The sequence below is a fragment of the Gavia stellata genome, chromosome 5 (assembly GCF_030936135.1).
Source record: "Gavia stellata isolate bGavSte3 chromosome 5, bGavSte3.hap2, whole genome shotgun sequence".
NCBI lineage: Eukaryota > Metazoa > Chordata > Aves > Gaviiformes > Gaviidae > Gavia > Gavia stellata.
The window spans coordinates 49822552-49894640 of record NC_082598.1 but is presented as its reverse complement, the minus strand read 5'-3'; the positions used below and the strand labels follow the sequence as shown (position 1 = coordinate 49894640).

The following is a 72089-nucleotide window of genomic DNA, read 5'->3' as shown; positions in this document are numbered from 1 at the left end:
CTTAGTTTCATATTAAATTGGATGTTGTAAAATTTACATTGGACGTTATCATTGTTGTAAGTCTTTTAAAACAAAGAATTGGATGCTGCAAGTATAACATTATTGAGAAGGAATTTTTGAGAAACTTTTTTACTACCCAGATTAGATTAATGAGATTTACTGGCAGTGCTTGAGGTTCAAAGTGAAGAACTGACTGGGTAGTAAATTAATTGATTCCATTGCCACATGCGTGCCCAAGTTTACAAAATGCAAGCTAAGCAGAATATTCCTTTCATCCTACTTTTGTGGCTCTATTAATTGGCATGAACTGTGTCTTATCTTAACCAAGAGAAGGTGGAAGTGATCAGATAAATATGATACACTCCTGAAGGGCACCGGTTGCTGGAACTAGCATGTAGTTTGTAAAATGATTTATTGTAATACTCTTTTTATGTCCATTCAATTCTAAAGCTTCCTCTTCCTATGAGTAAAGTGCAACAGGGCATCTTATACCCAGGTTGGTTTGTTGTAGGCCATTTCCATGTATTCCGTTCCATGCAGCTTACTACTTCAGTCCCAGGTTTTGAAGCTTTTAAACTGGTTTGCATGGAAACTGTTTTATGTAACACATGATTTTTTTTGCTTCTCTTCTAGTAGGAATGTTATATTCAAGAAGAAGGGAAAGTCTTTCACTGCATTCTAGCTGTGGCACAGAGGCTGTTTGTGACAGTATGTGAATGTCTTTTTTGGTTGAATCTTTTGCTAATGGAGAAATCTTTGACTACCCTATTGCAGAAGGAGGCTAACCTGAAACAATATTGAACTTTGACCCAAAGTCTGTGTTCTCATAGGTAGAATTACTGTAACTCATTGACTTGATTGGTACTGCTCTGGGATTTACTTTACCAACATCTGAACTTAAGGTGCAAGAACTGTATAAATATTTTGTTTCAATGCAGAACAGTCTGTCAATTTAATCACTGTACCATTAGAATCTGATTGCTTTCTGAAGCTGCTTGGGATCCTTCAGATATAAAAAGGGATACTAGAAAATAACTTGGTAAGTACCACTTAATATTGATTTTCTTCAATAGCATTTCTCTCACTTCATAGCTGTTCTTCAAACTTAATGGCTACCCAGTTATACTGAGAAGACATATAACGACATTAGTAAAAAAAAAAAAAAACAACACAACCCCACAACTGTATCTCAGGATGTTGATATTTAATCAGTCCTAGTTTTGCTGGTTGTTTTTAAGTCCTAATGAGCTTTTCTTGAGTTGAGAGTTTGTTCTCCCTGTGTGCTGAAATTACATTGCTGATCTGTAAAATGCTGTAGATTCTCAAGTGGCCTATGCAAAATACACTTTCTACACACCAGCAGCAGAGTATTATTGTTGTAGGATGTGCTGGAGAGGAGCCTTCATTTTAGCCTCATGAAATAATTGTTTAGGTATACCCTTGAACAACCAGCTGCAACTGGAAAAATTAATCTTTTGAAGAGGCTGTGGTAATGAAGCTTTTACATGTGAATTCAGTAACTTTTAAAATTTATCTTACAGTACAGTCTTTAAAGATCTAATTACTTATCTTCTCATTTAAAAAACAGACTCATAAAACACTCTGACAGTTACCTGATTCTATGGGTGATTCTAGTGAGTAAGTAGGCTACAATATGATACTGGGGGAAAAAAAGTATGGACTGATATTTCACTGCTTTGGAAATGCCATAGTATCTTCAGTGAATATAAGAGAACATTAAAAAGCTGCAGCTTGATCAATTTATGAAGGATTATAAATTGAGATAGCAGATGCAGGGACTTGATAACCAAGGAAATCTTTCAGTTCTAAGCCCTACAAAGGTCATGACATGGGGGGAAAAAACTTTCATAAGCCAAAGTAATTGAAATACTTCTGTTCTGAAAACAGCTTAGAAACTTCAGCATAACTTTTTGCTATTCATGAATGGCAAGACAAAAACTATATTTTGGTGTGATTAAGGAAGTAATGGTAGGTGTCATCCCAGGAGCAGTTCAAAAAAGTATTATGCCTGAAAGGTACAACTTACTTTCCTGCTTCTCCCCTTATTTTAAGGCTGTAACATTATCAGTCTGTTTTCTCTTTCAAAACTCTGTCAACTGCACAGCAAAATGTGTTTTAAGGTGGGAACCAAAGTCTTTTTACTAGAGTCATGGGACATGCATTCTGGAATCAGTTGCTTCCGTACTCAAGGATCTCTGAGGGTGGGATAGAATAGATGAGGAAGTTGCTGTATCCTCTATTACTTTACTTTGTGGCCAGGTAGGGAGAGGCATAGCCCTACTCTTAGTTGCTGGGGTGGGTGAAGAATCTGCTGGCCTCCAAGGGTCGTGTTCAGCTTGGAATGGCCATTTGCCAAATGCAGAGTTGGAGGTTTAGTCTTGGAGAAATAAACCAGGAAAGCGATCTTTGCGAAACCAGAATTCTTCCAGTTGCAGAGGAGGAAAGGCTGTGAAAAGTTTATTTTAAGAAAACAAGAAATTCTTATTAATTTACTTGCAAAAAGAGATAAATTTCTGGGAATGTTTTGACTAGTGATCATGTTCAGTATGACTATTGAGTTTTTGTCCAGTTCTGCTAGCGTTTTATGTTATGTTTCCATATATCTCCTTTATCAGTTTGTGTCTGTTACCAGGGCACAGTGACTGTCAGGCCAGGGAATATTTCTCTTGCATTTCTTTTGCATCTGAAAGGAGGTTGTAGTGAGGTGGGTGTCAGTCTCTTCTCCCGAGTGACAAGTGATAGGACAAGAAGAAATAGCCTCAAGTTGCGCCAGGGGAGATTTAGATTGGATATTAGGAAAAACTTCTTCACTGAAAGGGTTGTCAAGCATTGGAATGCTGCCCAGGGAAGTGGTTGAGTCACCACCCCTGGAGGTATTTAAAAGACGTGTAGATGTGGTGTTTAGGGACGTGGTTTAGTGATGGACTTGGCAGTGTTAGGTTAACAGTTGGACTCAATGATCTTACAGGTCTTTTCCAACCTAAACGATTCAATGATTCTATGATTTGGTCAGTTTGGAATAAGGTGAGACCAGGGATCCAGTGTCTTCTGACATTTTGAACATTTTGAAATGTTTACTGCTAATAAGTTTGAGTTCTTGTAACATTATTTCAGAAGAACTAACATATCATTAATTGCTGGCTCAGCAACAAGGGATCGGCTGTGAATCTTCAGAATTTCACTTGCTGGCTCTGGCCAGCTATGGTAAAAATCAGGGATTAATTCTCCAGGAGCAGCAGAGCTGGTCTAGTCTCTTACAAAGGTGGAAACTGCACAGCCTGCTTCTCTCTCTTCTAACCCCCCTGCCTTGGCATGTCCTTCCGTTCCCAGCTTGCAGTGATGTGGACCTACTCCCTTCAGTTTTGACTCTTGTTAGAGCTGTTGTTAAGCTGACTTGCTTTGTGAACTGAACAGGAAACAGTCCCTTTTCGTTTCTCCTGGGTTTGTGCCTGATAGTTTCGTGAACTGAATCAGCTCAGGAGTGACCAAGTGCACTTCCATGGACAAAATAAATGTGCTAGGAATCTGGGGCAAGGGACAGGACCTCATTCCCTTGGGAACTATGAACTGTTCTACTGGCTCATCCCATCTTTTGGAGCTATGCTTTTAGTAAAAACCCTATCAGGAACTCTCTAAATAACAGTTTTGTCCTAGAAGGATAAAACTGAGATTAAGATGAATAGCTAATCTTTGAGCATTAAAATTCATAGCCTAGAAAGCTTTGTCTCTTAAATCTTAAGACTGCATGACTGGATTCTGTTTTCCTTTCATTGGTGTAAATCTACCTTAATTTCACTGAATGTCAACTTAGCATGCAGCTGGAAAGAAAAATTCAGACTGTTTAATGAGACACAGTTGAAGAAATCCAGTGCGACAAACTAAGATGAATGAACATGTGGGAAGCAACTACAGCCAAAGAGAATAATATGCTGCATTTTGAGAAAGATAAACAACTAGGAGGGTAGTAATAAAGTGCTTGCACAGAGTAAGCCAATTGCCTTGAGCTGAGTGCCCAACAATAGTTAATTTGGGGGATGAAGCTATTGTCCCATTGCATTGCTTCTTAAAAGAAACGAGAAAAACTGGTCTGGCACTTTTGAAAGGCAAGGTAGCAGTTGAATCAGTATCGTGAATGACCCTGTTAAGAACTCACTTTTCCTGAAACTGGAAGGGGGAAAAGAGGGGGAAAAAAAAAAAAAAAGAAAAAAAAAAAACCAAAAAAAACCACCAAACAAAACCCCCGACAAACTCTGAGCAGAGCTACTGATGCTCTTTTATGAATGCTTTGATTTTTCTCTTATAATGGAAATTTTTTGATTGTTTGCATGATTATCTTACAAACGTGTACATCAGAAAATTACCTGAACTGGTATAGGGTAGTGTGTCTTAATATCTGTGTTTTCTAAAATGCAAACTAGGGAGGTCATGTAAGTGCATCTGTTCTACATTTTTAAAAGTATGTGTTCTTTTTTCAGAATGTATTGACTGGCATGTTAGTAATAATAAGACAACTGAGCTTGGACGTGCTCTGTCAGCATGTTTCATTTACCATGTCACCACCATTAGCTTCCAAAAAAGTTCTTAAATGTTCTGAAACAATATGGGCTTTGAATCTAATTGAGACAAGCCCAGTACTGAATACTTCTGGAGGAGGACATAGCCCCCCAAACCCCTTCTATCAAACTACAGAATTTATGTATTGTGTGATTATTTTTTTTTTCTTATACATCTTTTTTTTTTTTAAACCTGTATGGTATACCCTCTTTCTTGAGCCTCTTGATAAAGAGTGTTACAGTAGCATGCAAAAGCAGTAAGCATCTCATGATGAAGAATAATTTTCTTTAAATTATCTATGAGGGAGTAGCTGGAACAACTGATCCCTGTGAGTGGGATTGCCACTTACCTAAGTCAGGAGTGAGATGATGCCACAATCTTCCCTCTCCTCAGCATGCTCACAGCCTGAGCAGAGAGTGCAAAGATAGGTTGTTATTTGTGCAAGTGACCAGATGACAACTGATGTCAATGTCTGTGCCTCCTTGCTGCCCAGGTGGATGTTTAGCATTTTATACAAAGGGTAGTCCAGTCTATGATCTTCCAATCACCCCCTTTTTACAGGAGATCAGTATGCACTTTCCCATCTCCTAGAATGTTTAAGGAGGCATCAATTACAAGCCTACATGTTAAGAAGTTTTGAAAGACCTCTTTTGTGTGAGTCAGTGGTTAGGTAAATGCACATCTGTTGTGCTTAAATTTTTTATGTACCACAAATTTGACTCGGCATCCTTCTCCGACCCCCACCTCTTGCACAGTTAATAGCAGGAGGGTGTTCACAGAAAAAGAATCCGTCCCTGGGGAAGTTTTGTGTTTGTCTGTTGGCATACAGATAATTATTTTCTTGCTCATACACTTATGTTTATACTCCAAGTACTCCTGAGTCCCACTATTTTTAATCTATCACCATTCTATTGCCATTCATCTATCACCATCTATCTTCATGATGCATAACATGGAGACATGATAAAAAGATTGAAAATATATCTTAGGTTTATAGAAAGAAGAGATTTTTTCCAGTGTGATAAAAATAACTTCTGACTTACCCTGCTTATACTAGCATCTCTGTATTTTTTTTTTTGCTTATTTATTAGTTATGGTAAGAAAAATCGCTCACAGCATTATCATCTCTATCTGGGATTCAAGGACTTGTGCACTTTACTTTTCATTAAACTGCATATGCGATTCTGACTTGTGGATGATAGAAAATGAAAGGTGAAATGAAACAGCTACAGAGTTTTTAGAACTGAATAATTCCCCAACCAAGTTATGCAGTTACTTCAAGTGAAAAATTAACAACTTACTGTGCTTGGCATTTTAATAATGCATAGTAAGGTGAGCCCATGTCTGTTTGGGGTTTTTTGTTTGTTTTTTTATTCTGTTTTTTTTCTGTGTTTTGGCATGTTAAGTATCAAGTAAATAAAGGGCATAAGGTTTAATTAATGCATGTGTAATTGTTCAGGGTTTTTTTGATAGCAAGATACCTGCATCTGAAACTGTCATTTTTATGTTCAAGGTGTAGATATTGAGGGCTTCATATGCTTTAGGTATGCCACTTGTGGGGTTTGAACATGAATTTAGAAATGCCTGTTCAGTAAATCTGCATCTGCATTAAGTATGCAGCAGCTAGACTCCTAACAGCAATGTGTATTGGCTTGTGTATGTACTGGTATGCATGTGCATGGCTAGTGGTGGTGGTAGGGTTTCTTAACACCGCTGTATAGTACAGAAGGGGCTGATTAGTGTTTTAATCAATGCAAATAATATAAATCTATCTTTTGTTTTTCACCTATTGTTTTCCTTAATTTCTTCCCATCCCTTTTTGTCTGGGAAAAAAATATATTTCATTTTGTTTCCTTCAGTTCTGCTATTTCTATCTCCCTCCTTTTATTCTGTTCTGATAAACCAAACACTGTTGTGTAGTAACGATACTGGAACTGGAGGGAGAGATGACAGACTCCAGGCAGTTAAGTAGCCCTTGCTTATCTGTATCTATCCTTTTTCTCTGCACTTCTCTCTAATTTTTCTGCCCTCTTGCTTTGTTGTCTCATTTATTTCTGTAGTTCATCTTCCTCTGTCAGCCATGGAAGATTGTGCTTTGTATTTTTAATTCTTTTGAATTGGGCAGTGACAACAACTAAAAGCAAAAGGATGGTAACAATTACTTCACTATCTTAATTCTGCACTGCCTGGAGCACCTGTGGGAAAAGTGTCAACAAGAGCACAGCAGGCATCCAAATTGAGCACCTTGATACAAAACAAGTAATTACAACTTTTACTTTTCTGATGTTGGGAGGGAGAGAGACATTGAAATTCTATGTAAGTGTGATGAGAAAATGGGAGGCTGAAAGCTTAAAACTTTTTAAAATAATTGTAAGTGGTGAAGTCAAATACTTTGAAATATGAAATGGCAGCAAAAAGCTAGTCCTGTTTCAGAACTGCCCTGTATCATGCATCTTTTCTGGATATTTAAGTTCATTAGAAAATTATTTTACTGAAACAAAGAAAGCTTTAAGGACTAGGGTTAGTAAAGGAGAAAGCTGACAGGAGTTCTGCTCTATGTAAGTACTTACTATGAGAAAATGATGTGGTAAACTTGGTAAAACTGTGTTTAGAATGGTCTTCTAATTTTGGAATGAAGAGGAACCTTGTGTGCATCTGCCTCCCTGCTTGGAGTGCTTGTTCTACTCTTACCTCAGGTTAAGTAGACAAGGTGGAAGGGAATTTGAGGTGAACGGCACAGATTTTTTGATAAGCAGAATTAGTAGGTGAGGTCTAGGTAAAGGTTATGTTAGTTGGCAGTCTGTTCAGGTCCTTAGGGATTTGTCCACCCAATTTCTGCTTGCCTTTGTTAAATCAGAGACATTCTGCTGTTTCTTCTGCTGTTGGTTGGCTTCTGTTTTACCAAAACTTGTACAAATTCTGCATTTATTGAATTCATGTAAGACTTCCCATTCGTGATGTGTGGGTATCCGTGGTGAGAGGGCCTCTCTTGCTCTAACTGAAAAATTTTAGATAGCTGCTGCCCCTTACTTTACTGAGCTCTCTGGTATTGTCCCATCCCAGTACCACTGGTGCCAACTGTGACTTTAGTCATGGAACTTGAAATGTTTGTGGTTTATTGGGTTGGGGTTTTTTTGGGGGGTGGGGTGAGTGCAGGGAGCAGGGGGCTGAAAAAAACTTTTGCCTGGTCTGTTCCTTTATACACCTGTTTTGATTTTGCCCATTTTATTTTTATCACTCACACAACACCTTCAGCAATATGGCAGGTTGTCTGTTGTCAGCTGACACCAAATGATTGAACAATTAAAAACATTATTCTAGATATACAAGAATTATAAGAAAATTGTCCTGAACGTTGTTATAGGTAGTTTCAAAAGAGTGGCAGAAATGCACAGACACAAGTAAATCATGACTTAAAAGAGAGGATCTCAGCTATGTGCAGAATATATCTGCATTAATCCTGTTTGGTGAGTCCAGGCTGGAAGTTTCTGCCAGTTAGAGAACATGGCATAGATACTTTTTCATTATGGGGGTGGGATGGAAGGGGAAAAAGGCATAGTTCATTGTGCTGGGGAGTTGTTTGAGTTGTTGTGGTATGTAAAGTGGGAAAATACTTTATTCCTTTTAAAGTCCTGGGCTTGAGCCAATAATGCTAAGCTTTGCTCTACCTCTTCACTGTCTCTGCTTTGTATAAAAGCAGCTGACAGAGGCTGCTGGCTAAGCTAACCGTGACAAAGGGCTCTGTTCCCATCCTGGCTGAGAAGGAGAACATAACGTGGAAGGAGTTTTTCTGGGTTAGTAAAAATAAAAGGAGCTCCCACTCCCCAGCTATAACTACAGATTCTTTGCTCTGGTTGTTTCATGTGGATTTTGATGAGTCATTTGAACACTTAGGATGTGCAACACCTCAAAAACAAACAAAAACCTCAGTATCAGCTCTTAACTCTGTTTTGTCTTAAGTGATTTGGTTCTTTGGCAAAATGGTCTGTAGAACTAGGATTTTGGTACTTTCATTAAAATTAAGTGGTTGGAGGACTAAGATGTGCAAATGAGGAGAAGAGATATTTGAGTTTTGGTGTCTTCTCAGCCTGCTGACTTGGTCTTCGCCTTTTGGATACCGAACCACTAAGCAAAAAGTTTCTGGAGCTCCTCATGTTCAAGGACCTTTTTGAGCCTGCTTTGGCATGCTAATACATCAGTGGATAAAACCAAACAAATTACAATTTGACCAAATATAGGCCAACCCTGTGTCAGTTAATGCTTTTTTATACCATATGAAAGGCCTGGATTTGATTCTTCTTTCCAGACTTCTTGCTCTTTTGGGACTTAGTCCTGCAAAGGGCCGAGTTGGCCTTGCATCCATCAAGGCATTTAAACATGTTCACTTCTGCAAGCATGGAGGTTCTACATCAGTTTGATGACTGTGTTAAACATGTGGTTGCTTTTTCTTTGTTGGCTTCCCAGGTTGCTGGGCTTTGAAGCAGTTAGTGTTAGAATGTGTCCCTTGAAAAACTGGGTTTGAAGGGGGAGCCTGGAAGGAAGGGCAATAGTAACAAAAAATAATAAAAATGAACCCTTTATAGTTTTTTCTATTCTGCTTTAAGAAAGGGGAACCAAGTTGCCATTAAACTGAACAGGACACATCACACTGGGTGAGACCAAGCCTTGTATCAGAATAATGCATGAGAAAGTAACAAAATGCACCACAGGATTCTTGAATATGTTTAAAGTAAAAACATTGATGCAAGATACTCTAATTGTACAATCATTCATACTTCAGTGTTAACAAAACACCCTTGAGATAGTGATTGTAGCACTGGAAATTAGATGTGCTGCTGTTGCCTTTAATGCCAATTATGTCCTTGTCAGCTAGCCTACTTGCTGCTTGTTAACCTTAATATGTGAAACTGCAATAGAGCTGCCATTCAGTTCCTATACCTGCTTTAGTCTGACTTTTAAATTTAACTGAGCCAGAGAAATGGTATATTTTGACTTTTTTGTTATTTTGAGGATACTTTCTTAACTGTCCTAATGTGCTGCAGTTAGTACGTGCATACATATGAAACTGTAGTAGAGGACTACGCAGTAATGGTCTGCAGGCCTAAATTTGCCTTGCTGACACAGAACAGGTTTGGTCATCCAGAAATTAAAATTGGGTACATGTACGAGTTGTTAGCTATCCAGCTTAACTTACCTGTGGATGTGCATGATAGGTCTATTTACAATCTGGATGCAAAAACCCTTATAGTGGGTCAGATTTTGTTGTACATAGAGTAAAAAAAGATTCTGATTTGAGTCATCTTTTATACAATAAAAGCATTTTGCTGTAAAAATCATCTTTCAAAGGTAAGCAATACTGAAATTTCATACTTTGCTTTTCTTCTGAACCTGCTACTTTGTGTACTGGTTAAAGAAATTCAAGCAGCAGTTGTATTTGATCACTGGTAAAGCCTAAAAGAAATCTTGCTTATTGTGCAGCATGCATTATGTCTGGTTATATAATTTCATAATTTATACTGTGCAAAATTTTTGTAATCCATATTGACCATACATGTGTAATGTCAACTCACAATTATGTGGCCAGATCATCTGGACTGTGGACTATCCGTGCTGTAGATCCAAAAATAGTTTAGGTATGTTGGAGATGGCATGGCACTGCACTATGGAAAATCCATCTTCAATGTTTCCAAAGTTAGTTTGTCTTTGGTAATGGTGCAACCAGTTTTGCCTGACACAGAACCTAAATTAATAAATGGTTGCTGTACAGAACCAGCTTGGACATGTGTTCCTGGAATGGGAAGCACTGGGAGGCTCAGCACAGAGGCATCCATTCTACCTAAGGTCAGCTCAGCTTCATCTGTGGTCATTATTAGTTCTCGTTCTGCTGTATGTAAACTGATATCATGTAGAGCTTAATATTAGGTTTTGGGAAGATTTGTTATGGCATAATACAGCACCATGCAAAAATGTGGACTTTGGGAATGGTACCATATCTGATCTGGAAAGCACTCCTATTGGAGCAAAGTGTTCAGCGTTGCTGTTACTTCAGTTGTTCTGCAGGAGGCAGTTTGGATCCAGTAGTAGTGGTGCTGAGACAAATCTCATCAAATTAAGCCAGTATTCCTGTGGACTGTTGTTACTTTTTGGGTTCATCTTCTCACTGTTGGCTTGAAAACGCAATACAGGTTTTGTGTTTAGAATTAATTGTGGTTTATGTAGAAGGACTGACTTTTCTAGTGCTTTCCGTTATAAGCTTGAAAGATGGGAGCCGCAAGAGAAAATTCAAGCTAAGTGCAATTTAAGGTTAGTGTTTGGATACCTCTCTTAATTGCTTGGTGTTTCTTATCTAGAATTGTCAAAGGCTTATGTCAGCCACTTTAGCTGGGTGCTCAATTGTCATAGAAACATTTCAAGTATCAGTGCACATTTTAAATTACTCCAGGGAACTGAGCAGATATCCCCACTGACTCCATTGCAAATGTGTGTTAAGATGCTGAATACTTGAAGGTGACTTCTTATTTCCACCTTGCACTTTATCAGCAAGGTGATTTGTAACATGTAAATGTAATTGATACCTCTGCCTGGAATTTGGAGGCTTTGCATAATTCTATTTCTTGCTGCTGATTAGTCTGCTAGTCAGGTGCTTCTCATCTGATCAATTTATATTTCGACAGTCCTATTGGCAGTATTCATCTTTCACAAACTAAGGTATTTCTCTAAAACCAGCAGACATTCTGTTAAACTCACCATCTCAAGTGGTATACTGAGTGGAGACTCCGTGGAAGAGGTTCACTGCCTAAATACTTTTGGAAGATGAACTGACTTCTGTAAGCAGTCAACTTTTTGGCATTCTTCACCACACCTGTGCTCTCCAGTAGCAGTATTTGAGGCACCCCTCTCCAGTCTGAATATTGTGAAGCTGTCTGTATAGTTATGGCTGAGTGTATGGCTTTTTATGGATGCTTTTGTCTTTCTGTAGTTGTACTGTGCATAGCTTTCAGAACTCTGCTTCAATCCTACATTACATTTCTATAGTATTGCTTCAGAGGAATGGACAGAACATAGAGGTAAAGATGCCCAATTCCTGCATTGTTTCCATAGTAGAGAACTGTCAGCTCACGGTTTTTTGATTGGGTGGTGGGGTTTTTTGGGGGTTGTTTTTTTGTTTGTTTGTTTTTGTGGGTTTTTTTAAATTTATCTTACTTCAAATCGTTCAACCCCATTGATACCTCTTGTCTGATTATGGCAATCTTGCTAGGCTAGGTTTATTGCAGGAGCTTAATTTGTAAGAAGCTTGGCTAAAATTACTAGTAACAGTAATGCTGATGTTAGAGTTGGCATTGGAAGATGCTTTATAGTTAATTCAAAGTGCCATATCTTATGTTCTCAGCTGTAAGAATTGTCAGGAAGTCAGGAAAATTGAAAGCACAGGTTGGTCCAGTATGATATGCCACTAACTATAGTTCTGTCTACTTCTTGGATACAAGAAGTCACTAAATAACTGCATTAATTGTTTATATTGTCTATTGAAAAAATGTGTATTTTTAGAAGTGATTCATGTAGCAGATTCCAGTAGGAGAGAGCATCTTTGAGATGACAAGCAAAATGAAGCTGATTGTCAACAGTATGTTTCAAAATTATGATTTCTTCTAAAGATAATGGAATGAAAAACTTGTGGGGTTTTGTTGAGGTGGGTTTTTTGTTTGTTTTGGTTATGAATCTTCTATCTGGCAAAGAGGAAATCTCAGTATTACTTTGGTGTGAGTATCTTTGTTTTATCTCAGAAATAAGATTCAGCTGGTGAATGGAGGGAAAGATTGAGGCTATACGGATAGAGCATTTAGGGAGGATTTCTTTCATGTGACAGTGAGATATGCAATGTCACTCATGGTTTGAATGAGTTAAAACCAATAAATTATGCGTGATGCATTGTCTTACAGTATGGAATACATTCCAAAGATCTAAAATACTTAGTGGAGAGTGGAAAGTAATCTGGATTTTATTGATAGGTCCCACGAGGCTGCTTTCTAAAACTGCTTTCAGACAATGGTGTTGTTCACCATACTTTCCTGATGTTCTCCTGTGGAGGATCAAGTCAGTTCTTGAATAATTCTTAATTAAAATAACTTGGTTAAGAAAAGCAGACCCTTGTTATTCAAGCAGCAGTCTCTCTGGAGAGCAGCATGGCCCAAACACTGTGATATTTTGCAAAGCTGGTCTCTCAAGATCAAATTCTACATGAGTCTCTGTTATGGTAATCTATTGTTTTGAGGTTAGATTTGATTATTGCTAGTACTATAAAAATGTCTTTAAGACTTTGTGGCATTTCCATGCAGGTGAATAATAATACAAGCATGAGGGTGGAGAAGAGTGTATGCCAGACTTATTTTCAATAAAAATTTAGTAGAAGAAATTATTTAAAGCTTTCTCTTGCATTGAAATTCTGTAAATCAAGCCTATGAAGACATAAAAAGATCAGAGAGAACAGGAGTTGGTTAGAGCTGGGCTGGGTTAGTTTTGTGCCTGGATCTTTGTGCTACAAGTCTTAGGTTTCCTCTTGGCTGTTTTGAGTTCAAAGAGAGATATGAAAAAGCATGATTTGTGCCCAACAAAAGAAGGGGCTACAGCTGCCAAAAATTAGGAAGAAATCCATCTAGTCGCAGGAGCTGCCCTGAGCTGTCCCTTTGTTTTCCTGACCTGTCATTGATTCTGCCGTTGCACATGATGAAGGGAAAATATCCATTGTGCAGGAAGTGCTTGATGTTTCCAAACTGCTTTAACTCAGGTAGAGGATAGCGACTTAAAAAATTACTCAGATCCCTGTCATCATCTACCACTTGAAGGATGTGGCAGACCATCACCCAGAATATTGCACCTCTCTCCTAACTGTAAATGTGTTGACTGTTGAAGAACTACAGATTTCTGAGCGTGTGTCATAGTTACTTCTGAGTATTTCATGTGCTATAGCTCTTATAATCCCACAATGTAGAATACTATTTTGGGAATGTAAGATGCATGTTAAACGAATTTAATGATTATTCAGAAAATGTAATGTGGGAAGTAACGAATATCTCAGTCTGTTCTCGCCACAGTGGGTCAGCCTTATGTCCCATAAGTGGGATTATATTTTGTGCTGCTTTGCACAGGGATGGGGATATGGACATATTTTTTAAATGAAACTTTTCAAGGTGCATTGTTTGGCTACACGCTGTAGCCTTCCTCTATGCTTCTTTGCTTTTTTTCGATACTGGTGCCATTGGTTTTTTTCATGGCAATAAATATAGCTGTCTAACATTCAGTTTTTCAGCACATACTCTGCTCTTAATGAAGGTGATCATTTACACAGTGTCACTGTAGTATTGGCATGCTAAATAATTTAGTGAGCTGTGGCAGGTAGATAGCTGTGTGGTGTCTGTGTTACTATGGCAATACATTTGCTTAATGTAAATATTAGTCATTCTGACCGTATGAATCTCAGGGCTTCTGACATTATTAGCTGTGTTTGGGAGGTGGGAATCCGCGTATCTGAAAGAAAAGTTGTTCTGGAAATATTAATAGTTTAAAGATTACTTTCTCTTTTCATAATTCCTTCTGCTTTCTGACTGAGCTACATAATCTATTGATTGTAATGAACAGAGCAGAACATTTCTCCCATATCTTTATCATGGTTGTAATGCAGCTCTATTATAAAGAAATATATAACTGTGTTCTGATCCTTTAAAAATTCAGCCGACTGAAATGAAAGGAAATAGGATCTTGACATCTATCAACTTTGCTCTTGGTCACAGAGTCAAGGCAGTTCTAGAAGCACAAGAAATAAAATCAGGCTTGGATGAAAAATTCCTCGGGTATTGGATCTAGTTCCATGGCTTGAAAATGAAGCGAAGTGTGACAGGCTCTTCTGTCCCCTTTATGGGTACCACCAGGTATAGAATTAGTTAGAAACCCCTCATTTGTCAGAAAACTAATGTGTAAGCACATGTTTCTTAAATGTTTATGTAGATGGTTTTCTAGTCCATTTTTGTGGACCATTTCCAGGGAAAAGGAACTACCTTCTACAAAGTCTTGTCTCAAAGGCCAGTTTATTCCTGATTCTATGAACTATTCTTTGTCTGTAATGATCTGCCAGCATTTTTGAGGCTACAAATAGAAGTGGTAAAAGATTTAGATTATTCACCTTTTCTAAGTGTGATATGGCATCACAATTCATCAGCTGATAGTCTATATAAAACTTCAGTCACTTCAAACCACAAATATTGAAGGTATACCAGTACTATTTGTAACATTTTATGTACTGTTTTAAACCTTTACTTGTTAAACTGCTGAATTTAAGATTTGGCTGGAATGTGCTCCCCCACCCAATGTTTAGGATTGTCCTTAACCTTCCTGCCAAACATCTGTAATGCAGGAGAAAAAAGCATGGTAAGCAGTGAACAACATCTTTAATTATTTGTAGGGTAAATGATACTGCAGCGTGCTGCAGTCTGACATCAGTGCTCAGCACCTACCTGTGTTTGGTCCATTAACTGTCAAAAAAGGAAATAATAAAAAATACAGTAGCAGCCAAGCACAGACTTCCACATTCTTTGTATTTCATATAAGAGTCTTTGCTGAACTTGCATAAGTGCTCTTTATTTTTCCTATCTCTGAGATAAGACTTCTGCTGTCAGTGCTTGCATGTAAGGTAAAGTTCCTTACTGGACAGGAATACAAACTGGAGTTGTTGGTTACCTTTCCATGGCACTGTTGCTCACAAATGCTAGTCTGGAATTCAAGTTAACCTAGGAAAATTAATTATTTACCACTTACATCTTTTCCTGACAAGGCTGCCTGTGGGAATACTGTGCTGCTGGCTGTCTCTCTCTTAAAAATATAATATGGTTTAGATGCATCTGTTGTTTATAGATGCAGGGAAGTATTGAAGCATTTAGATTCAGTAGCTACCAAGTATTAGCATAGTTGAAAGAGTAATTGGAGCAGCTTCTCTGATTATTCTTTTAGCAAACAAATCATACTCATAAAATGGCTTGGGAAAAGCCACATCTACTGCAGTGTATTGAAGGAAAAAGACTGCAGAGCCACTTTCTCCTCTGTGGGAAGAATCTGTGTAGAGAGAGGAGCTCCTGTGGGATTAGGCTGGCAGGACTTTCTCTTAGGGAAAGAGGCTTTGATGGTTCTGCTTTTCCAAAGTCACAAGTACCTATTTTCAAGATAGATGGTTGGGAGGGATCCTCTGAGCACTCAACACTCCCTTCCAGGTTTGGTTTCAGGATCTGATGCGTGGCATAGGAACCATGTGAAGAGCACGGGGGATTCTTTTGATATAACTCACGCTACCAGTAGCTGAAAGGGTCTGGTGGAGCTTATCTGGCTTGGTGGTTTTGCGGTGCTAGAACCTGCTACTGAAGTGGACCGCTCTAATTTTTTTGTGTGCCTGGCTGCATCACAGACTTGTGGATACCAGTGTATACCCATGGATTCCTATAACCAGAGATGCAGTGGAATGCTTCACATCGAGCCATATACCTAATTTTCTGTTTCTGAGCTCCACTGCATTTCTTTGCTTGTACTCCTGAAATATGGCAAGCCTGTATTTTAAAGCTGGGCTGAAGAAAGTGGAGTGGATTGTATTACCAGCTGAATATTTTTAAATCGGGTGATAAATTGAAAGGAACAAAAGCGCGTTCCAAAAAGCAGTTGCATTTAATGCTTCACACATGATTTGCTCAGCTAGTTTCTTTTATTGTCACACTGTAAGTGCCTTTTCACTTTTCCCTGTAGAAGAAAAAATTCTGGTAGTTCTGCAATGTCCTTTTTTTGTGTGTAATGAATATTTGCTTTTGAGTATTACCTTACAAATAAGAAAGGGAGTTGTTTTATTTGTAGTGGTTTTATGCTTTTTGTTGTCATTCTTTTTGGGTATTTTACTTTGAAAAGCTAATGATGGCTGCTGTGCAGTCCTGTACCTTCTATGGTTCTCCTCATGGAAGGAGAGCTGGAACTGTGCATTTTAAGTTTGTGCTTACCAGAAATTCTTTTTGGGCTAGCACATGTGAGTCCTGACACTGGTTACTGTTGATCCACGGGTAGCTGGCACTTAATTATCCCCTGTCTTGCCACCTTTCTATTGCTGTCACAGGACAGATATATTGTGGAGATTAAAATGGGAAGAATGTTATGGCCCTTGTCCTCTTATGTTATCCTTAAAGATGATCATTGTCCATTTAAGTGCTCACATTAGATAGATGTGGCATAAAAATATATAGGATAGTGTAAGGCCTAAATTGTATTTTCAGTATCCTTTTCAGTAAATGGCGGGTGGTTTATAGCAATATGTGTAGTTTTGACAGAAGATGGTGAAAAAGGTGAGTAAAACCAAACAAATATGGTCTCCAGGCTTTTTGTTGTTAATTTTGTCAGTACCTCAGTGCTTTTTCTGTTAAGGATTAGAGAGTATATGCCAAGTGTAATGTAATATATTGTAGATACAAAAATACTTGTCACTTAATCCTTACTGTTACTGCAATAAGACAGACAGACACCACTGAAATCATAATAACGAGCAATGTTTACCTGCCTGTTGTGCTGTTAGAACATGGCTTTGGGCTTTCAGAAGGGTCAGGAAAAAGGCACAGAAGGCTAGTGCTTTCTCACAGCATGAGCTTGACAGGTGTTTATTTCCAGGTGCAGAACACTTAACTTCAGAGCTACAGTAACACTAAAGGATGTGATTCTAACATGCTGCTTGGTTATTATAGTTTAATGCCACTCAGCATTATAATTAGCTTTACTAGACGTTAATAAGTGAGTTTAATATTCAAACCATGGTGTTGGAGTTAAGTGTGCCAATGAACCTTATCAGTGGAGCAAAATGTAAATTTTAACTCGTTTATCTCATTAGTCTTTAATAAGGCTGTGCTTCGCAAATCATGGCTGCATCATCTGCTGATTATATCCTCTGATCTGCTAAGCAAAATAGCGCTTTAATAATAGCCATACATTGCATGAAATCCTCCCACTGGTGTTCTGAAACAATGCATTTTTTTCTTCATTTGGAGGACCTTGATTGCATCTTATCTTTTCTGTGCAATGCTAAAATATAGAAATGAAGGTAAGGTGAGAATTCGTTATGTTACTTGTAGGCCCTGGGTTTAGAAATGTTTTGCCAAGTAGAAGTTTCTGATGGGGGCCATAAGTCTAAGTGTGTTGTCTGAGTTTGGTGCGTAGGGACCCTGAGAGTTTTCTGGGCAGTTAAAACAGCCATACTGTCAACTGAATAATGATGACTTGCTGCTTTAATAATAATCAGAGCTCTCCAAAAGTCTGTTGCTCTCATCTTATGGGAGAAACTAAGCTGAGTGATTTGCCTTAGGCTCACATAAAAGCGAAGAGAATTGGAGGAGAACGTTAAGTCTCCTGGCTTGAACTCTTGCATGTAGGCAGTTACCACTGTAGCTTATGTTGATGATTGTGTCCCCAGCATGCTGTTCAGAGCAAGTAAGAGGGAATTTGACAGATTTGAGGGAATTCTTCTGGTAAGTCCAGTTAATACTTTTTCCCAGCAAATTGCTCATACAATCTTGTCTAAGTCCAAAGAAACTTGTTCAATCCATCTAGAAACTTTCAAGCTTTGAAGGTTTCCCAATAAATGTTTGTACGATTTGATGATTGTGAGTGAACGTGGTTATTTCTGGTGTCTGAGGTAACAAAACTCAATCACTCCACTTGTAAGCTGATTTGGTTCAGGTTTTCTTCCATGTGGTCTTTATTTTGAAAAATTTACACTAATATTCTCAGGTTGAGTTCTTTAATGATGGCACCTCTTTTTAGAGCAATGTTAAAATAGTACTTCAGATCTCTCCGAAACAGTCTATCATGAGAGAATCTGTTGTTTAAATGGTTGCTAGAGGTGCAAGGTGTTAAAGTGATACTTAAAACCCTTTGTAGTACTCTGAGGGATGCGAGATGGAACAGCTGCTGTAGCACTGTATCTTAATAGCAGTAGCTACAGCCATTGTGGGTCCATGGAGCCCATTGACTGCTTCTGGTGGTAGGTTTACTGTGCTAGTAGTCATCCATCACAGTACTGTGTTTTATTTTTTGCATTGATCAAGTGTTGGCAACTTTGGGGACTGGTTCCTTCCAATTAGGTTGATTGCTGTGGTATGCGTAATTGCAGGCGAATGTACTTTTGGTACCAGCATTCCTGAGGAGAGGTTTTCTACCATCCTTCATTAATTTGTCATTAGCCATATATGTTTGGTTTAGTGCTGACTTACTAATAACACCATTTATTTTCAGTTAGTTTTTCAGTGCAGATACTTGATTGTATGCAAATTCTCCCATAAAGTCAGTGAACGGCATCCTGAGACATTCTGTGAGTCTCAGCACTGGAGGTTAATGCCCTTCAGAGTACAAGTATACTTGAGAACAGCAGGGATATCTGAACACTGACTAGTGGAGAGACAACGTATTCTGAAACAGTGTTGAAGTGCTTTTTTTATTGGAGTGCCCATGGCATGAATTACGATGCAAGTAAAATGGTGTCTGTGGGGAGAGGTGGACTTGAAGATAAAACAGAGTAAAATGTGGAAAAACATAAAACAGAGTACAGAGATGGCAATATATGTGGTGACAGTAGAAATACCGTAAGTTTTGTTTCAGCAGAGGGATAACTAGTAAATGATGTAATAATTTTGCATGTACTAAAGTACTTTCATAACTGATATATCAAAATAAAAAATTGATTTGACATATGCTTTCTAATTCTCATCGCCTATTTCCCCTTTTAATTGAGAGGTTCGAAAAAAATAATAAATTTGTAATTCAGTGTGAAGAACCATGTCCTCAGAAATAAAGTTGGAGGTCTTACTTACAAACATGCTGTGGTTACAGCTGACTAAGGTGCAAGGCTTGTGCATACAGACAGACTTTCTCATGCCTATTCAAACTGTTCCTGCCTTCAGCTTGTGCTTCTCTTTTGGAGCTCTGTGAGGACTGGTATGTTGTATGTGACTTTGCATGAGGCTCAGTTTGCAATTTTGGATAGCACCTCTATTGCCAATTTTCAAGGAGATCGTAAAGGTGAATTGAAAAATTTGGGATGAGGAGAAATGGGAGAGAAGAGGTGCTCGATTTCAGGCATGGGAGATAAAAGAACACCCCAACTACTTTAAAAAAAAAAAAAAACAAAACAACAACAACAACAAAAAAAAAAAAACCAAAAAAAAAAAAAAAAAACCCAAAAATCCCCTGGTGTACTGTCGCTTCTGCAGCTCCAACAGCCTCAGATGGAAAGACGGTGTAGACGTGAGAAGCAGCAGGGTTCCCAAAGCCAAACACAAACACTCCCCACTTTTGGAGGTGTGCAGGCAGGAAAAAGAACAACCTATTGATGGGTGGAACCTGTGCTTTCCCACGCCTGTAAAAGTCTCTTTAGGTGTTACAAAATAAGATGGGAGAGGTTGTGGTTTGATTTTCGGTTATCTGTACCGAGAAGCATTTCTGCTAGGGCTGACACCCAGCTGTCTTCTTTACTAGGCTTTCAGTATTGATCATTACAAGTGTTAAAAAGTTTAAATAGTAATTAAATTTTATTTTTACTAGCTTCTGATATTTACCCAACCTTTTAGTAGATATTGTTCTCCTGCAACATTTGTGAGGTGTTTTTCAGAGCACTCCCTTTATAAAATGTATAGTCTTTATTTGCAATTTGTAAAAAGCTATTATTAACCTTCTTTTACCCTCCAGGGCATGAAAGTTGCTAGTTTATCTTCATTCCTCCCTGGACTAGAAAGACACTTGTATTTCTATCAGTGTTCAAAGGCAAGACTGAACAAAAATACAGAATTGTTATGAAAGTGTCAGATTACTTGGATCTTTTTTCTTTAAATTGTTCCCTTGATTATGTAGCAGTTCCTTTTTTTGCATGCTGGCAACATGTCTGAGACAAGTGTTGTATAGAATATATATTTTTCTTTGTTGCCAGTGCATTCATATGTCTTACTACCCAGGCAAAGTTAGTCACAAGAATGGAAGATGCTATGATGTCATTCAGCTTCCAGTTGCAGAAAACTAGGTGGTGTAAGAGTGTAACATATTGTCATAGTAGAGTAGACTTCTTATGAGATCAGAAATGAAGAATTAATTTCTGCTCTGTATACTGGACAGCTTACACTGTTTACATGACACAAATAATTTTATTCCTAGGAAAGCTGGAGAAGCTTAGAAGGAAAAACATCTACCACATGTATAAAATACAATGAAACTAAATAGAAATGGAAATATAAATAACGTGGATTTTTCTTTGATTTGGCTTTTTACACACTAAAAATGCCAACAATCCACTTTGGATTTTGCTGTTTACTGCCATATGTATTAAAAGCAAAAAATTCAGCATACATACAGAAAGCCGTAATCTGTCAATGTCCACTCAACTTGCAAATCTGTACTAATATTTTTAAATAAGGGTGTTGCTGCAGGAGGAGAGGTTGGTTTTTCATGGATCTATGCTTACAGATGGAGGAAGTGTTACTTTATTGAGGTTCTTGACTTTGCAGTAGGAATTACTGGAAAATAAATCTTCAACTTGTGCTTGTCTGCTCTGAGTTGGAATAGAAAGGGAGAGGGAGAGCAGTGTTTCTGTGCAGTTGCCTATGAGATCAAATACCTGGAGTCTTGTGCATTTTGGGAATGGGGAACTAGAAGGATGGGATAGGATTTTGTAAGGAGTGCTTGTTTTGCCTTTTGTTCCTTCTCTTTTCTTCTTCCTCATCCTTGTTCTTTGGTGAACAGTGTGCTATAGTGATTTGTCAGTCTCATCTTAAACAGTAATGTTTATTCAGTGGTTTTCCCCAAATTTGGCAATTGATAGTCATAAAAAGGAAATGAAAAAGGATTTTGCAAGTGCTTTTCTCTTTGCCAAGCCTGGAACATAATTTAGGACAAAGGGAGTTCACTAGCTTCTGGAGCTTTCTCCAAGCTAAATTGCAAATGTCTAATGCAAGCAGTGTTGGTTCACACGGCGTTCTGTTCTTCATTTTTTTAAAAGAAGGAAAAAAAGACCACAAAAGTACATTTACATTCAAAAGTGTCAATCCACTAAATATAACTTTTTATCACAATCCTGTACCTAATGTCACACGATACATAGTACATAGGATGAGATGTGAGAACGACCTTTCAGGTTTTAGTATCTCATTAAGTTTACTAGGTTTGAGGAGTAATTTGTGATGGGTGTCTGCCATCCTACAGTGCAATGAAACAGTTGTCCTGAAGCTGTGTAATGATATGCTTTTGCTCATTCCCTTCGTTCATTAGTTCATCATGTCACTAACAGGTTATCACTTCAGAGTGTAGGAAATAATGTTGACTTGGTGGATAAGTATCTTGGGGTGGTAATTCTCTCTAAAATGAGTAGATTCAGTTAACCGTGTACAGAAAGATAAATGACAGATTCAAGTCATTCAGTCAATTATTATAGCCCATGTACTTCTCATACTGAGAAGTATGAGAGGGTTTATTATGTGACAGATAGCTACTTAAATTTAGATACAGTTATAAAACCATTTTTTTTTTCCAGGAAAAAGAACTTTGTATTGTGAATGAAGCCTTGGGAGGAGAAATAAATGCGCTTCTAGAGTAAGTATTAACAACTAGACAATATCCATTCTATACCTAACAGTTTTGATTTTATGGTATATTCTGTCCTTTTCCAGAGCTTTTAATTTGAAAGAGACAGATTAAGTGAAGTAACATGTGCATGTGGACAAGAGAGAGGAATTGCATCTGCAAAGTGGAAGTTCTTAGTGAAAACTTGGTGACAATCCTCTGGGGAAGCTTGTTGCTTGGTTGGTTGGTTTATTGATCAAGTAATCAGGATAAACTTAATGGTGTTTTACTGCTGATTCTTGTGCTTGAACTATATTTAGAACCTGCAGAATCCCTGAGATTTTGGAAACATAAAAAAAATATGTTTATGGCTTCTTTATCATGAAATGTGGAATGTTTAGAATATGTGTGTATTTGCATTTTATTGTGGATTAGTGCTGAAAGCATACATGTCATCTTTAATGTCACTCTGTGGACTTGAGAGCATTATTTTTGGACTTCTTAGGCTTATTATAATTAGTAGTTTGACATGTTATAAAAATCGCTTGAAAAATTGTCTTGCATATTGCTGTAGCCATAAAATATATAGCTTAATCTTGTTTTCTGTAATCTATATATGATAATTACAGGTATATTGATAACTTTGTTCTAGACCATCTTTCTCTCGGGAAGGTAGTGTTTCCTATTCTGTATCCTAGTGTTCTGAAAATAGTTTTAAATCTTCAGAGTATATAGTCCTCTACTGCTTTGCTGGTCTCATTCATCTTCCTGTCAGGAAGGTTTTCTAGACAGGCAACTTAATAATTTCCTATGAATTTATTTTATACTTTTAGCTATAGATACTGCTTTACCTTTCTCAAAAAAAAACTTAAAAAAGGAAAAGAAGTTCCATTCACTTCAGCATCACAACTTCGAGAAGCATGTGGTTTTCCTAAATTATGAGTGTGTTTGTCTGTCTGTCTGTCACAGAGATGTCAGAATTATCTTGGAAAGCAAAATCGATGTTGCAGACTGCATGGATCATTTTGATTTCTTTCTTCCACTAGCATGACCAGAACACAAAGTAGGTTTTGTTAAATGCCTGCTTTCTGATATGTTGCTCCCTTCCACTCCTGGATAGTGATGAATTTTGAAATAAACCCTGTACAAATTCTCAGTGAGATGGGGATGTTGGCAACAACTATTTTTTCCCAATAATTCACTTCAATTATGACAAAACAAAATTACTAGTGTAGACACAGCAGCTGATCTCTGCAATTTGCTTACAAATCGAGGAATGGAAGGTAGCTTTCATTCAGTAATGTGTGCTGTGCCCTTTGGGGTTGTTCTCTTTCTCTTTGAAACTTGGTATGAAAGCATATTCACAGTAGAAAGTTTTAAACTGAGTTTTGTTTTGCTTGTAATGCCTCTCTCACACCGTACAACACTGAATGCTTTGGTCTGTGGGCCTCATGCATTTTAATGACTTGGTTTTCTATGGAAATGTGCTTTTCTTGGGACAGCAATTTTGGTGGTGATTTGGGAATGAACCAGCAAAGTTAAAGCCTTTGAATTTATTTCAGTTTGATGACATCTGTGTTCTTCAGTATGTAGGTAGAAATGAACTTTTCTGAACTGCTATTTTTAATTTTTTTTTTCAGTTTAGTTTAAGGTTTTAATATCCCTTTTGCATCAGTTGTCTGCTAGTAGCACATAAGATACCTCAGTCATACTGTGCCTGAGTGCTACTAAGAATAGAGAGATACCTATCTCAGATTTTAAGAACCATAGCTGCTATTTTATTAAGTTTTTAACAAACATAATCTGTGTTTTGAACCACTAATTGTTACTGAGTTGTTGCCTTTCTGTAGTAGGCCAAAGGTGAGGAGATCAGTACAACAGAGAAACAGGTTTATTATATTCCTTATCTCTCTCTAAAAGGAACAAGTCATACCCACTAGAATTGCAACCTTATTTTTTCACTCCCTAGCTTCAGGTTTATGACCTAGGGATATGAACATGTAGTTCATTCCTCCTGGGACTTTGCAAGAGTAATTTCAGTGATTGTATGCTCTTGAGTTCCAGTGAAATTGCCTATGTGCAAATGCATGTGGTAGATGAACACACCCTGTGGTGTATCAGGTAAATAGAGCCCTCTTTGAGTAGGTCAGGGTCTCTGTCAAGTATTCTGCTTTGTTTAATTACTATTTTCTTGAGCAATCACTACCATTTCTCTAGCTTTGGTAATATGCCCTTTGATGAATCGTCTTTGCTGGTTAGCTGTTGTTGTGGTTTAAGCCCAGCTGGCAACTAAGCACCACACAGCCACTCGCTCACTCCCCCCCAGCTGGGATGGGGGAGAGAATCAGAAGAGTAAAAGTGAGAAAACTCATGGGCTGAGATAAAGATACCTTCCTAGACTCACTGTGTATAATTTTACCCTAACCCATCAGTGCATTTTGGACCATACTACTTAACTGGCCTGTCCTTTCATTTTGGCTGACCCATGCAGCAGAAGTCTCTGAAGGCTTGGGATTTGGCTTAGCCTGTGTCCCAGTGCATAGGCTGCCAGTGTGAGTTGATCCCATTGCTTGCCCTTGAAGAGCGTACATTTATGCCATTGCAGCACTGCTGAACTGGCGCTGTCAGGTGGGCCTCTTGCCTGTCACTGTTGCTGTATTTACTGTGAGGGAATTGCCCATTCATATGTCTGGAGAACCATGTATTTATTTAATGCTGTAACCTGGATCCTCTAACATATAATACCGTAGGATTACATTGATCACATGAAGAGGTTAGTGGTACCCCAATGAGTTGTCTGAGCTAATATGAACCTACAGTAAACGTGTGAGTAGTGTAGCTCCCCAGAGATTTGAGAAAAGATGAATTGTGGTTGTTAACTGCAGCAGGCTGACTGTAGATGGGACAGTAAGATTTTTTTTTTTTTTGTCTCATAAAACATACTGTGTGTAGTTTCTCTCATGAGATAGATCTTGTTAGGCAGTCTCTGTGGGGACAAGTCACAAGACGTTCTTACTTTCATGTTAGCAGCTTGAATCAAATTGTGCTTGATGAGAACAGATTGATACTTTGATTAACTACATTGCTTTACAATTTGTGGTAACTTGTTCTCTGTTAGGCTATTAAGCAGATAGCTTTATCAGTGTAAAACATACCTTCTTCCACCCTCACACGGAAGGCATACTGTCTTTGCAGATACTGGGTAGAAAAGCTAGATTGAAGAAAGCTGTCTAAATGTGAAATGTTTGCTTGAGGTAGTCAAAGGACAGGACAATTGGTGGACTGCAGCATTGAAACATGAAAGAACAAATGAAGAAGGAGGATGATTGTTCATGTAGTTTAAACTGTTCCTCTAGTAATCTGCTGCAGCTTGCTTGCCAGTAGAGCTTCTGAAGGTGAGCAGTACTTAACCAAAAAGAGGATCCTCTGATGCAGTGGCTTTTAACCACTGACATTTTCTCAGTTGCCTACCACAGACCTACTGGTCTCCAGTGAGCAAGCTGTAATCCTTCTGCATTCTGGTGGTGAATGTATAGGATCATTAAGGGTGGGGATGTGCCTGTCCTTCATAGGCTTTGCTTTTGTTGCAAAACTTACCACAAGCAGGATGAATCCTTTCCTTTGAAAGGACTGATGTCTTCCTTTGAAACACTCTTGTTAACAAGATTGAAACCTTCTCCCTGATCATAGTCCCTAAAGAAAAGCTTGACAAATTTATGCAGAAGGCTTTCCTTTCAATCAAAAATAAACAAACCCTGAACAAGGTTCCTTTTAAGCTGGAACTAAGTTGAGGCATGCTAAAATTTGCCACTCATTTTTCTCCTACCCTCCCTCATCCAGTTATCAGAGACTGCAGGGACGTGATTGTATAGCTATGCATAAGACCATATAATTTCCCTCTGCTTCTTTGAAGTTGTCTAATTTCAAGCCCCTTTATGCTACACTGATCCATGAAAATGTTTTGATATATGCTGTTTCTTTCACTGCCATTGAGGCTTCTTATCCATCTCTCTATTGCCTCTTGTGTACCTGGACTGACAGGGTAGAAAGCTTTGGCTGGTAGAGCAAAAGCATACAGTATCTGATAACAGAGGTACACTTGTGTTCAAGAACTGTTGGAGAACACAGCATCTTAGCACTTCAACAGAAGACAACCTTGATAATTAAAGTGCAGAGCCTTGCAGCTTATTTTGTCTACCTTACTGTATTAGGCAGTGTATCTTTTGTCTGTATGTTGTGCATTGTCTGGGAAGACCCAATCCTGCAAATTTATGTGCTACTTTTTTTAATTCAAAAGTGAAACTTTTGAAAAGAGACACTCCAGTGGGAGTTGACTTCACAAGGGATTATCTGCTAGGCTATTCTTCCAGTGTACTTTGCAGTAAAACAAGCACTTCTGTTGATTGGGGAGTTCAGCCCTGTAATCAGCTATGTAAAAAGGGTTGATGATTTACAGACATCTGAAGGAAAACTGAAAGCAGATATCCTCCATGAGTCCAATGGCTGGGTCACAATCTCATCATTAATCTAAAGCTACCCAGTGCAGTTGTGGACTGCTGCTTTTTTTAAACTGGAAATAGGATGAGTTGTGCTAAAGTTTTCTACTGTCTTCCTCCCATTGTCTTCACTTACCAGACACTGCACAGACACAGTTATAGACCTATGTCTGTGACTGTATAACTTTCGCTGCTGCTGCTTAGGGAGAGACAGGTGCTTGCTGGCATGTTTATATATACAACAGTTGACCAGATTTGCAACCAACTAACCAAGCCCACATTGAAAGGTATTTAATATGAAACCAACGAAGTTTATGTAGGTGCAAATTAGTTGCCTAATTTCAAAAGCTGTTGTCCAGTTACACAGAGAACATAGGAAGATCTTATGGGAGATAGTGACTTGTCTCTTTTGAACCTCAGTTCCTTATGTGTACGCTGGTGCTTCCTGACCTACATGGGGATTGTTAAATATATAAAATCTTGACGGCAGGGGCAGGTACCTCACGTAGGAGAGGAGAGATTAGAGACAAAAGTGGTGTCAGCATAGGCAATTGAAATAGCTCTAGAAGGCATATGTAAGTGGACTTGGCCTTGTAATAGGGTTAAACGACTGATAGATAAGATACAGTTGAATTGCAGAAATATTTACCTGCTAAGAAAGTGCTGTTATTGTGTGGCAGGGTCAAAGTATTAAACTGAGCAGTGGTTTTTGCAAATAGAATTTTGATTGGACTGCAGGAGAGGTGTATTTGCACTTGTCAGGACTATCGAATGGTGGAGTAATACCTTGGTCAGGATTTAGCAGAGAGGAAAGGCTAAATTATTTGTCCTGTTTAATTGGAGTTAGTTTTACATCACAGGGAATAATGTGATGTTGCAGTTACTGTGGCACATTTGGTCTTGCAAACTAATCAAGAAAACCTACTAATGTAGTAACAAAATCTGCTTACCACAAATATAATTAATATATTCTTTCTACTACTGCTATAACTAGAGCATGCTAACTTTAGATTGATATGTGTCTTAGAAGACAGTATCTCTTCCAATTCAATTATTTTCCTTTTTTAAATAAGTATGCTGTTTTTAGGATCTACCCTGTGACCGCTTAAGTTGTCGAAAGCTTTGTATGCTTTTTGAAGCACTAGTATAGAGTTTGAAATCTTTGAAGCCACGATCTATTAGTGTTTTGTATTATTAAGGAAATCCCAGCATCCCAAGATGCTTTCCAAAATGGAAATATTTGCTTCCTTAAGGGAACTGATTTGATCGTAGAAATATGATCACACATTGCAGTCTGCTTGTTGCTGTCTTGTTACTTTTAAATTAGAGATGATTAAAAAGCCATAGTATTGGCCACTTTGAGGGTAATGTCTGTGTTCTCTCACTACTCTTAGATTTATGATCCGATAGTGGGGCTAGATGCAAGTGAACTTAGCCCTCGTCAACTTAATGTTTGCTGTAGGCAAGTTGTTTTCAGCTAATAATTTAAATTTGGTATTTTTGTTCTTCATTTGATGCTTTGTACAGTCTGTTTATGATGACTTTGTGCAGTAGGCATGAACATTCAGAATGAACTGTTAGACTGAATTTTACTGAGATGTTATTGTTTGTCACCAAGGGACAAATGATCTTTTTTGTGATTCTTTGTTATTAAAGATGTAAGTGGCTTTAATCTTGTGATTGTATGTATGTGCAGTATACTGTTAGGTGCAGGTTTTAGTTAGAGTGCATAAATGCTGGAGATGAATTTGCTATTTTACAGTTTATCAATCACATACTCCCAAAGATCTTTATCAAGCAATGGGGTAGTGTTTGTTCCTGTAATGTCAAATATAGTAAATGGACCAGGCAAGATGCATGCAACACCAGCTCGAGGGAACCTTCCTAAAAGTTTTCTGTGGGTGGTAGCATAGACATTTCTAGAGTTAACAACACTGAAAGCCCTTGCTGTTCTGATCTAGTGTCATCTAACTCTGAAAAAGATCTGATTTGAATCAAAATTCTGGCAGTTGTTAATGACCTGTGTATCTGAGAACTACCAGTGTTGCAATTTGAGTGTGCCCAAATTGGGACTTGGAAATAGAAGCTTTTAAATATGTTGGATAAACAGGACCTTAGGGGACTTCATGCAGGAGATGAGGGGACATACCTGCTTGTCTTGAAGACTTCTTTCAACAGGGTCTATATCTGTTCTTTGTATATGGTGGCTAGACTTAGGATATCCTTGTGTAGGAAAAGATGTCCATACTACAAGCGTAGACTGTAGCAGTCATCTGCTTAGGCAGTAAGCTGTTAACAGAGGCAGGAGTTGAGTGTGAGTGACATCATGGTGGTTATAAATTCTTACACGAATGTCAATAACTGAGAAGCACTTTTGTGGAAAGTGAGCTTTCCTACTGGACGCACAAACATAACAGTGGTTCTGTCACTGGATCTCTTGGCATCTTGCTGTATTTTGAATGTGTGGTGAGAGATGTACCATGGCTGTTCACTTTAGGTCTTCTCATAGCTGCAGAGAAGTAGGGCAATATTTCAGGAATCTGTAATGACCGAAACACCAGTATGGAACCTCTACCCCAAAAAAGTATGTTTAGAGAGCTCCAAGATAGAAGTACTTATTTAAAGGAGGGTCTGTCTGATGGGGAGGGAATAAGTATTGTCTTGAAGTTTGTGGAATAGGGTCTGAGGCTGGGATAGGAAAGATGCATGAGGAAAAAAGAAAATTGAGAAGGCTAGGGAGGACGGAATTCAAACAGATTAGAAGAGAAGAGAGGGTAACAGGTTCAGTAGTTTTGGATTGCCTGTGTGTGGTACATCCTAGAGCTTTGCATGCATCTCAGGAGTCTTATATCACTGATCTTTGATTTTTATCAGCATTCTTGAAGAAAGCCATAATCTCCCTTATTGTTCTTTACCAGATTAAATAGTGGAGGCTGATCTGAAGTTTCCGATTCTACTCTTGGTATCATACTGCTGTACTGCTGACAGAATTTGTCATGTGATATCTAGAGGGGTAATATCAGTTTCTTTTATTTAAATTCTTAAATAACATGCAAAGTCTACATTGAAACAACCTCTAAGTTATAAAGTCAAGCAACTTGTAAATTCCAGAGTTGAGCTTGCCTCTGCTTTGTTAATTAAGTTCTCTTGCTGCACCTTATGATACCATCTTTAATTACACGATCACATTAGTTTTTGCAAAGCTGCTTGCTTCATGTCAAGCACAGGGCAGATCTGCTCAACGGGTGAGTCAGGGCTGTGCAGTGAAAGACACTTTTGCCTGGAGGAGTCTACTGAACTTTTACAGAAACGGAAAGATTTCTGTTTGAAGGAGAGAGCTGACAAAAGGGAACTGGCAGGCAGTGGACAGGTGATCTGAAGAATAGGTCAATTAAATATTCCTTTGGATTATTAGGTATGGTATTAGGCAAACTACTTAAAGAAGGCTTTTTCTAAATGGTCTCTAAGCATGCATCTTGTTTTCTGAGTGGTTTTTGGTAGAAATATTGAGCGCTCAGAGCTGCAAACAAAAGTCACCAGAAACTGTGCATTGAACATATAGTGGTACCTACTTAAGTCGATAACAATAAAAAAAACAGATCCTAGGCTTCTGAAGTTGGCTTCTCAAATCCACTTGCTACTTTGATTATTTTTTATTTTAATTTTGTTTTTTTTTCCTGTGCAGGAACATCAGTAATGTAGAAATAGTACTATTCATTTTTACAGGACTAAGAAGTAGCGGTATACTGGTAGGTGCCTTCAAGTAAATGAGCATATGAACCAAATTGTTGGGAAGTAGAGTGCTTGAAAGTGTAAGGCCACTGTAAGCACGGAAGAGATAGGCAGGTGAGACATGTGGGTGCAGTAGGGGGGCAAGGAGTGGAGAGACTTTGAATTTTTATAAGGGATTATTTCTGTTCCCAGCATTGGCTGGCTCTTATGAGCTAATTCTCACTGGTTTTGCACAATGCTCTCCAGTGCATCTGGTTCCAGGTGGTTTATTATCTGGAGAGTAGCTTGTATGGAGTCCCAGCTTCGTTCTGGAAGTAGTGTTACCCAAACAGATAAACCATTCAGGATTTATGCTGGCTTCTCCACACATGGAATGTTTTATCTGCAAAAAGGATGAACTAGATTGTGTTAATTGTATTGCATGAGACTGTTCAGAAAATGCATAGGAAATGCATCTTATGTGCTGTAAGAAGGAAGAATTAGGATGGAGGGGGGAAGACTCTGATCATGTAGTTGAACCTTGTTCAATCTTGAACATATGAATATACATATATAGATACAGGGGAATGCATAACCATCTTTTGCGCTTTGCTTGCCTCAGAAATCTTAAAGTGTACCCTGTGTATTTTTGGACATTTTGAAAGTGGCAAAAGTTGCTGCTACTTTTGAGACAGGCTGTATGTTTTCCTGTGCTAACAGTTTCAAGAATATAAGCAGAGCACACAGGTGGGGAGCGGAGATGTCCACTGTAGAGAAAAGATTTTTATCTTTTAAGATATACGCAGAGAAACATTATACTGGCAAAGAATTGCTATATGGGTTGTGGCAATTTATGGTATAAAAATTTCCCTGTGTATCTCACTAAGCCAATAAATGTCCAGGGGCCCTGGTATCCTAATGAATACTGGAGAAGAGGAGAGCACTTCAAAATGCAGTCTTTAATGAAAATAAAAAATCTGCTCTGACTTACAGAAGCTGTAGGAACTTGTAGTGCATTTGTTGTCTTCCTAAACTCTTTGTACATTGGTGTTGCGGAGGTTTGGTTTGGATGGGGGTTTTTGGTTGTTTTTTTTGGTGGTGGGTTTTGTGGGGTTTTTTTGTGGTGTTTTTTTTTTGGTTTGGTTTTTGTTTTGCTATGGCCCAAAACTGAATTAAATTAAAAGCCTACTTGGTTTGCAAAAGGAGAATAAAAATGCAAAGCTTTTGGAGGGGAAAAAAGGCGGGGGACAGGATGGGACAGGGCATGACTGTGTGACTCTAGATATTGGTGTTTGAGGAAATAATATGTTCTCTTAAGCCTCTCAGATATCTGGAAGATACCTGTCTGTTTCATTTTAACTTTACCCTGCAGGCGTGCAACTATTTTGATACTCGGATATCTAGGATATTAAATAATGGATTGAAAGAATGTTTCAATGTTTGGTCTTATTCTCATAGTCTTTTAATATGACATTTCAATTTATTGGCTTTGGATACATGAAGGTTTTATCTTTTATGTTGTTTGGTTACTTTGGTATTGATACAGATGCATCTTTCTACTTGCATATGGTGTTCTACTGTTTGATATGCTTTCTGACAGAAAACTTTAAGTATTTGTAATTATATCTATTAATGGAAATATTTAAAAAAAAATAGAGAAATAACCTGTACTACTTTTTACCTGTGTAGTCTGTACAGCATTAGTTACTAAGCAACTCTGAAGAGAGACACGGTCAGATGGCAAAAATGTCATAATGAAAAACTAAAAATGTAGTGACATATGCATAAAATGGTTACTGCATCATCTTTTGTTACACTTATTTATTTCAGTAGCACCTTAATTCAGTCACTGATCTCAAAAATTTGAGCATTAGAAACTATTATCATGAGGAAAAGTTTGAGAAGATGGTCCCATATAACATGCTTTAAAAATTCTATCCTGAAGCTGAATTAAAAGAAAAGATTTTAGTGTTCTCTTTAAGTATGTTCTTTTTTGTTATACACTATAATTTGATGTGCATAGGTATATGTGAGGTTGTTTTTTTTTTTTAAACAGATTTCTTTGGACACCAAAGCTCAAACCCCCGTATGAATCTCATCATGATGCTTGAACGTCTGTAGCTAACTACAGGATTTTAAAAAGAAATCCAGCATGGCCTAGTTGGCTTGACCTTTGGAAAATTTATAATGTCCTCTGGAACCAGCATCAGCAAAAATCGGCAGGCTCCGAGCCTGCAGGGTGTTGACCCAGAAACATGCATGATAGTGTTTAGAACACACTGGGCACAGGTAATGTTAATTAGTTTTATTGATTTGAAGTAGGCTGTGTTAATAGGAATTTGCTTCATTTTTTTCTTTTGGGATAAACCTGAATTGCTCAGAAGCAAATGTCTTTCATGCAGAATGTAGTAGATGACACTGAAACTTTCTTAAAACGCAAAGGTTATTGATTGTTCAAGGCATGGTTAGGCTTACTAATCACACTTTGAAGTACAGATTTGCATCTAAATGGAAAGTGGTAGGACATGGTAGTATCTTAGGGAAGCCCTAGATCTTCTTACTGGCTTTCCTAGTGATTCACTGTGACTTGTACCCTGTTGCAAACCTCTGTGCTTCCTTTCCTTATGCTGGGTAAGGCTTGCCTATCTCTTGTATATTAGATGCGTGGTACAAAGCTGTATGCAGTGTTGTTTATTATGGATAGATGTAGATTATGCACTTCAGGATATTCTAAAAATTATTTACATGACATCAGGATTATAATTGCTTTTAGGCAAAGATGTTTTGCTCTGAGCACCATAATATAAGTCTTATTTCGGTAATATGAATAACTAACAGTTTATGTAAATTTGATATCTGTGCTGCCGCTTTTGCTGTTTTTTGGCTACCCTGAGAAGCAAGCCAGACAAGTGGTGTTTCTGACATGTTTCCAGAGTCAGAGGAGCCATTGTTTGAGTCACCTTTTCTCACTTAACTCTAGTGATGCTGTCATGTTAGGGGAGCCGCTGTTCCTTTGTGGTTTTGTGGCAATTATCCTCCACAAAGAGGCTAAAGACAGTGGTTGTTTCATAGACAACAAGCTTCACTGATTGTGTGCGGAACAGAATTTAATTCAGGGGTATAAGTGCTGGGATGACAATTGTTATTCAATCCTAAGTCTATACTGAATGTTGCAAGAGTATGTGGGCATCAGTGGCCATTTGGTATCATGTAAGATTTGGCAAGGAAAGATCAGCTCTGTGGGCTTCTGCTACTCTTAGTACTGCAAATCATCTCATGATATTGATACTCCTGAGCATAGTTACTCTAGCTGAAGAGCAGGCCCTTTGATTTCAGTCCTCTGTGACAAAGAAACTTCAAACATCATTGAAACTCAATTTCTGAAGGCTAAGGGAATCTAGTTTATCTATACTTCAGAGAACCCCAAGTTTTCAGCAATAAGACAAGTGGCAAACTTAGGTGATTATTAAAAAAGTGAACAAAAGCATTATGTTTTGGTCTTGTGCATGCCAAATGTGAAACTTTTAAATTTAGAAAATTTGACAGACAAAAACTAAAAGCGTAAAAAGAGTGCGCTTTTTCTGTGAAGAGTTTCGATTTTTTTTTTTTTCTTATAGGGGTAAGTGCATATTTTTTAAAAATGCATTCAAAAAACTAATCTTGTTAGTTATTTGTTTCTCTTTAGGTTCTGAAAATCTTAGAGAAGCATGATCCTTTGAAAAACACTCAGGCAAAGTACGGGGCAATTTCACCTGATGAGGCCAGCACTGTTCAGAATTATGTGGAGCACATGCTTTTCTTATTAATTGAGGAGCAAACAAAGGATGCTTCGATGGGGCCTATTCTAGAGTTTGTGGTCTCAGAAAACATCATGGAGAAGCTTTTTCTTTGGAGCCTACGTCGAGAGTTCACCGATGAGACAAAAATTGAGCAACTTAAAATGTATGAAATGCTAGTAACGCAGTCTCATCAGCCTTTGCTGCGTCACAAGCCCATCTTGAAGCCTTTGATGATGTTGTTGAGTTCCTGCTCAGGAACAACCACTCCAACAGTGGAAACAGAGTTGGTCGTCCTCTTGAACCAGCTCTGCTCTATAATAGCCAAAGACCCCTCCATCTTAGAGCTGTTTTTCCACACCAGCGAGGACCAAGGAGCTGCCAATTTCCTCATATTTTCCCTGTTGATTCCCTTCATCCATCGAGAAGGAACAGTAGGCCAACAGGCCCGTGACGCGCTTCTTTTCATAATGTCTCTGTCAGCAGAAAACAACGTTGTTGCAAACCACATAGCAGAAAACACCTATTTTTGCCCAGTAAGTTGTGCTTGTTTTGCTTGATCTTAAATGCTAAACTGTCTCCCCTGTATTCCTCTCATCCTTTTCTGTCATTTTTGATAAAGATGTGTTGTAACACATTTGTTTCTGCTAACAGCTATTTCACTAATTGTAATGCTGTTTAAGGCAGCCCTACTGCCAAATGCAGTCTTGCTCCTTGTTTCCATACCAGTTTATTGTGCTTTTGGGCCAGCACAAGTGTGTTTGCAGTCACACAGTGACTTGAATTGGGAAACTGATGGAAGTTATAGCAGAACTTGGTGGGGGGGAAACCTGTTCTTTCTCGGTCTGAGTCCTCTATGAGATTCTGGAGGTAAAGGGAGTGAGAAATGGGAACAAGATGTTCTGAGGCTGTTGTTTCTGGTGGCAGTGCTAGCTTAAGCAGGCCATGCTTGCCACACTGTAACATCAGATCAACAGTTTGAAAAATAAGTGTGAGGATAGTTTGAGTGTTACAGAAATGTAATATTTTTGCAAGATAAAAGGGAGACTTACTCTTTGTCACAGAACTGGATGTTTCTATGGCCGTCTCGGGCAAAACACCATCTTGCTATGTTGTACTCTGTTTTAAAACTTGGTAGAAGTGTTGCGTTGTTACATCTGGCAAATCAGTCTTACTACATGAATAGAAAACCTTTGCTGTTAAACAAGCAGATAATGTAATTTAACAAACAAAGCTGTCCTACAGCAGTTTTAAAGCTAGAGCAGAACGAACATGACAACACCTGCTTCTTCATGCCATATCACAAAAATCAGTTTGAGATCTGCAATGGATGGATTCAAAACCAAACATCATTCTGTAGAAAAGTTGCTCTTGTGTACCAGTTTTTGGACTGATTCTTTTATCTTCTGCGTGGCTTGCGTTTTAGTTTAATAAATGACAGAAAAAAGTGGAGGGGAGCCTTACATAGCTACTACAGCAGAGAGCTTTAGAGCAGAGAACATTAGAATCTCTGCCTTAAGCATTAGTGCATGACAGCTATTCCAGCCGTAGGTTTCCATATACTCTGGGATTACTATGTCCTTTGAGCAGGAGGGCAGAGCCAGGTTTGCAGGCTGGAGGAGGCCTACAAGTTCCAAAACAAAACTTCTAAATGGTGTCCTTTGTCAGTTGTAAATATTGCATTGAATTTCTTGTGCTGAGAGACTCCAGTTGACCTTATTTAATAGATGCTGCTAAAGATGAACTTGATTCTCAAACTGTCCCTGAGACAGATACCATTATTGGATCCATGCTATAACTTCCATAATTACATCTTCCAATTAATTAAAAAAAAAACCCACAGCCTTTTTACACTGAAGATAAAAGCCAACTATATTAACCTTCAAACAGCAGGGAGCCATGATTGACAGTCATTCTAATTAGGAAGGCTTCTTGTCAAAATGTGCTAAAATCAGACTTTTCTGAACAGTAATGAGACTGGCCTAAGTCTATAATGAAACTTTAATGCAATGCCATAGAAGTAGCTCACTAGCACAACATCTTTTTTGAGTTTGAGTGTGATGAGCTGAAGGAACAGGTTTTGTTCTGGGGGAAGGCTCTGTAGGTGTCAGTGGCATTGCTGTATATCACTCAAATCAGTGCAGATGTGGCCTGCAAAACAGCTAGCGCAGTCCTGTGCTGATAGAAGTGGCATTTGGTTGGCACTGTGTTGATGTTACCTCTGATTCTGAGGCTGAATTGGTTGGTAGCAGATAGGGTTTTCTTTATCACGCCTTATTGCGTAGTATACACGTGCCCTGGGACGGGGTCTGGCCATAAATCTCTGCTGCCTTATATACCCGAATCAATGTTAGGTGAATCTGAAAGCTTTCTTGATACTATTTTTTGAGCTAACTTTGGTTAGTAGCTTTTTAAAACCAGATTGTCCGTAGTATTCAAAACTGTAGGTGAATAAACTATAAAGGAGGGGGACAGGCTGCAGTAAGATAGAGCACTAACAAATGTTTTTAACACAGAATGTGGAGACAAACTATTGGGCAAAGTTTTCTGATTTTTACAGAGGTTTTTCTGCCATATAATTTTTATCTGTTTTGACCTGAAAGTTTTCTGAACCTGATTGAAGATATTGTCTGTTCAGCTTTATAATAAGAAAACAATGTTTCTAAAGAATTTTGAGCAGGATAGCATCTCAAAGTCTCTCCATAAGACTTTGTATTTGTAAATACCTCACAGCTTAGGAAAGCAAGTATTAAAGCAGGAGGAGGTATGGCTCTGCAATGTCCTTGAAAAGTTGAGGCTGCACAGAGATAGAAAGACTATGGATGTGGGAGGAAAGGGAATTATTAAAGGGAAGGAACTGGCCAGATAGCAATTGATTATATATTAACAACACTTTTTAATCATATAATGTGTCTGGGATTACAAATCACGTAGTCAGTCAGTGTCTTCTGTGAGTCAAGAGAATGTAATAAATCAAGGAGACTGGTTTGCAGAGACTCATGACTTGATGGTGAGAAAGAAATTGCTGGAGGTGCTTGTGAAAGTACATGAGCATGTAGGGTTGACATCACAAATCTTGGGGGAAGATTAAAAGGACACTGCTCTGGGTAAAACAAAAAATAAAACCAATCTTGCCCTTCCAGGACATGAACTCATTCATTTCCTTCCCTTTTAGATTTTTTTTATTGATGTTTATAATTTTACTGATTAAAACTCTGTAATGTAGTCTATACATGTGCATTGTTTTATATGCGTGCTTATAGAATGTGAAGAGTTCTGTTAGTAATTTCAAATGGAAATCCTGTTTATACCATATACTTTAGGTAAAAAACATTTGAAAATTTTCATAGAGATGAAATTACTTCCAGTGGCTACTCTCTGTCTCAGTGCTTTAGAAGCATAATTTCTTAAAGCCATTTGTGTTGTAATTCATAGCAAAAATAAGAGCTTTTTAAACTTTACAGATTTTAGCAGCTACATCTGTCACTTCTTACTTCAGTAACTCAGAAAAACTAAAGAATTCTTCACTTCAAGACATTGACTGATTGTGAGTTCACTGCTCCTCTTAGTGGAGAGTAGTATGTTTTGTTCAAGGTCAGTTTCTTGTGCTTAAGGACTAAACTTCCGTATGAAGGAGAAATGTGGATAGTACACATCTCTGAAAATCAAATTGCTTACTGAGAGGGTAAGTATGTGTTTATGAATAGCAATTAAATTTTAAGCAGACAATGGAAAATCAAGTGTGCATTAATTAACAGGCTGTAACGCAATAAACTCAAGTTCGTTCTTCAGAATTTTTTCCTTCCTAGAATCGTCTGAAGCCTGGGTTTGTGAGTGTAAGTGTGTGTAGGTTATGTATAGGTAGTTCTATAGGCCTAGTAAGGTCTTTCTAACTTTTTGCTTTGAGCTCTTCTACCGTGAGAGAGAAAAAGCAAAAAAGAGTCTGGTTATAGAAGAATGTGATTGTACAAATAAAGCTTTGCTCAGTGGCTTTAGCTTCTTAGTTTTTTTAACATATCTCCAGCATCTTTCTTTATATATCTATGTATATATGTGTATAAAAAATAGCACAGTGTGCTAAAGCAGTAAATTTTCCACAGTATGCCCCCCCCGCCTTAATATTTGGCTTAATTATGTATGCCAGAATTAATCCATCTTCAAAATTATGTGACTTAGGAATGGAAAACATTCAGAAAGACAGCCTTTGTCTGACTGGATGGGTTAGCAATTATAATTGGTTATGCTTGCGTGTGATCAAAACCTCAATCCTCTCCTGTGAACTCTTTGGTCTTTGACCTGCACTTTGTCAACTCTTTGTTTTCTAATGGATAAAACAGTTGTGTTTCATCTGAGCTTTGACTGTCTAGCCCTGTAGATGCCAAGTAGTCCTTTGCAGAAAGAGGAAGAATTCTTACAAGAGTCTGTTGAATGAAAACTAAAAAGATTTCCATCAGGCTGAGTCTTAATGTTCCCATTAAAATGAGGATCATCTTAAAAATTATCCTGAGGTTGCATAAAATCATGTCAGAGGATAAGAGTTATAAATAATATTTAGAAAGTTTCCAGCTTCAAATAACTTTAATTATTAAGAAGTTGGTCTGAAATTACCAATGCTTGAGACATACTCAGTAAAATTTAAAAAACCTTTTTGGAAATATACTTTTAAAATTGTAACTAAAAATACAATTTTGTGCTTCAGTGATATATTCTACATAAATTATCTGTAAGCCTTAATATCACTGGAAACAATGTCTATACTGTAACTTATTTCAGGGTTTTTTTTATTTCTTCCCTCCCCACTTTCAAATAAGTAAGAAAGGAAAATGAGAAATTAAGAACAGCTAGAATTTTTTAAGTGGATTCAGCTGAGTTCAAGTGCCTAGGAATGAAAGTCAACATATATGTGGTCTGTGTGAGGCTGAATCTAACTTTTATTGGTGGGGCACTTCCTCCTCCATTTCTAATGTTTCATGTTTCCGAGTTAAATCACTTCATATAGGCATGTGTAACATTCAAATCACCAACAAAAGACAAGCTGTAGTTACATGATAGTGATGGCTTCTTCTGGAAGGGAGTGAAGGAAAGTGTAAAACTATTTTAGAAGTATTTAAAAAGAAATTATAACTTCAGATTAAAAAAAATATAAGACAACCTGATTTTCTCCATCACTTTCTCCTAAATACTGGCTCTTGAAAGAAGGATATTATATGGAAGGCTTTTTAAAATATTCATGTCTTTCTGTCACAGAACTCTTTCAAAAGGAGATTAATTTAATCTCAACACTCTTATGTTACTAAAACTACTAAGAGAAACCATTTGTGGCATTGCCGTTCAAGCAGATGGACAGTTGGAAAGTTAACTTCTGTTTTTGAAATCCAGGTGCTAGCAACAGGACTAAGTGGCCTCTATTCATCTTTGCCTACAAAGCTGGAAGAAAAAGGAGAAGAGTGGCACTGTCTGCTGAAAGATGACTGGCTTTTGTCACCAGCCCTTGTACAATTCATGAATTCCCTTGAATTTTGCAATGCTGTGATACAGGTAATACAGCAGAGTTGGCCTGTCCCTTTGAAGTAGTAGGTTTTTTATATATACTGCAGAAGTTTGTAAATTATAGTGTTTATTTGCTTTTATTAATGGCACGGACTTTTTAAGTGACACTAAAATAAGTTGCTTATAAAATTAATGTTTTGTGCTGTTTGTCCTGGTTATAAGGATGAATTAATATGTTTTTGGTTTTCAGGTGAGAAATGTTTCAAATGAAAGCAGTAGATTTGTCTGGTGGCTTGACATTTCATTGTGTAATTGGGAGGATTTTCTGCTTTTAAAAACAAAAATAAAAATGTTTATTGCACTTTAATACCAGTGTTGATACTAAAAAAAATTGAATGCCTTTACGTGTGGGAAAACGTAGTCTTTATATACTTAAGTGTTGAAAAACATTCTGTGTTTGTCTAAGCTCTCATAATAGCATACAAAAGAGAATAGTCTGTTTTGCCTGTTGGCAAGTACTAGATAAAAAAATCTTTCCAAGCAGAATTTAGGTATCTTCCTAGGAATATAAATTCGTTTTAGATTGGCCTGTTTTGAATCCACTCTCTGTTCATAATGATTATTTCTTGATAACAATTTTTTTTCCTGGCTTTGATCCCTTACTATTTTTTTTCTCTAATCTAAATGTGAAATGAGATTTTTGTCTTTTTATATTGTTTTTAAGGCTAAAAACCCCTATAGAACCCTTGTCCAGTATTTTATTAAAATATGATATAAATTCTACAGAAACTGTGGATTTATGTTACTTGAAGAAATGTGCTGAATAGGATTGAAGATTTAGTCACATTTACTGTAAAAAAAAATACATTTTAGACGTGTGCAAAATACAGTAAAGCAACTGATTATTGAAGCGTTGAACACGCGAAAATAATAGTAGCTGTCATTCTTTAAATGCAATATACAAGATTTTTAACATGCATATTTAAACATAAAGAGGAAACAATATTCATTTTGGTGTCTAAGCAGAATTTTGCTACAGATCTACGTTTGCAGGAGGTCGTATTTGATACCTTTTTTGAAAAAATTGATATAAAGGTTACTACAGACAAATTAAAGAGTACCACTTTTCAAAGAAACTCAAAACGGTTAAGGGTCTTCAGCTGACATGCAGAAAGAGCAGTTTCTGACTGCTGCTTGAATTGTGTCTTTATAGTCTTTCTTCAGCTGAATTGAAAGCTCAATTATTGCAGGAATTTTTGCTGTGCATGGAATGGTCTTTGTGGTGTGGCTTGTTCTGTGTTAACCCAAAAACTTTGGCCGGAGATTAAAAAGGGACAGTGTAGCCAAGACTTCTTGTCCTTTAGTACTTCCCCCTGGATCACAGCATAGGAAGAGCGACCCTTATTTCTTCCCCTTTCCAAAGTAAGGGTTACAAATAAAGGAAGTGTGCGAAGAATTGCAAGTGGGAGAATATATTTGTGGCCACATGTAGGCTGTGACATTCCAGTCTCTATGTGAACTTCAAACAGAATATATTAACTTAGAATGCTTCTGAATGGATTTTTTTTTTCTTTTATCAAATTTCTTTTAAATGTATGAATTGATAATATGTTTTCTTTGTAAAAACAAAATGAATACTTCATTTTGACAGTAAATTTTTGGCTTCTAATAACAGTTCATTTTTTAAAGCTCCTAACCAACCTATTGAATGAATGATGTAGGTTTTGTTTTAATTTCTGTTTGTTTTACAGTGGTTGGGAGAAGGGCATGTGAACAGTATGCATTTACCCCATAGCTAGAGTGCGCTTTGGTTTACCTACTCTTGAACCATAGGGAAGCAGCTGTTCTGCTTTTTCTTCTTGTAAGAAGACAAGTTAACAATGGCAAATCCACCTTCAAGTGACCCTGACGAGGTTGCAGGAGCTAAATTTAGAATCTCAAATCTTCCTTTGATGCATGGGTATACACACTTTTCTGTCCATCCATTCATCTTTGTCAGCATGCAGAGAGATTGAAAAGCCCTGTTCTCTAAATTTGTCAGGCTTACTGTAATTAAACATAGTTTGTGTATTTCTTTGAAGAAGGAAAAATCTTCAAGAACCTGAATTGTAGCAAATGCTGGTGAGAAGGACAAATGAACACGCCTTGTTAAATGGGAAGGGGTTTTGGTAGTGGGTAATAGTAGTCTGTGCCTGTCTTGTTTTAAATCTCACTGGAACTGTTCTGTGTCTTTCTCTCCCCCATCCTCTTAGGTGGCACATCCCTTGATACGTAATCAGCTTGTGAATTACATTTACAATGGATTTTTGGTGCCAGTAATGGCTCCTGCACTCCATAAGGTCAGTGGTATATGCAAGCATGACATGAAATAATAATGGGCAAAAGTATTATGGATGATCTCTGTGTAAAGTTACTATTAAATGTACTGTCAGTAGTGACCTCCATATAATCAAGTTTCTAGGCTAACTTACCGTCTTTTAGTTCCATACTTTCTATTTACACTATACAGATTATTAAGCAAGATATAGGTATTTCTGAAAATGTTTAAAATTCTTAAGTGAAATGAAGAACCAAAATATTTTTGTTGCACTAGGCTGACCTATCATGAAAAAAGCAGTGACCTGTTACACAACACTTCATCATGGCAGACACATTTCCATGAGGATTTTTTTTTCCAAATGAATGTTTTCCAAAAGGAAAAGGCCCACAAGGAAAACATTCAGTCAAGAAATATTATGCTAATTTTAGCAAAGTTGTATTGTTTTGTAGTTCCTTATCACAGTTGGTAGAGCTATTTTCATAAAGTGGAGAAGAAATGAAGTTTGGTATCAATTTTCTAATGTATTAGGGTGCAATTTATGTTGCTTTGAAGAAAAAAAAATAATTTTGTGTTGAATTTTTAGGGGCTATCCTTTGCAAAATAAGTCACTGATTTTGGTGAATTACTTTTTTTTTTTTTGTTAGGCTGCAGGAAACTACATTTCCAACTGTTGCAGAATATGTCAATTAACAGTCTTCATTGCCCTGTAAAAAGAACGCCTTGTTTGAGGAGAAAAAGTAGGAATCGCTGAGAGTAAAAATCTACCAAAAATTTCCAGGAGAGGACTAATAAATTACTTTTTGAAGGTCTACTAATTTTTACCAAGCCTGCCAAGCAGAAAGCACTGCACCTGTTCTGTTTTCTGAGAGGCCAGTGAAACACCATACCCTGCTTTCTGGTCTAGGACTTCTCTTGGCAGTGCACACAATTCTTCATGGTAAATAGTTATTTAGCAAGAAAGTAATAAGCAGTACAGAATCTTCAATGATTCGGCAGACCTCAAACATTTGGGAACTTGGCGAGGGCTGAAATAAAATTTGGCTGCAATCCAGATCAAGTCTGTAGTCTGTCATGGAGATAGTTCACCTCCTTACCTGGCAGTAATTTTTGCTATTTCTATATCTTGACTTAATCCCTTACCAAGACTGGGAATGAGAATCAGAAGTGAAAAGCTAACCAGCTTTAGGTCAAGGTTATGGATAACAAGGGAGATATCAGAAAGTAGCTGTGGGATTCTAGTCTTAGTGGGTACTGTTTTTACCTCTGAAGTACTTAAGACAAATTTTACGTTGTTTTGAATACTACCATGCTGCTGAACGCCATTCCTATTGGTCAGTAGATCTGCTAACCCCCTATTGGGTTGATTATTTCCCTGATGATGTTACGTAAATCATTTAGAGCATGCTGTTCTGATTACTTTTTTTCATGTGATGAAAATTTTGTTGAACCTCACTTATATACTCTGGAATTGGGTGAAATCGTATTTCTCTTGAAAATGGAGATGTTGGCTGCTAACATATGTGAGTTTCAAGCCTAGGTCTTTCCTGAACCCCAACATTCTGTTTGGTGCTTTGTTCTTCCAGTAACAAACCTTGCCTTGATTAGCGTTAAATTTGACTTTTTCCTCTTTAAAAATTAACTACTTATGTGTATAAACTTCAAACACATTTAATGGAGAAGATGGATTGCACCATCTAGTGGATCTGATACAAGGCTTTCACATATGTGAGACCAAAACTCCATAGCAAAAGGAAACAAGTAAGTAGAGGGGCATTTGACCTCTTCAGTCTTTCTGTGCTGTGCCCCGCATTAATTTAACAGAAAATAAGTATTTTACGTCTTTGCTTTTGCAACAGATGTCTATGCACTAAGACAGATAATTATGCTGTAACAGCTCTTTCATACATTAAAATAATTTCTAGTTGCCATTGAAAATATTCATGCTAAGTTGAGGAGTAGGTTTTGAAAACTGTATCACCCATATAGGGACTGAAGTGTTGTAATTAACTTTTAGGTTAAGAAAAAATTTTGAAGGGCCAAAATGAGAGAAAGGCCAGATGCATCGTGATGGTTTTTAAAACAGAAGTTCCTTCATTGAACACAATACTAAATGGATCTTGGGGTTTTTTTCAGTGAAGTTGGTTTGGTATCCTAAAGTCTACTTGTGGCTAAAGACTTTAGTTTTTATCCAATAATTCGGTTTGGGTTGTTCTGACTCATTCTGTCTTATGAGTTCCAATACAATGAATAATGGATCATGATATAAATACCTGATTAGGAAGACAGATCTGTGGAAGGTTAAAGACGGGTGGTAAGAAGAGATGATAATTATTGGTACATCTTCCTAAGGTGTTCCTATAAATCTTATTTCTAGAATTTAACTGGTATAGAACAGCTGCTTCTGATAACTCTTGGTGATAGACATGGAAGAAAGGAAGGGAGTCCAGACCTCATGTGACATTCAAGCCTTAACATCCCACACCCAATCTGGCACCCATGGTTCCACCTTGATGCAAAAATCGGAAGGGAGATAAGCTTCTGTCTCTGGTCTTGAATGACTATTGGTTAGGCATACTACTTCAGACCTGTTTCGGTACTATATTCTAGTTTTTCTTCAAGAAGTAATGTTTTGAGGAAAAAAATTGCTCTGCAGCAAGACACAGACTTGTATTTATTGTTTTTGCGAAGACAGCTCCAGTCAAGAATGTAGACATCTAGGAAAGAAGTCTTCAATCTTTTCTGATCTCAGTGTGATAGAACTTGATTTCTGTTCAAAGCAACAGCAGCAGCATAAACAAATCATGCTAACATGACTTCCTGTCTGATCACTAAATCAAATTTAGTTGATTCAAGTATATAAAATAAAATAAGCCAAACAGCTGTACAAGCACTATTAGATAAATTGTGTAGCTAATAGTCTTATTAGCTTTTAATCCTTCATGGAGTAACAGCAACATCAGTTTGCCTTTGCAACTGATGTATTCAGATATGAACAAAATGTCTGGTACAAGGAGGGTTTTGGATTAAAATTGCTTTTGGATTAAAATTAAGCTTATATTGTAGATGATAGGTGCTGGCCCGTCTCCTCCTTCCTCCTGTGTCTTCACAGGATCGCAGAATGGCTGAGGCTGGCAGGCACCTCTGGAGATTGTCCTGTCCAAACCCCCTGCTCAGAGCAGGTCAGCTGAGCAGGTTGCTCAGGGATGTGTCCAGCTAGGTGTTGAACATCTCTGAAGCTGGAAATGGTGCAACCTCTCTGGGCAATACTGTTCCAGTGTTTGACCGCCTGTACAGTAGAAAAGTGTGTGGTCTTTGTTTGCTTTTTTTTTCCTGATGTCCAGTTGGAATTTCCTGGATTTCAGTTTGTGGCCCGTTGCTTCTTGTCCCTTCACTGGGCACCACTGAAAAGAGTTTGGCTCCATCTTCTCTGCTCCTTCCCAGTAGGTGTTTGTACACATGGATAAGATCCTGCCTGAGCCTTCTTTTCTCCAGGTTGAACATTCTCAGCTCTCTCAGCCTCTCCTGATACAATAGATGCTCCATCCCATAATCATCTTTGTGGGTCTTTGCTGGACTTTCTCCAGTATGTCAGTACCTCTCTTGTACTGGGGACCCCAGCACTCTACATGTGTCTTACCAGTATTAAATAAAGGGGAAGGATGCTTCCCGCTGACCGGCTAGCAATACTCTTAATGCAGCGCAAGAGGCTGTGGGTCATCTTTGTCAGAAGGGCGCATTGCTGGCTCATGGCCAATTTTTTGTCCACAAGGACCTACAGGTTCTTTCTTGCAAAGCCGCTTTCCAGCCAGTCAGTCCCCAGTGGGTACTTGTGCCTGGGATTATTCTTCCCCAGGTGCAGGGCTTTGAATTTGTGTTATTGAACTTCATGAGGTTCCTGTTTGTCTCTTTCTTCAGACTGTCAGGATCTCTCTGAATGACAGCACAGCCATCCAGTCTATCAACTACTCCTCCCAGTTTTGTAACATCTACAAACTTGCAACTCCATCTCATCATCTAGGTCATTAATGAAGATATTAAACAGTATTGGCCCCAGTGTAGACCACACATCACTGGCCTCTAGCTGGACTTTGCATTGTTGATCACAATCCTTTGAGCCTAGCAGTTCAACCAGTTTTTGATCCAACTCACTGTCCACTTATCCAGTGTGTTCTTCATAATTTTGTCTATGAGGATGTTGTACAAGACAGTCTTGAAAGCTTTGTGAGATAAATAATATCAGCTGCTCTCCATTTATCCATTGAGCCAGTCATCTTATCGTAGAAGGTTATCAGGTTGGTCAGGCTTGATTGCCTTTGTAAATCCACGCTGACTACTCCCAGTCACCACCGCCTCCTGGAGGCCATTTCCAAATGTATTAAGGAGGTTTTACTCCATCCCCTTCTCAGGGATCAATGAGAGACTGACCAGCCTGTAGTTCCCTGGATCACCCTTCTTGAAGACTGGAGTGACGTGTGCTTACTTCTGGTCCTCAGGACCCTCCTTTGGTAGCCACAATCTTTCAAAAACCGAGAGTGGCCTCGACAGTTGGGGATGCAACCTATCAGGCCCCATGGACTCATGTATGTCCAATTCATCTAGATGTTCCCTAACTTGATCCCCCTCCTCTGAGGGTAAGTCTTCCTTGCTCCAGACTCCTACTCTCATTTTAGGGACCTGGGATTACTGAAGGCAAATCTTGCCAATAAAGACCAAGGTGAGGAAGGCATTGAATACCGTGGCTTTTCCCATGTATTTTGTCACCAGGTCCCCTTCCCCATTCAGCAGCAAATGCATATTTTTCATAGTCTTCCTTTTGCTGTCAAACCCCTTGTTTAACTCCACCTGGTCTTTGGCTTTCCTAATCCTTTCCCTGCACACTTAGGCAGTTTTTCCATATTCTTCCTGGGTCACCTGTCCCTGCTTCCATCTCTTCCTTTTTATGTTTTAGATTTGTTAGGAGCTCCTAGTTCATCCATGCAGACCTTCTGTCTCCTTTGCTTGACTTCCTTCTCTTCTCCCAACTTAAAACATTGGACTATCAAACAAGGCTTTTGGTAAAAGTAGCATCAGAATTTCAGTAAAAGTAGTTCAGAATTTCAGGAAGTGCTCTAAAGCTTTGAGATATGTATATGCGTTATCTTGAAATGTCTGTAACATTTATGGAACTACGTAGTGAGCTCTGCCTTTTTTAGTTTTTGCAGATTGTCTCCCTATATGTACTATGTACACAGTTCACTGTGTGAATGAAACAGTACAAGAGTGTTGAGGATAGAGATGGGTTTCTATGAATAAGTCGGGGGTGGGGAGACCAACATATTTTGCTTGGTGTGATTTTTATGGTTTTATCTCAGGAAGCTAGTATGAAGTTGAAAAAAGAATTAGCTAGTTAGTGTTTTTCCCAGTTAAGGAAGTTTCAAATGGGTTGGGTTATCTGGCTAGCTTGAAATAACCTGTTTTTCACAGTGAACTCCGTGAAGGTTATTTATGTAGCAGATTAACTGCAATGTGCTTAAATAACCCAAACATTCTCAAGTTTATGACTCCCTAACTTCATTTCTCAAAGAGAAGTATCCTAAATATAGCATGTTCTTGTAGCCTAATTTATACCTTGTCTGGACTAGTCTTGTCACTTTGTGTGGGTTATCCCACCTACGGGTGTAATGAGCGATTGAGAAATATGTTCATATCTCAGAAGCTGCACATAACTGAATGGGTAGACAGAGCCCAGATTTGTATTATGGAGCTAGGGATATGCATTAACTGGCTGTGCTGGATAGCCCTGTCTTGGCCTTTGGTTGTCTGGATTTTATTGTACTTTTTACAAAAGAGTTACCTCCCTTACTTCTGACATCTGAGTTTATTGAGACATTGAAAAAAGTGATTCAATGACATTGTTCAGGTGGGTTTGTCTTTATGCAAGGTCCCAAATTCCTTATTTCTGTAAAAATTCAGTTAAAAACAGAAGGAATAAAATATTTTGTTCATAAAGATACAGAGCTGAAGAAAGGGTTAATTTGGTAGTTTTCTTTTTGTAGTAACAATCCATGATTTAAATTTTTGCCCAAACCATCTTTTATTCTTTCTGGTGTAAGTATCTAGGATTTAAGAAGATTAAGACTACCTGGCAGAATCTGTTCTTAATTAAAGACTGGTATTTATTGACGGCATGTCAGTTACAACTTGAAATTATGCAATTCTGTACATTCTTCCCCAGGTTTCCCTAGGTACTTAGGAGAAAAATACTAGTGAGAAGATATAATTCTGCTCAGGCACAGAGCACTACCATTAAATATCTGTGACGTATCTCATTGGCTATTTCTTGCTTCACTTTCAAAACTAACTTTTTGGAGCTCTATCAGAAAAAATAAGGTCTTCTGGGGCCATATTGTACAAGAGTCCAAGTAATCAAATCAGGCTAATTTTCTCTTCAGTTAAAACCTAGTTGAAATCCCAGGGTGAATCCAGAATAACCCTATTGAAGTCTAAGTTTTACTGCTTCTGTTAGAGGCCATATTGCCTTGTTTTAGTCTTTATATATTTGGTAGAAGAAAGTGCTTGTTTACCTTATTCTTTTAAGTAGTCGCAGCACTTTTGCAGAAATCTGATCAGTGAAATCCTTTTCAGGTGGTCTTTAATATGTATGTATTTTGCAGTCAAAACTATGTGCTAGATAATTAGGAGCCACAGAGTGGTATATATAAATATTATGTTACCTTTGATACAACTCAGATTGGTTATATGCATCTCTTTCCTGTAAGTGTATATGATTTAATTTTAATTTGGCATTCAGAGAATTTGGGTGACAAAGATAGCTATTTGGAACATCTTGAGTGTTTATGTAATTCGTGTTATTTCAATTTATTGAAGATAGTACTAAAAAATTGACAAATTATATAAAAGAAAATTTTTAATGTCTTAGCATTTTCTGCTATACTACATGGCATTTAATTGCTTACTACAATATAATTTTTTTTCTACTTGGAAGGCTTGTTTTAATTTGAATAATGGAAAGTCATACCAGCTTTTTAGTGTAAAACATTGCTGTTGGCCAAGTGAACAGAACCATTCTGTGGAAGCTCTGGCATGGTCCTGTCAAATAAGCTCTGTCAATGGACATCAATTCTATTGCGCACTAACCCATCTAAACAAAAACCTCTAACATGGTATGCTACTGTGATAATTCAATAACACTTGCTTGATGATGACACAGCTCAGCTAGGGGGAAATGACCTGTAAATGATACTGTACAGATTAGACGGAGCATCTTTATAAATATCGTAAAGACTGTCAGTTCCCATTTAGAAATAATACCATCTTTCACCTTACTGAAAAGCATTTGGACAGCTGCTGTAAAAAGGTGTAAACCAAGTGTTACTGGATAACTTTGAATAGTCTTATGCTTTGAGGAAGCCCATCAATAGCTACAAAACTTAGTTTTACCGGCTACGGAGTGGATATATGTTAAAGGTGCCATTCGCTGTTTGCATCAAATGCTGCAGTTGAGTTGAATTTTAACCTGGTATAAACTCAATCATTTTATAGACGTAAGCTGAGGGAAGTTGGAGCAGTTCTGGTTCTCTGGTTCCCCCAGTGCTCAAACTTCCTCTGTCCACGATTCCGCTTATCCCCCCTCTCTTTGTCCTGGCAAAAGACGTATGGGAAACTGATTGAGCTTAAAACTCACCTTTATTTCCTGGATAGTTTTAACCTGAATCAATTCCCTGAGCTGATTCACTGTGCAGTGAAGCGAAGCATGAACTCTTCTGCCACTATAAGCAGGGGGCAAGAAGCTGAAAATGAATAGAAAGGAGAAGAGAGTGGGAATGGTTGGAATTCTTTATCAGTGAGGAGGCTTACTGAGGTTTAAACTGCTTGTGGATCTAGAGGATAAGTGCTAACAGGAACATTCATGGTCTCTTCATAGGCAATATGAAAACCTTGTAAGGAAGGGAAACGTGAAGGAAAGGAGGAATCATGATAGCCATTTTCCTGTAAGAGGGCATGAAGCTGTAAATTAGAAAATATATTGTGTGGATCCCAAGGGAAAATAGCCAGTAATAAAGAATCAGTGCAATTGGTCTAACACAGCGAGTGTAATATATTAAACCGAATTCGCAATGACAGTAATTTCTGGCTCTTTGCTATTACTTGGCACAGTGACTTGTAAAAGCTGGATCTCTTTACAGTGTTCTGCCTCACCATCTAATCAGTCATCAGAGGAGGTGAGAAAAGATGTCCTAAAAATTATTACCTAATTAGAGAAGGGTATTACAAGGCTAAAAGTGGCTTTCTGTTTTCAATAATCTCTAATCAAATATCTGTCTGGCTATGAAGACTCTCATGTAGTCCCTTTTGTAGAAGACTACATCTTAAAAAATATCTATAACAATGGATTGTTGTAAAGAGAAACATGTGGATCAAGTTTTAAATGATATCTTTAGATAGACACTTTAAATTTAAAGTTGTTTATTGAAAAAAAAGTCCAACAACTTTTAATTGTTACAGCTATGGATAGTGAAAATAGAAATGGTAGAATACTGGTCTGATTAATGCAATGGATATGGATTTTACTAATTTTTCATTTTCAATCCTACAATTCTATCTTAGATGCAGAGATATCTCTAGTCTTTACCATTAGTAGAAGGGATCTAATACAAAGGATGCTGCTGGTGGGTTTTTAATTTTGCTATTGTGGTCGTAGTGGATTTTAATATTGCTGAAATATCTTTATAAAAATATAGCTTGAAATTTACTCACTTAGCAAAAGCTTTTCTATAAAACTACCATGTCTTAATTTTATTCATCTCTCTTTGTTATGGTGTTTTTCTTGATATTTGAATTATAAGAGGTAAAGAATTTTCAAATTAAATATCAGATTTGTGGAAGTGTGAAAGTTTTGGCTTGTTTTTTATCATCCTTTCAAAGACATTCACCTCAATTCTGAGGGCTAGCTAAAAGCTAACTTGGACAAATTATACTGTAATCAATGTTTACATTATGATGTTGTCTACCTGGACTTCAGTAAAGCCTTCGACACCATCTCCCACAGTATTCTCCTGGAGAAGCTGGTGACTCGTGGCTTAGACGGGTAAAAATCTGGCTGGACGGCTGAGCCCAGAGAGTTGTGGTGAATGGAGTTAAACACAGTTGGCGGCCAGTCATAAGGGGAGTCCCCCAGGGCTCAGTTTTGGGGCCGGTCTTGTTTAATATATTTATCGATGATCCGGATGAGGGGATTGAGTGCTCTCTCGGTAAATTTGCAGATGACACCAAGTTGGGCGGGAGCGTTGATCTGCTCGAGGGTAGGAAGGCTCTGCGGAGGGATCTGGACAGGCTGGATCGATGGGCCGAGGCCAATTGGATGAGGTTCAACAAGGCCAAGTGCCGGGTCCTGCACTTGGGTCACAACAACCCCACGCAACGCTGCGGGCTTGGGGAAGAGTGGCTGGAAAGCTGCCCTGCAGAAAAGGACCTGGGGGTGCTGGTTGACAGCTGGCTGAATATGAGCCAGCAGTGTGCCCAGGTGGCCAAGAAGGCCAAGGGCTTCCTGGCCTGTATCAGAAACAGTGTGCCCAGCAGGAGCAGGGAGGTGATCGTGCCTCTGTACTCAGCGCTGGTGAGGCTGCACCTCAAATACTGTGTTCAGTTTTGGGGCCCTCACTACAAGAAGGACATTGAAGTGCTGGAGCGTGTCCAGAGAAGGGCAGTAAAGCTGGTGAGGGGTCTGGAGCACAAGTCTTATGAGGAGAAGCTGAGGGAACTGGGGTTGTTCAGTCTGGAGAAGAGGAGGCTGAGGGGAGACCTCATCGCTCTCTACAACTACCTGAAAGGGGGTTGCAGAGAGGTGGGTGTTGGTCTCTTGTCCCAAGTGACTAGCGACAGGACAAGAGGAAATGGCCTCAAGTTGTGCCAGGGGAGGTTTAGGCTGGATATTAGGAAAAATTTCTTTACTGCATTGGAACAGGCTGTCCAGGCAGGTGGTGGAGTCACCCTCCCTGGAGGTGTTCAAGGAACGTGTGGATGTGGCATTGTGGGACATAGTTTAATGGGCATGGTGGTGTTGGCATGGTGGTGTTGGGTTGATGGTTGGACTTGATGATCTTACAGGTCTTTTCCAACCTTAATGATTCTGTGAATGATACAAAGTTTTTGTACACTGCCTCAGGATTTCACTGTACTGGACATGCTTGACATGGGTAGTAAATGTTTTGTTCTCTAGGAGCATTTGTTTTTTTGTTGTTTACCTAAGTACAGATTTGAATGTATTAGAAAGTATTTCCCTACTTTCCCCAAATCTGTCTCACGAGACATTAGTTGCAGGAGAGACAACTAGCAAGTAGTGTGTATGAAACTTAATAGTGTGACTTTGATATCTTAGAAAACAGAGATGTTCAATAATAACTGCACAAATTGAACGAGTCTCACTTTCAACACTCAATGTATTATGTATAATGCAATCTGTAGAAAAGGTTTACAGAGTTAAAAGGGTTTTTGCCAAGGCTGGTTTTTGCCTAGTGTAACTCATTTCTCCAATGTCCTTCTCTAGTTAATTGCAGAAAACTGAGTTCTCTAGAGGCTCATTCAGAGCAGGCTAATGTATCCCATTGAGTAAAAGGAAAATTCGCCTCATGGAGCTAAAATTAGCCTTTTTGAACGCTTCTCTAGGTGCCCCGAACCTTCAGAAGTTACACGTACTGTCAGATATGGTAAAAGGGAGAAGCAAACCCAGAATGCATGTGGTAAAATGAGATATAATTGTCATAGCACAGCTATCTGCTTGCCAGGTTAATTGATCTTTTTCTTAAGCTGCATATGTGGCTTCATTTCAAATGCCGAAAAGCAATATTTTTGTTTGATTTGCTTTTGTAAGGAAGCAGAAGGATGGTCTCTGTGCTGGTTCGTATAGACAAATTGTGCACAAAGGCTGCTGAGAGAGCACTGGAAGTTCTAGAACATGATAGCATTAAAATTGCTTGTACAGCATTAACTTGCCTGCTTTGAGTGTTGCGCAGTGAGCTGCGAAATAGATCCTAGCGTCATTTATTGCAAAAGTTTGAAGGAGTGTTGTGGATTCTTACAAATCAGTTCAAATCTTGACAAAACTTAGTCTTCTTACCTCTTTCTCAGAAAATGGTTAAGCAAATTCAGCAACTTCTTTCCAAGAAGAACTGAAAATTAAGTGTAATGTGACACCCTGCACAGAAAACCTCAATTCAAACAATTAAGATTTGAAAAGCTTATAAGTAACTCCTTTGTGAACTGTTTTGGCTTCATTAATCATTGGTTGGTGCTTCTAGCTCTGTTTAGTGGTATCAGTGAAGTGTTGGCTATGGTAAGCATGATTTCTTTTTTCGTCTAGTCCCCAAGCTGTTAGGAGCACTGAATGTGCTCTCAGAATTGAACATTTCTTTTCTAAAGTAGTCTCTAGCTGGCTTTCTTCTGCTCTTTGTTTCATTCATGATTCGCACTCTGAAAAGCATACGGGTTTCTCTCACTGATACAAATGCAGGATGAGTTGTCCAAAGAGCATCAGTTTCAGAAAAAGGTCACTGCCCTTGTGAATCTGCTGGCTTTTCTTGCTTTCATTTACAGCTTCAGTATTTTATACATATATATAGGCCCATTCCTCTGCTGTCAGCGAACATCTGTGAAACCTGCAGGCCAAGAACGTGCTTCCTTTTCGCCATAAAGGATGAAGGAGAAGTGACACAGAGACGTAACGATGTATTACTTCTGTCTGGCCTTTCCTTGGCAGAGGGTTTAAACTCTTCTATGAACTGTATGCTGTCATAATGATGTCACATGATGGATTTCTTGGGCTTTGCTTTTTACAGTTTGCTGCTATAAAAAAACAAACCAAAAAAGCCAGTTCTCAGGGCGACAGTTGACAGCTTTCATCAGAAAGCCATTCTTTTTTACCCTACACATCCCCACACCTTTTGGCTATTGCAAAAAGAATAATAATTTTGGCTGCAACCAGAAACAATTTCCTTTGTTTTACAACCCTGGCTCATTTCCTGAGCAGGTTTTTTTTGGTGGTTGAAATGTGGCAGTAGTCCTATGGAAAAGTGCGTGTATGTGCATAAGCACATTTTATCATATTTACAGTAACACAGAACTTGAGTTAGGACTGTAGCCACAGTGCTAATTCTGGCAATTTGTAACTTTGGGGTGCTTAACCTAGTAACTTCATTTTTTTTCACTTGATGCTTGTGGGGGAGGAGGTGGAATGAATTCATAAGCTGTGTTCTGAGTTGGAGTATATGTTAATAGGCGTTATTTTCTGAAAGAACTATATTCTGATTTCTGGTTTTGGCAGCACTGAACATATAACTACAGATCTAGAAAAATATGTCTAGCTGTTGCTTGCTTAGTCTTACGAAGTTCACAGATCCTGTGAAAGTGTGCCTCATTCCTTTCCTTTCACTGTTATATTTTAATGTTTGATTTTGACCAACCTTACTGCAATAAAACAAGAAGGTGAACTTATTTCCCATCCTGGTGAAAAATTCGACTATTGCTGCTTCACTGGTGCTTTGTTTCTAATGCCAAAATGAAAGCAGTAGCCCACTGTGTTAAGGATGGTGTAGCTGAGTGTTGGAATGAAGCCTCATAATGAGAGTGAATCATTGACCTTAACTTTAGAGTTTCTCTCTGCTCTCCTTATTGGTGCTCTCTCTCCCTAAGGTCTGCAGGCTGCATACAGCATTCCTATGTTCTGTGTAACCAGCCAGAAGAAGCTTGTGATCTTAAATGCTTTCAAGAGAACATTGGCAGCATGACATTACTCTGTACGTGGCTAACATGCAGCATAACGGAACAGGGATTTTAATATTTACAGCATGTTACGTAAATGCTGCCCTTCTGAGTATTTTCTAAATCCTCTTAGCTCTTAAGTGACAGCTTTGATTCTTTTTTTTTTTAATAAAATCAGTCTTTTCTTTTATCCAGCTAAGTTTGCTAAACAAAAGATGTTTAATACTTCCTTTCATATAGGCAGATTCTTGTATTTAAGGGTTTATCTTTGTGCACTTAAGCTTATTAGGTTCCTGGGTAACTATTTTTAAAAAGCTGACTTTGCAACAGCAGTGCATGGTGCAGAGGTGGCCGTTGGAATTTTCTGTGCTTTGCCAGTTCATACTGTGAATAGATAAGGTCCAAAGGATTGCCAAAGCAGAGCAGTGTGGGTTATGGTATGCAAATGTCGCACAGATTATTTCAATTGTATTTTGATATACAAATAGTAGCAAAGACTTTGGGTTTTGGTTTGTCTGTGTATGTATGCATATACATACCCCTTTTAAAAATTGAGTGAGATGAGAAATTGTGCTGTGGGAAAATCAAAAGAAGGAAAATTGTGCCAAAATTCTGGATAGCTATGGGGATTTTTTTCTTTAAAGCTCTAGAACCATGAGTTTGTACTGTGCTTTGATTGTGCTCTGTCACTTATTTTTAATAAAGTGGTAGATGCAGATATCCACAACATCTGAAAATGCTTCTGAAGGATGACAGAAATGTGATGCAAAAGAGCTGATGTGGGCAGAAAGGTGGTGGGGAGCTTCTAGCATGATTTGGCTCTTTGTATTTCAGTATATGTGAGATTTGGGGTGCCAGTTTGGGGGAGGATTTTTTCCTGGGGAAGCAAGACAGATAAGAAATGGGTTGAAAATGCTTGTGAGTCATTCAGAAGCATGCTCTTTGCAAATTTGAAAGCAAAGACCTCAATGGTTTTGTGACAGCGTTATGCATGGAGAGCTTAGAGTGTTTGCCAGGTATACAGTTGCAGAGGATGGATGGATGTTTTGTTGCAGTATGTTTGCATTTACATCATTTTTGCTTGTAGGTGACTGTGGAAGAAGTGATGACTACTACTGCATACCTGGATCTCTTTTTGCGTAGTGTTTCAGAGCCAGCCCTCCTCAAGATTTTCCTCCGTTTTATTTTGCTGCACCGACATGAGAATGTGCATATCCTAGATACACTTACTAGCCGAATCAACACACCATTCCGGGTAAGACAAGCAGGAAGGAAGTTCAGGTACTCAGCATGGATGTAGGTTAAATATTTAAATGGAAGATTCCCTGTATTCAGTGGGTATCTGTTTAACTAGGAATTTTCTCCCTGCACCCAAATGTGTGATTTCTCCACCCCCTCAATTTTTTTGTGTGTGTGTGATGACATTTAGCTACCACTGTACTAAGTTGATAAATGTGTGAGGTGGTTTCATACATAGAAGAAATGGGATAGAGGGAGATGAGAGCTTCTGGAAGTCTGGATTCTGTTAGAAGATTAAAGGTAAATTTGGAAGCTTTTTTATTCTGGATACTGCTGAATTAGTGTTGCCATAGATAACTCACCCTGGGACTTACAAATATACTTGTGGTGAGGAGCATTTTTGATCTTTGGAGTTTTGCCAAGCAACAAGCATTTTCAAATAGTCCTTGTGGGAGATGATGGGAGCCCTATAAGGACATCTCCAAATTGATCCAAGCTGTGAATTGCACTATTGCCAATATATTTCTCAGGAATCAAGTCTGTATTGTAGCATGTTTGTTTAACTGTGATTGTTGCCTGCTTTCTTCTTTGATTAAAAGAAGGTGCTTTCTTGCTCAAGTGATCAGATTGCTGCTTCCTTTTCTTTGCCTCCACTCCCCTGTGTAGTAAGGTTTATCTCAAATTTGCAGTGAGACCCTTCTCAGCCTAGATACAATGCACCACAGTGGCTGGAGAGCTAGCTGACAGAGATAGAGTTACCTTTGCTAACAGCTGGATCTTCTGGCAGAGAAAATGACTACTTGTTGCACTGGACTACCCTTCTGAGCCTTGCTTGGCTTGCAATCTTGGCTGAAGCTTGTGTGATGCACAGCTTCATGGATGAAATAAAGAATATCGTTTTAGTGCAGGTACAAGAGAAGCCAGAATACCAGTAGGGACAGTAGCTTAATCTGAAATTTCTTTTGAAATGTGAGTGCATGCAAATATGGATATATGCTGCTGTTACTGCATCTCTAAGATGGATTAAGTCTGAAAACTTGAAACAGCTTCTGTCGACAAAAATGCAAATGCTGTTGTCTCTGCTAATCATTAATTACTGTTCCATAGGCAAACAAGATGGGAATTATAAAGAATTCTGCAGCCCTGAGCAACTCAGGATCTCAGCCAAAATGGTTCTGTGATGCTAAATGAGTTTTCTGCAGCAGAGCTTGGCCGAGTGCAAAAGCCAGAACTGCAGCCTTCTGTGTTTCCATAGCGCAAAAGCTGCATATGTTATTATTGATGAAAATACTTATTAATAATTCACAGGGTTAAACTTATGTACAGACAGGTGGCCAAAAGGACTTGTAAGAATACTATCTTCTTGTCTCCTGAGCATATATTAAATCTTTCCTTTTTATAAAATCAAAAAATAGATTAGCTTTACTTATTCAGATGATTCCTGATTTGCAGTATGGTTGCAAAGACAAACGAGAAATATTTCCCTATAAACTGAAATTTCCTAAATACAGGAAAACTTAAGGCAGTAGCAGTTTTCTTGAACTTTCACAGTATGGAGAAAAGTTAGACTTGGCTCTCAGTAAATTTCACAGAGGAAATGAGAATTTCCCTCTGTCCCCCAGCTAAAACACACCTTTCATGTAAGGATCTGGCTTCTTCCAGAAGCTTGTTGTGAAGCTTTTCAGCTCCTATTTCTATTAAGAACTCCAGTTTTGTCTATTTCTTCTTCTCTTGCCCTTTTACTTTCTCCATCTATTTATGTAGACATGAGTTCTTGGACTAAGTAACACCTTCCTGTTGGCTCCTAGTACAAGCATTGGATGGTAGTGGCAGGGCAACAAGTATGAGCTCCACTTCGCTTCACTGCAAGCCAGCTTACGAGCATTCCCTGGTTCTCTTCTCTCTGCTTTTTTCCCTTTCTCGTGTTCTTCGCTGGGTGTTAGCTCAATGACCAAACTAGGGAAGGCGATCAAAGAAACTTTCGCTTTTCAGAGGCTATCAAGTGAGGTTCACTTAAACTTTGCTGTTTAACTGTACCACAGATACAGCTACCAAGTAAGGGAAAATACATGTATGTATGTATATTTTTCAAGAAATACATGCATTTGTCTGGTCTTGGTCACCATGGGCAGCCAATCATATTGTAGGGGAGCTGAGTCACTCATCTGAAAGAGAGAACTGCAAATGGTGAAACAAAGTTTTCAAGTTGACGTTCTTGAGAAGGCATGGGCTGGAGAGAGGAACATAGCAATGTGCTGCTGCAGAGCTAGAGTAGAGCATTTTAACAGTGAGAGTAAGGGAAGTGACTGCAGAGGAGAGGAGGAAATTCCATAATGCGGAGGAGAAGCCATGCCCAGGCAGAATGCTGGATTTAATACTGAATTGAATTACAAAGGATGTTCAGTGACTGAAAAAATGAGGTAGAGAAATATCCTTATTTTGTCCTAATCTGTTTCTTTTGTTAGCTACTGAAAAGTACAATTAATTCCCTATATTAACTATTTGAGTTTACATAATTAATGTAGGGAGAAGCAAGATTTAAACACCAACTTGAAACTCTAACAAAGGGTCAAATTGTGCTAAATAATTCTCACAAGAGTCAGCCTGGTCCTGGAGTCTAAGCCAGCTGTGTGGTACTGTTTCTATGAGAGAGCAGTGCCCAAGGAAAAATGCATTAAGAGGCAGGGAGATGATGGTGCTGTGGTCCATGAAAAACAGTGAAAGCTTACAGCTCATGCTTCTACTGTGTTGGACATAACTGTGCGGTCTAGCAAGCATCTGGTAGGTAGAAATGTACTGTATGATAGCTCTGAAAGTGTTCTATGTCTAACTAGTGACCAAAAAAGCTTGTAGAAGTCCATGTTTCTGGTCTGTCCTAAAGCCAGTGTGAAAGTGGGATGCCTATCACAGAATGGGTATGATTTTTGTCTCTGCTGAGTGTGACTACTGAAATACCTAGTTACGGATATATTTGATCAGACCTTTGCCAAAAAGGCAAGCGTGCATTTCCAGTGGGGAATCCTATTTTTCTTTCCTTTCTCCTCGTCTCACAGAAAGGATCTTCATGCCTTGCTATGGTTCCCAGCCATTCAAGTGACCAGTAGTGGAGGGATTGTAAACACTCCATATGGAGTGGATTCTGATTAAAATGACTTGTTTAGTCCTGGTGTATATCAGTACATTAAGCTATATGTATAGAAGCATTCAGCTTAGTGTGTAGAACACTAATCATCCCTTATGCTTAAAGCAACAGAAACTTGAGGTGGTTTATAACTTTTCTTTCAGAAAAGGCCTTTAGTTGGTTCAAATTGTCTGTCAGAGGTAAAAACTAACACACTGTCTTGGAAGTTATAGGGTTCACTTCATGCTGAGTTTAATATTATTCAAATTTATTAATTTAAGACTGGTAAATTACTGGTTTTTTCTTAATAGCTTATTTGAAGGAAAATTCTGAATTGTATTTTGTTAAAATGTAACATGTTATGTGTATAGCTGTAGACAACTTCAAAAAAAAATCCCATAGGGGTGCTGACAAAATGAAATATCATACTAACAGTGTATTATAAGGCATGATGTTCTGGCAGAGCCATTTTATAATGTAGTACGCAGGGAAGATTGGAAAGATGCAATTTCCAGATGAAAAACTGACAACATTTATCATTTTCCAGCTCTGTGTGGTCTCCTTGGCATTGTTCAGAACGCTCATTGGGTTGCATTGTGAAGACGTGATGTTACAGCTAGTTTTAAGGTAAAGCCCAAACTCCTTTCTCCACTCTTCATCCTAATTCTGGGACATATAGTCTCTGCCTATGGATGCAGGGCTGGATGAGAGTCCTCCAAGAAAGCAGAAATCCAAGCAACTACAGAGATAAGAATATTTATGATCCTGACAAAAGTCTACCAGACCTGAAGAAGTGTGATTTACGTCCTATGATCTTCAAGAGCAAGAGATTTTTCTTGTGATTTATTTCTATAAAAGTGAGAGAAGAGAAGCTAAGAATATATTTATCACCTCCAAACTGCTTATTCCCTCCTTCTAAATGTTATAATTCTTCTCTCCTGTGTGTTTTCTCTAGTGTATTATACACTGTGATACAGAGCTATGTATTTGTTTGCAGCTTCCACCTTCTTTCTTGTTGTTTTCCACCTCTTATGAGTCCTCTCTTACAGAGAATACTGCAGGTTCCTGAACTGTTGTAGGTAGATTGTTATGTAAATGTACTAAAATAATTTATTTTTTTTGCTTTTAATTGATGGTTCTATGTGTTGCTTCAGAATACTCACTTATAATTTTGGTGTGTGTATTAGATGAGAATTGATTATTTATTTGGAAATATTGGTGTAACTAAATTGGGCTTTTAGCACCATAGATCACATGAACGTTTCAGATATGTCTGTCCCTCCTCTCACAGGCATTAAGGTGAAATTCCCTATAGCTCTGGGTGTTGTGCCTGGAAACGCTATTAGGATCTTTGTGAACTCAAGTATGTTGCCACTCTAACAGCAGTAGAATGCTGTAATTCATTTTCTCTTTGTTTATTTGAGGAATCCTTTAGAATTTGTTTGCATTTTAAATGGCAAAACATCAGTCCAGTTAACACTGAGGCTTTTAATAAAGTGCTCTTAAAAAGTTGAACAAAAGTGCTCTAAAGAAGACTCTGCTTCTTCTATTCCTTGTACTCCCCATAGCTTATTCCCTCCTCTGCCTAAGAGCTCAGTCTTGCTCTAGCACAGTAAAACACCTTAATGACCCTTCCCTCCCTTTTGCTGGCTGCTTGCCTGGTACATGTAAACTGGCGCTCTCTGGATTTCCCAGGAAACCAAATAAATTAAGGATTCTGAGACAGAACTCATTCATAGTGGGACCAAAACACCCTGCTGGCCTTTGACACCTGCCCATCCCACACTTCCTCCATTCCTTCTTACAGCAACTTTGCTCAGGCCTGCAAAGGATTGTTCACTTTCACATTCTGATACAACTGATCTCCTATCGCTCCTCATCTTGACAAGTTCCTTATCAAACCGTAGCTTCACAATATAAAGAGTCAGGGTTTCATGCTCTTGAGAGGTTTGGAATATGAATCACCGTCAAGATTATTATTACTGTTTCTTTTAAGTTGGAGAGGGCAGGAAGGTGGGAAGGGAATTTTGTATGTTGCTTTCTCTAACATGAAAGGATGATGAAATAATGCTAAACACTGTTGTTCAGGTATCTGATCCCATGTAACCACATGATGTTAAGCCAGCGGTGGGCTGTGAAAGAGAGAGACTGTTACTCTGTATCTGCTGCAAAACTGCTTGCCCTGACACCAGTCTGCTGTTCCACTGGGATCACCTTGACACTTGAAAGCCAAGGAAAAGATTATATTCTATGGACAAAGGCAGCACAAACTAAAGGTAATTGGTGCTCAGGGGAACACCAGATCATGATCTGAGTTTGATTTGGTAGCAGGTCATGGGAGGAGGTGGGGAAGGATGGGAGGGGGAGAAAATGTCATGGGCAACAGTAAACTGGGCAAGCCTGGGCTGGAAAGCTTGCTTAATTCCTTCCATGTGTCCAGGTCTATTGAAACCTTATTTTAACAGCTATCTAACTTGAATATGCATTCATGAAAGTAATGTACAGATACATGACTGCAACTCTTGCTGCTTCAGAGTGGTCGCTGTTGTTTTAAGGTTTGAATGTGGGCTGGTCTCTCAGAAAGCTTGCGTTACAGCTCTATCTTGGCAATAGGAACAAGTAATGTATGTTTATGAGCAAATCTCTTAATCTTTATGCTTTGATCTTCCTGCCTTATTGGATGCTTGGGACTAAAGACTCTACCTGCCATGCCTTAGTAGCTGCCTTGGTAGAGAACTTTTGGGTTGTTTTATTATGTCATGGTAGGAGTAATCTTCTTTACTTTCAGATTCTGGTAGACGCTCTTCTGAATCTACTTGCATTGTGGAATATGGAAGAGCTGTGGACATCAGCTACTTGCAGTACTTGGGGGAAGCTCAAGAAGCCATCCTCCAATGTCTGAAAGATTGTAAGGTTTGGTCTGCCTTGTATGATGGAGTAAACCCTGATCCAGACACCTTTATCCAAACGCTTGCTGAGGAGAACAGTACAGATGTGGAACACCCCATGTTTCGGCTCCAGCAAAGGACACCTAGCATGTGTAGCTCCTCTCAAGGAGCTCCGTTTGGTGAGAAGATGCAGCTGGAGCTAGAATGGGATGATAGCTATGACACAGGGATTTCTCCTGGTTCTGATGTGAGCTCACTGCAACCATATGATGATCTGGGAAGCACAGAGGTGCAGCCACCTGCAGAGCCACCAAAACACATTCAAGAAATGAAAAAAAATGCCATCATGCTCATCAAAGGATCTTACATAGAGGAGTCAGACTTTCAGGATGATGTTATGGTTTACAGGTTATGTGCCCAGAAGGATACTCAAGATGATGACAACTCCAAGGAGAAAACTTTAAATGTAGCCAGAGAACAGGAGGTCCAAAGCCAGACTGTAGTCAATGGGCCTTTTGCAAAAAGCCAGATTGAAATGGACTTGGATGAGCCCAGCAAGAGAAATTCAAGCTTGACTCAAGGCGTAATGAAAGAACAAATAAACCTGAAAACAACTGAGATTGATCCGCAGCCAGACTTAGAGTTGAAGCTTTCTCCTCAGGAGGCAGATAGTAACTTAAGTGTAAGACTGCTGAGCACAGATGGTGAGGATTTCATTGCACAGTATGACAAAATTATTAAGGAACTGGATCCAAACAGTGCAAGCTTGGAGGAGCAGAAGTTGGATACTCCTGAACCTGTTTCTCCTGCAGAAGAGGAGGAGGACTTCGAGAATTTCTCAGCAGACACCCCTTCTGCAGAGAGCATGTCATCTCCCTTTAGACCAAAGGAGGATGTCTCTCCCAAGCATGCTGTGAGGAGCCAGAGTGCTCCATTTACAGGTGGAATGTCCTGTTAATTACATACATAACAAATACAGGAAAGCATGGTGATTAAAGGTGGCCAAATGAGATCACACTGTGCGGCACACAGCACAAGCATAGAGCAAGGAACAGTTCTGGCACTAAAGAGGGTATAGCCCAAATAGCTGAGATTGGTCCAAGGAGAGCAAGAGGTCCAAGGAGAGTGAGAGATCCAATGCAAAAGTAGAGCAGAGCCGTCAGTGTGGTGACAGCAAATGGTGGTTGCTCAGGGTTTTTTTTTTTTCTGCTTTTTTTTGTAATTGTTTAAAATTTGAGCAGGGGTTATGTTGTTTGTATGTGAGAGCGCCATCATTCTAGAGAAAGCTTTTGCAGTTGAAAGGGGATTGGACTAACTGCTCTAATATACAGAGCCCAGGTAAATAATCAGTTTTTCTGGTGGCTTTCATCTCTGATGCTATGGATGTGGTATCACGTTGCCATTTTTTTCCTCTCTGCTATTTCACATTTCAGCACGGGGTGGCAGCACTGGTGCCATGTCTGTACGTCCCTGTCTCCATACTCTGCCCTGGCATCCTGTTCCTCCAATGTCAGGTCTGCCCTCGCGGTTGGTATGCTTTTCTGTCTTGTGCCAGGCAGCAATTTAAGCTTGATCTCCACAGACTGTCCAAGCCATTCAGGAATGACAGTGCTACCAGAGGTTAGAGCAGGCTTTTGATCTGTGTTTGTACAGCTCCTTGCACTGCAGGCTCCTGATCTTTAATTAGGTCTCCTAGATACCACATTCATGCAAATAATAAAAAATAATAATGTGTCTAGGTTTCCTCATCCAAACGAAAACCTCTCTAAGATGGCTTCTCCTTCATTTGAAAGGAGGGGAAAAACATTCATTTGTGTCTGTTGAAATGCAGCCCTTTCTGGTCAGCCGTGGCCAGCATGCTTGGCACTGTTTCTTAATTGAAAAATTCAGCCTGTTTTTCAATCAATTTGCTATTTTTGCTGTGGTGGCAATTGCCTTGTACCAGAAGCCAATCACATTCAAACCTTTCTGTTTCCCATTATCTGCTGTCAAATGTAGCTCAAAAATGTTGTCGCTGTCTCTCATTCTTCATCTAGTCCCTCCCTCCATTTGTTCCTTTCCAAAAGATCCACACCAAAACCACCAACCCCTAAAAACCCACAAAAAACCCCACAACTGAGCAAAACAAAGAAAAAACCAAAACACAAAAAGCCTTGCTGTTTGCTCCCTATCCACAACATGTTGTACTCTTAGGCTGTTTACCTTACTTTAATGGAGATCTTACTGATTGCAAGTAAGGAGGTGCTCATAACAATATCTCAGAAATGTTGAGATTGCAGTGTCTTTCAAATATTGTAATATACTTAAATTTGGAATGCTATATTATGTTTGTAGATGTGTGCGATAAGGATTTTAGGTTGCTTTCACTGTTTTGGGATGCTGTCATGGCATGGGGCTTCTCTCTGCAGAATCGAATAACCAGACAGAGGTTCCCACACCCAGTCAGCAGTGCAAAGACGCTGTCTTCAGGCCTACAGATCTATGAAGAAAATGTCCTACTGGTGTCTATGTCCAATGTAAAAGCAGTAAACACTCTCATCCCTCTTTTCCTCTGAGCAAGAAAGAATGTGGTGTTCAGGAACAGGAATTTATATTCCCCCTGGCCCCCGCTATCAGTGCTTGACTTCGTGGCCCCAAAGGGATGCACAGTCAGGAAAGGAATAATTTTTTGACTTCTCATCTGTTTACCGTGTTTCTTACAAGGCTTGCAAACTCTGCTTAGTTCCTCTGATTCTCATTCCAATAATTTCTTGGGGGAAAAAGATGCTCTACCACTGAGAAATTTTTTAATATATCTTGGTAACCTTTCTTGCAGTGGTATACAGCACTTGAAACAACTACTAGAATCAGCTTTATCTATTCAGCTTTGAAGTCTGACCTAGAGGAGAGAAACAGTGATGTATGTCGACTCCTCCTCCTGCAATCCCTCTTGATATAAAGTAGAGCTCCCACTGCACTGTGGCCCTCAGGAGCTCTGTAAAAATTTCTCTATGAACATGAGAGGGCAAGCTGTAGGTTATGTTGGGACAGGAGAAACTGTATCTCAACAAAAGGTTTTGGGGCTGCTCCGTTGGGTACCCAGGCAGGGGGGATTCCTGCAGGATGTGATAGCAACCTTCACTCTGATGGCTGACATTGTGGTTGAAAGGTAGCAGCCACATAAAGCCTTGTCAACACTGGCCTTCCTACGTTTCCTTTTATGAGTGGAGCTGTGCTGGCATTAGCCATGACAGATGAGTCTTGAGGGAGTGCTTGCTTTGTACTCACGGTCGCTATAAAACATGACAGACTTCAACCTTTAGTGATGCTCTATTAGGTGAAGTGGCAATGTAGGCACTTCTGATTTGATCCTTACTGTTGCGCTGGTCCAGAATTGCTTTAGCCTCTGCCATAGTTTACAGCAGGCTTATTAAACTAGGCTAAACTATGTCCGGGTAGCTCGAATGGCAGCCATTTGCTAGCTGAGGGGGAGCTGGAATGGGGTCGTATTATGAGCACCTGCTTGACCCTAGAAATGCCCATGGCATGCATCTTGTGCCAGGGACTAGGGTGGGATGTTCAAAGTTAGCAGTGCTGTAACTGCGTCACCCAGGGATTCTTCTGCGTGGTTTCCCTAGCTTTCACACAGCCAGAACAGTGTGGTGGGACTGGGTGTGGGACGAGGGACATTTATAAGACTTTACTTGTGATTAGGTCACTCTTACAGACTGCCTCAAGCATTTCACTAGCTGTACTGTCTAATGATATGTATTATTTGGTTAAAGTCATGCTCAGCCTTGCAAAGGTTTCTTAAGCTTGAATGCTAAGGGTTGATGTACTTTCATGGTGAATGTTTCTATATTTCAGTGGTTATCCTGCAGCATGAATACACAAACTAAAGCTATTATTTGTTGGTGACATTTATATGATAAAGCCTACGTCTACCAATAATTCTGCTTATAAATCTATTTTAATGTCTTCCCTGCTTTGTGTGACTGTTGGTGGTACTGAAAATGCCTTTTCTTGTGATGTGAACTATCACAGATCTTGATTTTTATGTTTAGAGTAGCATTTTCATATTTTCTTCAGAATACCACAGTTTTTTGATGAGACAAAGCTAGGTATAATTTACTTTGCTCAATCCTTATGTAGAAATAAGGCACAACAAGAGTAAAACAGGCACGTTCTGTTTGCATTGAAACTAGTGGTACCATTTTGATTAACTTTAAGGGGAATAGAACAGTAGACCATAACGTATGAGGCTAAATCCTTATTAGCACATGTAAAGTTGAATAGTTATGCATGTTAAATATACCATTAATGTAAACTTATTGGCTAGCTAGCGAAGGTGCTTCTAATCACAAAAGCTTTTAACACCTCTGTTAAGTCTGTTGTCTGTTCAGATACAGTTTGGTTTTTCTCCATGCTTTCTTTAATTAGGGTGTGGGAGGTCTAGTTTTGTTGGTTACGATGATCAAAATTCCTTTTAAATGCTTGTTTACTGGGTCTTAGGATTTTTCTTCTGTGAAAACAAAAGAATTGGTTCCTTCTTTTCTTGCAGGACCGTTCATCAGCGTAGTGTTGTCGAAGCTGGAGAACATGCTGGAGAATTCCTTGCATGTAAATTTGCTACTTATTGGGATTATTACTCAGCTGGCAAGTTATCCACAGCCTCTTCTCCACTCCTTTCTGCTCAACACCAACATGGTGTTTCAGCCTAGTGTGCGGTCACTTTATCAGGTATTTGACCACAAGCGTTAGTCATGCCTATTGGAACAGTATTTTTGGTGTGTCGTTAAAACTTATGTTAGCTCTTTTCAGTTCCACCTGTTGCTTTCCCACCTGTCTGAGAGCCTCTCATCTCATTTCGATGTTTTAATTACATTTGTGCAAAGAACTGGAAATTCTGTATGACCATAACTTTTGTCGTAACTATTTTAATGCAGCTAGAGAAAGCCTGAGTATTCAGTCTGTGGCTGCGCTGGGAGCAAGGGAGGAAGAAGTAATTGTTACTGTTTTGGCAGGTGCTGGCATCTGTGAAAAATAAAATTGAACATTTTGCTTCCATTGAAAAAGACTTCCCAGGTCTTCTCCTGGAGGCCCAACAGTACCTGCTTTTTCGTGTGGACATGTCTGATGCCACAGAAGAATTGCTAACCAAAGGTAAATGTTAACCACACTCAGAGGAATGCTGGGTAGAATGACTCACCAGTTACCTCTCTCCTTTTCTACAGAATGATTAAAAGTAGGTGTGGTGTGTTGTGAATATCATTAACCAGATGTATCCTTCTGACTTTAAACTGATGATGCTCAGTAGGTCACAGTATATGGATCTATTTGGATATTCTTTGCTCTTTAGAAGCTTTTATTTGCTACAGAAAATGTCTGTTTAAAAGAGTAACAAAATCAGCTCTTGGCTCTCTGTCAGTTTGGCCGTAAACAAACTTGCTTTCAAGGCATGAGGTGAGATGGCATATGTGCATGATTTCATTTTATTTTTAGCCTGACCTTCAACTAGTCATTGGTTCTTTTTTGATAAATGTTAGGGAGGACAGAAGTCCGGAATGAATTGGTTTCTGCAACAATTGAATAAGGCTTCGTGTCATGGTTTGGGCTACTGCTGAAGGAGATAGATATTAGCCAGAAAACTTTGAATGTGCTTTCTTGAATGAAAACCAAACCAAACCACACACACAAAAAAAGGGGGGGTTGGGGAGGGGCGGTGTAAAAGCCAGGACACTTGGAGAGCAGTGGGGAGTTAACCAGGTATCATCCGGACAAGCCAGCTTTCCAGGGGACTTCTGTAAATCTGGTGCTTCTCAAGCACGGCGCACACTACACCTGTCTTGACAGTTACCAGTATTTACGCTGCGGTGAGGGAAGCTAGAAACAATAAGGAAAATTAAGAATCTTATGTTCTAACTAAGAACTTCCTAGACGCAGCCACGCAACTGGTAGAGTTGGGGCCCTGCCCTGAGGACATGCTTGTTCTTAGTTTGCTGCTGAGCAGGCAATGTTGGGTGCAGATTTCCCTTAAAAGCCAACTTCCCGCATGATGGGAATATGTCAAATTTGGTGAAAGCAGTGACCACAGTGATTAAGAGCTGACTCAGCAACAGGGTTCAAGAGAGGCTGCATTTACCAGTGTGTGCTTATTCATCATCAGGAGTTATTAATAATCACCCACTCTGCCTATACCTCTGTGAAGATGTTGATACTTTTCTTGGATTTCCAGAGGTGTGGAAAGAGGGACTTTCTATGTGCCATTTTAATTGTGTTTTCATTTTTCAAGGCTCTGAATAATAATTTACCTAGTTTCTATTCAGCATGGTATGTGTTTCTAAGGCTTGCAGTACATCTAGTCTGTGAAACTATGATCTTGCTAAGGCTGCTTCTCGAAGAATTAGTCTGTGGAAGGTGCCTGCTGTTAAAGGAGCTGTGTATTGCAAATGTCGGTAGCATTTTAGGCTCTGCACTCTGGTGCCATGGATTAGAATTACAATTAGATGGTATTGTAGCTAGCATGTGGGAGATGAGATTAGGAGGCAACATTTAGAGTCCTTTTTTTCAGGTGCTGGCAATAAGAACTTTTATATAATGCATTCCCAATGGCATTTATTTATACTTCCTATTTTACGTCAGTTTTCTTCTGTGGGCTTCAGAATTTGCCAGGTTGACTATGCTGGTCATTATTTAGGAATTTGAAACAAGGCTGCTTAGTCACCCTGTTGGTACATTTTCTTCTGTGTTGTGGCAACTCCTGCAAAGGCGGCACCTCTTGCCAAATAAATGGAGAGTAAATAAATGTCTGGATAACTGCAAACTTGGTTCCCAACAAGACTGGTGATGCAAGTAATCAAACTGTATTTCACAGGGTAGGTTGGCTCAGTAGTCCATCAACCCACGGTAGTTCATTATATAGATTAGTCAGTGCAAGGTAGGAACTGCTATGCTAACGGTAAATGAAAAAAAAAAAAAAAATTAGGAATTCCTATAGGATTTCTTTGCCTTAGCTTGAATGCCACCTTGGAGTGTCATGCAAATTAGCTGTTCTCTGAGGGTTTTTTTCCTCAAACAGAAGTGGTGAATGACCCCAAAGTTTTCTCTACAGGTCTGAGCATAACTGGTCTCCTACAGAATTCGCATCTGAAAAACGGAAGCCAGACTTACTGGGGAGCACGAATGTAAAAGTGAAATATTCCCAGACCATTTCCTTTCTCTTGACAGTGATGGTCTCTGAAGGTGTTCAAGCGGAAATGGACCATTTGTTATTTTCTATTTGCAGTACTATGTGGCTTCCTTACACACTAGTTTGGGTTCTGAGTAGATATATAGACCTGTCATGATGTAGATCCCATATGAAATGCTGCCCTTCTTTCAGTGCATTGGTATCAATATCTCCAGAGTACTCAGTTTATCAATTGTATGATTCAGTTTGCATCCTGACCCTAGAAAGAAGTGGACAATCCTGGTCAAAGAAAAAAAATAAAATCTCTGGTCCCTAGACCAGCTTTTTGTGCCCCTTTTTTTTTCCCAATGAGCAGTTAAATCTAAATCAAAAGGATTTTTAGGGAAACGTATCAATTTCAATGCTTTTTGAAGGGAAGAGTTTAAAAAAAAAAATAAAAGCTTTGACAGTATACTAGCATTCTGGTCATATTGGCTAAACTATTTAAAAAACTTAATTATGAAACATTTTGACATTAGAAAATCTAAAAAAAAAATCTTCAAGGGAGGCTCAAAACTTTATTTTTTCATTGTAATTCATAATTTAAGTTGTTTTTCCTCCTACAGTCAGAATTTTCCACAGAACTGAAATTTGTGTACTTTGTCTCTAGTAGGTAGAAATTTGTAGAATAACAATATGAATGATTGGTAAGTCTGGAGTTGGAAAGGTTTTTGAAACTCACTCTGTTAAATGATTAAGATGAAAATTTCTTTTGAGTATTTGGAAGTGTACAGTAATTCCACGGTGCCTTAGGAGAACTACAGGACAGGAACAAAGGTGCAGAGCTGTGGAACAGAGGGATTGCTCTGCTGTGTTGGGTGAAGCATTCAGGGTCCTCACGTTAGCTACTTGGAGAGGTTTCAGAAAAAGGGTGGTGCAACCTGAGACTGAGTTGTTTTAACATAAACTGCATGGACTTTAAGGGACTTAATGCAGCAGTGTAGCATTTGGCTTATCTGCAGTATGTGTTAATATGACAGTCATTTTTTTTTTCATAATTTACTTACAAGAGGATGTCCTCATGAGCTGTGTAAGTTAGACATGATTTTATCTGTCTCCACTTCTGGCCTCAATGACATCTTGAGGCAGTGAGTTCTGCAGGTTAATTTTGCTTTGTATTTATTTCCATCAGTGTTAAATTTTGTCACCTTTTTAGTTTCACTAAATTAATTATCTTCTAATTAAAGTGCAGTTCTGCTTCAGGTTGAAACAAGGAGCAATTGATTGAAATTTAAGTGCTGCTGTCAGTGTAATTCCATGCGTTCTGATGCTTGAGCCCTGATCCTCTGAACTCTGGCAGCAGAGATCATATAGCAGTGTTTTTCATTTGCTATTTTTTTAATGTTTAGTTGCATTACAGGGAGTTAAAGGTAAGTGTAGTTAGTGGGGGCTACAGCTGTAGAAAAATAAAATTTTCAAATGTTTTTTCCCTTAGTTTCTAGCTTGCTTCAAACTCCCATGGCAGTGTGATAGCTCGGCCTCAAACCCATTTACATGATGATTCATGGGGAGAGGATAGAGAAAGAGAGAGAAGTAAAGTCCGAACAGTATTTTGATCTGGGGGACGGCTAGAGCACAGTATCATTTAAATTGAGACAACCATTCTGGGTCTAGATGGGTACATATTATCTGCTATTTCATGAGGTAAATCCATATTACTCTTTCCCTTGACTCCTCTTCTGCCCACATATTTCTCTCATCAGAGCTGGAACTGAATAATATATAACCTGGGGAAAGATAGCTAATAAAAAATGCAATATACCCAGGCCACGTAGAACTTTAAGATGTTGGATTAGTGGCGTATGCATGGTCTGGGTACTGCAGACTACAGCTCTGAACACAATCTTTGTTAACTGGCTTCAGACACTGTACAAATACTGTGTGTGCTTAATATACTGAGTCTTTTTTTTTCTTTTACTTTCCTCTCCTCTCCTCTCTTCTTGGCTTTAGGTAATATCCAGCACAGCAGCAACGCAGGGAAAGGAAGGAACCTCTCTGATGCTTACCCGTCTGTACTCCAGCCTTTCCTGGGACATAAAGGAAAGAAAGGCCTGGGTCATCCCAGCCTTCCCGCGCACGTGAGGAATGCCGTACTTGCAGCTGCCCTTTTCCCGGAGTTCCTGAAGGAGCTGGCAGCTCTTGCCCAGGAACATTCCATTTTATGTTACAAAATACTGGGGGATTTTGAGGATTATTATTAGTGGGTTTTTTAAACGTGTTTTAAAAAAGCTTTTGGAGTTTAAACAGATTTTTAATGCAAAGCTGCTTACAGAAGAAGGTTGTACTTCAATATTTCCTGAAAATACTTGATTTGGAGAAGGAAGAAGGAGGCAAAATGTTATTCCATGTTACCTTATATTACGCCTTATAATTTCCCTCTGTGCTGCATAACTTATTCGAGAGATTTCTGATACTGCTCTTACTGTAGCTTCCTACTTCATCTCCTCCTCTTCACACAGCTACCCTTCTCTAGTGTCCCTGATTCCTGTTGAATTTCTGCAATAGACACTTGTAGGTTGGCTAGGAGAGGCAAACATTTTAGCTTTTTCTGTTCCAGAAATACACTTCTGGATAACTTGTTAAAGACAGGTTTTTTGGGAAAACATTGCCCCATGGGGACAGTTCAAGATATTAAAATACCCGCAAAATCCGCACAAAACCCCTTTATGTGAAGTGTTGTGCTTCTTCATGTCTTCGTCCTCTTTCCCCCTTCACTTCCTTTTCCCTGAAATGGGGTTCTTACCAATCCACATCTGAAGCCCTCTTTTTAACTAGCGGCTCAGGTTTTTTGAATTCAAGTGATCTTATCTGTATTAAACCCATGACTAGCTGAAAGCAGGTGCTGGACCCTACACATACCATATTGCCTTATGTTGCAGGCAGATCTGCAGCTATCAGCT

The 72089-nt window shown here is 38.7% G+C and overlaps 1 protein-coding gene across 1 annotated transcript; it reads left to right on the top strand.

The window, feature by feature from the left end:
- The first annotated feature begins 32579 nt into the window (after positions 1–32579).
- Positions 32580–71390, top strand: FHIP1A (FHF complex subunit HOOK interacting protein 1A). The gene is made up of 11 exons (XM_059818106.1): positions 32580–32681; positions 34078–34704; positions 39548–39706; positions 41911–41997; positions 55822–55989; positions 59642–59721; positions 61183–61370; positions 61883–62923; positions 66523–66701; positions 66986–67124; positions 71140–71390. The coding sequence occupies exons 1-11, from the start codon at positions 32580–32582 to the stop codon at positions 71388–71390; spliced, it is 3021 nt and encodes a 1006-aa protein (XP_059674089.1).
- Positions 71391–72089: the final 699 nt, after the last annotated feature.

Coding starts and splice junctions, on each gene's coding strand:
- FHIP1A (XM_059818106.1), top strand. CDS start 32,580: ATGTCCTCTGGAACCAGCATCAGCAAAAATCGGCAGGCTCCGAGCCTG. Junction 39,707..41,910: donor TTTGCAATGCTGTGATACAG/GTAATACAGCAG, acceptor CCATCCTCTTAG/GTGGCACATCCCTTGATACG. Junction 55,990..59,641: donor GAATCAACACACCATTCCGG/GTAAGACAAGCA, acceptor ATCATTTTCCAG/CTCTGTGTGGTCTCCTTGGC.